This window comes from Daucus carota, chromosome 5 (genome assembly GCF_001625215.2).
Source record: "Daucus carota subsp. sativus chromosome 5, DH1 v3.0, whole genome shotgun sequence".
In the NCBI taxonomy this organism is placed as follows: Eukaryota; Viridiplantae; Streptophyta; class Magnoliopsida; order Apiales; family Apiaceae; genus Daucus; species Daucus carota.
This window is the reverse complement of record NC_030385.2, coordinates 12,972,666-13,043,117: the sequence shown is the minus strand read 5'-3', so window position 1 is coordinate 13,043,117 and position 70,452 is coordinate 12,972,666. Positions and strand designations below refer to the sequence as shown.

The 70,452-nt window shown below is 34.5% G+C and overlaps 8 protein-coding genes and 2 long non-coding RNA genes across 14 annotated transcripts; 9 read left to right on the top strand and 1 right to left on the bottom strand.

Annotated features, from left to right (window-relative positions):
* The first annotated feature begins 354 nt into the window (after window positions 1–354).
* LOC108222364 (uncharacterized) lies at window positions 355–3,967 on the top strand. The gene is made up of 3 exons (XR_010291991.1): window positions 355–474; window positions 655–1,840; window positions 2,881–3,967. It is a non-coding gene; the product is annotated as an uncharacterized LOC108222364 (long non-coding RNA).
* A 7,472-nt stretch (window positions 3,968–11,439) lies between these two features.
* On the top strand, window positions 11,440–15,391 carry LOC108222735 (uncharacterized). Its single transcript, XM_017396633.2, has 4 exons — window positions 11,440–11,895; window positions 13,526–14,146; window positions 14,308–14,483; window positions 14,701–15,391. Exons 1-4 carry the CDS (start codon window positions 11,816–11,818, stop codon window positions 15,297–15,299), a joined length of 1,476 nt encoding a protein of 491 aa, XP_017252122.1. The 5' UTR covers window positions 11,440–11,815; the 3' UTR covers window positions 15,300–15,391.
* Window positions 15,392–17,361: 1,970 nt separating this feature from the next.
* Window positions 17,362–23,995, top strand: LOC108222736 (dolichyl-diphosphooligosaccharide--protein glycosyltransferase 48 kDa subunit). Its single transcript, XM_017396635.2, has 13 exons — window positions 17,362–17,726; window positions 17,827–17,963; window positions 18,789–18,914; window positions 19,262–19,315; window positions 19,447–19,560; window positions 21,750–21,805; window positions 21,886–21,927; window positions 22,355–22,430; window positions 22,681–22,752; window positions 22,828–22,953; window positions 23,037–23,141; window positions 23,520–23,603; window positions 23,708–23,995. The coding sequence occupies exons 1-13, from the start codon at window positions 17,459–17,461 to the stop codon at window positions 23,753–23,755; spliced, it is 1,308 nt and encodes a 435-aa protein (XP_017252124.1). The 5' UTR covers window positions 17,362–17,458; the 3' UTR covers window positions 23,756–23,995.
* Window positions 23,996–24,450: 455 nt separating this feature from the next.
* LOC108222738 (geranylgeranyl pyrophosphate synthase, chloroplastic) lies at window positions 24,451–27,602 on the top strand. Its single transcript, XM_017396636.2, has 2 exons — window positions 24,451–25,818; window positions 27,074–27,602. Exon 1 carries the CDS (start codon window positions 24,630–24,632, stop codon window positions 25,689–25,691), a length of 1,062 nt encoding a protein of 353 aa, XP_017252125.1. The 5' UTR covers window positions 24,451–24,629; the 3' UTR covers window positions 25,692–25,818; window positions 27,074–27,602.
* A 1,238-nt stretch (window positions 27,603–28,840) lies between these two features.
* On the top strand, window positions 28,841–30,244 carry LOC108220215 (allene oxide cyclase, chloroplastic). The gene is made up of 3 exons (XM_017393916.2): window positions 28,841–29,170; window positions 29,253–29,374; window positions 29,587–30,244. The coding sequence occupies exons 1-3, from the start codon at window positions 28,951–28,953 to the stop codon at window positions 29,986–29,988; spliced, it is 744 nt and encodes a 247-aa protein (XP_017249405.1). The 5' UTR covers window positions 28,841–28,950; the 3' UTR covers window positions 29,989–30,244.
* Window positions 30,245–33,066: 2,822 nt separating this feature from the next.
* Window positions 33,067–39,072, top strand: LOC108220480 (uncharacterized). 3 transcript variants are annotated; one of them, XM_064094405.1, is made up of 5 exons: window positions 33,079–34,223; window positions 35,348–35,632; window positions 35,865–35,948; window positions 38,474–38,554; window positions 38,901–39,072. In XM_064094405.1, exons 1-5 carry the CDS (start codon window positions 33,446–33,448, stop codon window positions 38,927–38,929), a joined length of 1,257 nt encoding a protein of 418 aa, XP_063950475.1. In that variant the 5' UTR covers window positions 33,079–33,445; the 3' UTR covers window positions 38,930–39,072. The 3 variants fall into 3 exon arrangements, with proteins under 3 accessions (XP_017249751.1, XP_063950475.1, XP_017249750.1); XM_017394261.2 differs by having other exon boundaries at window positions 33,085–34,223; window positions 35,865–35,990; XM_017394262.2 differs by lacking the exon at window positions 38,901–39,072 and having other exon boundaries at window positions 33,067–34,223; window positions 35,348–35,595; window positions 38,474–38,521.
* A 2,196-nt stretch (window positions 39,073–41,268) lies between these two features.
* On the top strand, window positions 41,269–43,902 carry LOC135152738 (uncharacterized). Its single transcript, XM_064093826.1, has one exon. It carries the CDS (start codon window positions 41,269–41,271, stop codon window positions 43,900–43,902), a length of 2,634 nt encoding a protein of 877 aa, XP_063949896.1.
* Window positions 43,903–52,142: 8,240 nt separating this feature from the next.
* LOC108220204 (uncharacterized) lies at window positions 52,143–54,691 on the top strand. The gene is made up of 5 exons (XM_017393905.2): window positions 52,143–52,528; window positions 52,663–52,707; window positions 52,828–53,109; window positions 53,225–53,412; window positions 54,327–54,691. Exons 1-5 carry the CDS (start codon window positions 52,312–52,314, stop codon window positions 54,516–54,518), a joined length of 924 nt encoding a protein of 307 aa, XP_017249394.1. The 5' UTR covers window positions 52,143–52,311; the 3' UTR covers window positions 54,519–54,691.
* A 4,623-nt stretch (window positions 54,692–59,314) lies between these two features.
* On the bottom strand, window positions 59,315–61,146 carry LOC108222418 (uncharacterized). The gene is made up of 2 exons (XM_017396340.2): window positions 59,911–61,146; window positions 59,315–59,741 (listed from the first exon to the last, which is right to left on the bottom strand). Exon 1 carries the CDS (start codon window positions 60,763–60,765, stop codon window positions 59,914–59,916), a length of 852 nt encoding a protein of 283 aa, XP_017251829.2. The 5' UTR covers window positions 60,766–61,146; the 3' UTR covers window positions 59,315–59,741; window positions 59,911–59,913.
* Window positions 61,147–61,918: 772 nt separating this feature from the next.
* On the top strand, window positions 61,919–64,137 carry LOC108220686 (uncharacterized). 3 transcript variants are annotated; one of them, XR_010291909.1, is made up of 2 exons: window positions 61,919–62,057; window positions 62,374–64,137. It is a non-coding gene; the product is annotated as an uncharacterized LOC108220686 (long non-coding RNA). The 3 variants fall into 3 exon arrangements; XR_001806780.2 differs by having other exon boundaries at window positions 62,278–64,137; XR_001806781.2 differs by having other exon boundaries at window positions 62,275–64,137.
* Window positions 64,138–70,452: the final 6,315 nt, after the last annotated feature.

Sequence of the window (70,452 nt, the reverse complement as noted above, 5' to 3'; positions counted from 1 at the left end):
CTAGTGGCAGGGATACTGGCAATACACTATGATCGTCCAGTAATTCTTGCCATTAGGACTCTTTGCTAGGGATGATAATTTGTACCGAATCAATGGATACCCGATCCGTACCAACCCGATTGTGTTTTACCGAACCCGAATATTTCGGGTTTGGGTTCAGGTTCAGGTTTAATTTTTAAACCTGAACTACTTTCAGGTCGGGTTCAGGTTTATAGCATACCGTTTCGAAACCGACACGAAAACCCGAAAACCCAAAACTCGTTTCTAGCTGAACCCGAATTGACCCGAAACCCGTATTTATATATAAATAATTTAATATATATTAATAATATATACATAGTACATAAAATAACATAAGTAGACTTCCTTACTATCCTTTACCTAATTACACAAACCCTTATTTTCAATTTCATATCAGCGGACACTGGGCAGCAGCACATCAGCGGCATTCTGATTTTAACGGCTCGTGATAAAGTAAGTCATTCAATTCATTTACATAATAAACCATTAAACCCCATATTTCACTATTGTTGCCATTAGATCTTGAATTTTGATGTCCCATTATGACTGTTATTTTCTGCAAAAGTGGACATATAGTCATTTGTTGATGTGTGTAGTGGCCAGTGTGTTTGATCCTCATTTGTTTTATTTCAGGTTACTAGAAATCTGGAACATGGAAATTGCAAAAACTTCAAAGACGTGCTTTTCTAAACTAACATTTTTTTTTCGGGTTTCGGGTAACCCGAACCCGAATAAAACCCGTCGGGTTCGGGTTTTCACGGGTTCGGGTTCGGGTAGGCTATATCAATTGGGTTCGGATTTGATTTTTACTAAATCTGTTTCGACCGACCCGATTGCCATCCCTACTCTTTGCTGGGCATCGGCAATAGCTGTAGTGGGAGTAATCCACTATTTTGGGCAAATCATCTTCTGACATGCAGTTAATGACTTTGGACTCACAATTGTAATACCCCCACTCCAATATTTTATAGCTGATAGTTGCAAGGGACTGGATTTGGTCTTCTGCATTTTGTTGGCACAGTAGGTGGCATAGGAGGTGGTGTTCTTGCCACTATAATGGACAGACATGAATTTTGGGGTGTTCCAAGATGGCGTTGTGCCTTCATTATGATGTCAACTTTTTAATTGGATTTCTTGTATTTTCATTTGTTGTTGATCCAAGATGAACAATGAGCAGTGACAATACCTCTAAAGCAAGTTCTGACAGGTGAGTGGAAAATTATCCGGAGAAGTGGCGTTGATTAATAATTAATAGCCTTATTTTCCATATCTTGTAATACTTGTTTACTCATGCATTTAAAAGCATAACCCAAAACTAGGACTAATAATCTGTTTGGGAGTGCTGTTAAAAATTGCTGTGCGGTCAGGAAAATGTGCTGGTAAAAAAAGTTTTGTTGCAGAAATCTGATAACTGTTTGGTAAGTTTTTTGATATTTACTTATTTTAAGTTATAATATAAAAAAAATATTTTTTGTGGTGAGGTTTGATAGTGAAATTTGTAACAGCTTCCTGCAAAAGCTGAAAGCAGCTTTTTCCAAAAGAATGAGAGGACCTGCTTTTTCTAAAAGCAGCTTTTCGGCTAAAAGCTGCTGTTCACAAAAGCTGATTTTAGATTTACCAAACAGTTTTTCACCTGCTTTTCAGCAAAAGCTGCTGTTGTTGTCTGCAGCAACCCCAAACAGTACCTAAGTGAGCTTTTTAGTAGTACTTGCTTACTCTATCTCTTCAATTTTTTACGTAAGCTTTGGTAGAAAAGGGGACTGCTACTCCGACATCAGTATGGCTAGAATCTTGGAAAGCAACGAAAGATGTCCTTAAGGTGCACACTTTTTTAGATTATCATTTTGCAAGGTCTAATTGGATTGCTGCCTTGGACGTCAATGGTGTTTTTCATATTGTCATTTCAATTAGTTGGTGTGTATGTTTGCATTATACGACACTTTTGCATGTCATGAGTCAATGGACTAGGTAATAATGAATCATACACAAATGCCTAAAGTTCACAGGCTTGTACTTTTGATAAGGATACATATACATACATATTCAAATCAATTGGGGACGGGGTACATTTACTCGATAATTCTTACATGTATGTTGCCAGAGCCGTGCCTGAGGGTGTTCCAAGTGTTCAACGGAACATCGTCCAAAATTTTAAGGAGCCCATTTTTTAGTGCCTTATACACATAATATATAGTCTTGGAAAAAAAATAATTATAATTTCATTTCAAAAAAGAAAAGTGCAGATAGAATAAAGTTTAAAAAATAATACACGGTAACTAATTATCAATTATAATTATAAGTAAACTTAAAACATGTTATATTGATCTTAAAGATTAAAATTAATCATAATAATTTAATATAGACTACTAGTCTTACTTATTTCATTAAAATATAATACAACCGTGAACACTAGGGTTTTGTAGACAACTTCTACATTTTATTATTTTTTTAGTAATTCAATTCTTAGGTGATTAATTTATTTTATTTTATAACTACATGCAATGTTTACATATTAAATGAAAAATATTAACTTATAAAATTACATTGATTAAATTATATATTTATATAAAATTTAAATAGGTTTACATATAAATTAGGTTTATGTAATTGTTTTTTTATAATGATTACATCTTATTAATTATGTACTTGTAATTTATCTCTTGATTTTCGATATATTTAAATTATATTATAAAAGAAGATATTTAGTTAATTTTTGTATTTCATTTACTTTATTATTTTATTTTATTTTAATTATAGGGCACCCGTCTAAAATTTTGTGCAGGGCACATAAAATCTCAGGCACGGCTCTGTATGTTGCTCATTTCGTGTCAACCATCTCAATAATGGCTAATAATGCAGGTTTTGACTACAACAGTGCGGCAACCCTCCTCAGTCTATTTGCAACTGGATGTGCCATCAAATCTTTCTTGGGTGGTGTAATAGAAGACTAGATTACCCGGATCTACCCTCATTCTGGACGCATGATGTGTGCACAGTTTAATGCATTTGTAGGTATCCCTTTCACCTGGTCCGTTCTTCGTGTAATTCCCCGGTCAGTCAGAAGCTATTACACATTTGATGTGAAACTTCTTATGATGGGCCTTACCATTAGCTGGAATGCTATTGCAGTCAATGGCCCTATGTTTGCTAAGGTGGTCCCTGCCAAGCATTGGACTATGATATATGCATTTGATCGAGCTTTTGAGGGATCTTTCTCTTCGTTTGCTACTCCAGTTGTTGGAATTCTTGCAGAGCAGGTATATGGTTACAATCCTAGGCCCCGCCCAGCGCCACCAGTCCCTCTGTCCTACCCCACAGGCGCCCCATCCTAACCCCAACCCTCATTGCTCCCTCTCCCTTGTCCATTCCTCGACCCCGACCTTTCTCATTACTCCAACAACCTCTCCACTCCTCTCCGGAGACCAAATCTCTTCTCTATCTGTCCACAAACTCATCATTCTTCTCCATCCATGTAATTTTCGACCTAATCTATGTGCTTTGTTATTATATTTTTAATAAGTCAATTAATGCCCCTAGTTGTGGTCAATCAATGAAATCTAGTGATGGTCGAAATTAATGGTGGTAGTGGTAATTTGAGGTTGATTTGTATATATGTATTTATTTATTAAAAAAACTGAGCATTCACAAAATATAATGTTGCAATCACTGATTACTACTCCCTCCGTCCCAAAATAGTTGTCACATTTGGTTTTGTGCCGGTCAAATTGACTTAAGTTTGACTGAAATTTATTAATAGTTTATTAATTGATAAAATAAAAAAAATATGTCACCGGAAATAATTTTTAATCTACTTTAAGATGTAATTTTCAGTTTTTAAAATAATGAGTGATTGACTTATAATCTTTGGTCAAAACTTAGTCAATTTGACCAACAAAAATAGAGATGTGACAACTATTTTGGGACGGAGGGAGTAGTTTTTATTATAGTTTTGTTTTTAGTGTAGTAGTGTCATATATATATATATATATATATATATATATATATATATATATATATATATATATATATAACTAGAAACCAGTTTCCCTACCACTATTTATAACTACGGGTATTTATACTGCACTAATCACTGTTTTTATACAGTATGTATACAAAGATTTTTATTATCAATATTGAGAAAATTTACATATCTAAATTATTGATAATCGATTATAGATGATATATTTCATCCGTAGGAAGGTTCTTGGTGGTAAAAAGCCGCAAGAGAAGTTGTATGATGATGGTATGTAGTCGTTAGTTTTGTAAGTTATGATGGAAAATGTATGTGACTATTGGTGATGATAGACAATGGTGGCAAGTCATAAAAACGTCTGGTAATGGTGGTAAGAGGTCCATTATTACGATTTGGGTGAAGATGATGGTCATATACGTTGCATATATGTGTGTGTGTGTATATTTATATTCGCGAGATATGATATATATAAATTAGTGATATGTTGTGTACAAATTAGTGATTTCTGTAGTTAAAAATAGTGATAAAAAACTGTCCATTTAGTTTTTAGGCTAATTTGGTTTCTATTGGAGTAGGACTCTATATATATATATATATATATATATATATATATATATATATATATATATATATATATATATATATATATATATATGGGTAACACTCCATAGCATACCCTCTTATATGGAGTTACGTAGCACACCAATACAAAATATATACATAATACATGTATCTAGTGTATTTTTATGGAATATAATTACAAATTTTGATTATTAAATCGAAAACAAAGTTATACAGTTTTTTTATTCCAAAAATCATCTAAAATTATGCAATATCTCAACACGATTCTATAACAGAATAATAATCATCCATAGTTATTCTGTTGTAGAATCAGTTTCAAAAATAAAAAAATTTTCTTAAATTTTAAGTGTTAAATTACTTAAAATAGATATATGTTATAGTATTCTATATTAGAATCACGTTTTATATGTATTCTATAATAGAATTTATAATAAAATTGATGATTTACAATGGTGTACTATGTAACTACATATAAGGAGTACCTCCCTGGAATGTTGATATATATATATATATAGGGGGAGGTTCAAAAGAGACCGAAGTTTTGCCAAAGACCTGGGAGACCATATAATCAGCCGTCGGATTTGTTTTAATCTAGTGGTCACGGTTAAATCAATTAATACAATATATTAATCACATATTCTCTACAGGGGTATTTGAGAGAACAATGTATAGTACTTTTTTTAAGAATACGTAAAGGTATTAATATAATTGAATCCAATCAATGAATTGCCTTTTTTAATAAGATTCCATACAGATGACATACAAATTCTATTGACATACATACAATGTACATAGTTAATCAAGGTTCTTACTATAATCAAAAGATTGTATTAAAATTTTACCATATTTACGTTCAAGGTGTACATTAATGCATACTATAATCAAAAGATTGTATTAAAATTTTATCATATTTACGTTCAAGGTGTACATTAATGCATAGACGCTTACAATCCCATGATGTATGCATTTTATTTAATGATTTTGAAATTAATTTTTTCTTTATTAGTTTCCTTGTTAATGTTTTTGTAGTACGATTTACTTGTTACAAGTGAGCTCCTTTCCATTTGTTGAGGATTCTCTTCAGATTCTTACCTCCAAAACAAATGTTATAGTTTAACAAATAAAGAAACAACAACTTAATAGAATCTATATTTTAAAATAATAAAATATTGAATCTTATACTATAATATTTAAATACTGAATCTCAAATGAATCCATGATAAGATAAGTGAAAATATGAACAAATATGAAAAAAGTATAAAATTGAAAATTCTTAATATTTACTCAAAAATTACATTAACTTTTATAGTTGAACAATTTATATATTATGCACAAACCTAAATATTACCAGCTGAAAAATAGGTTTGTTAGATCTCTCATTAGAACCTTAATTTTTTGAGAACACATTAATGAATCTCAATATTAATCAAAATAATAAATCTTTTCTTAGTTAAGTTTAGAAGAACACAACCATGTATATTTATTATATGGGTACGTCACAACTTAGAGAATCTCTACAAAATAGCATAGTGAATTAATATTTGAAAATTTTAAATTAGCAGGACACTTAATGAATTAATCTATTTGTTTTTAAAATTTTCCATCTAAAATTATATAAAACACAAAGGTGCCATTTTTATCGTATTTGTAAGTAACATCTTAAAGAACATCTATTAAATCAGTAAGAAAAACTAAATTTGAAAATATAAATTATTCTGAAAGATATGTTATATTTGGTGAAGAACTCATGGATTAAAATAAATCTTATTTAAATAATTTAAAATATTTATACATTGTCATCTAATTTTTAATAAAACATAATATTTTATCGTGAAGTTATTATTGTGTCTAAAGAAAGCCGTAAAGAATCTTGTAAAAACTAGCTAGTAATAATAGAAATAAATATCGTAACTTTTAATATGATTTTCTTCTCTAACTAATAATAGTAATAAATACAAAAGATTTTACAGATATTAAAAGAGATTAATTTGAATATCAGTTAAAGTATTTATTTTTTAAAATTTAATAATATCAACATCTAAATTTTTTTAAAAACTATTATATACTTTTAACGGATGGTAAAGGGACATTATTGGTTTTATTATGTATTTGAAAAATATTAAAAGTAAGAATTCAACTTAAATTAAATGAAAATTGTCATTCTTAACACTAACTTAAGGAACACCTTAAAGAATCTCTCTCATATCTTGTCATCTTCAACCAAATTATAATCTTCAACCACTTTTCACCACTTTTTCGTCAAAACTTCATATTTTAAACTATTTTTCAAAAAAAAAATATTGTGCACAAACCTTTGAAAGAGATATTTGTGCACAAACCTTTGAAAGAGATATATAATTTAAATGAAATTTTTTAAAATATTTATACTTTGTCATCTAAATTTTAATAAAAACAAAATATTTGATAGTGAAATTGTTATCGTGTGTCGAAGGAACACCTTAGAGATTCAAATATTTCATTAAATAGATTATTTATATTAATAGAACACTTGATAGAACACGTACTAGATCTAAACTATAATAATTTTTCATTAAATAGATTAAATTAAAATATATTATAATTTTATTAAATTAGAGCATTAAATTCTATTAAGTGTTTTGATAATATTTATTATAATTGTTTTGAAAATTTTAATAAGTTTGGCATCTGATATTAATTTACTAATATTTATCTCAAATTTTTTATTTTCCAATAGGAGTTCTAGTATGAATTCTGATGTTTAGTTTAATAATTTTTTGTTCTTATAAATATTTATTATCCGATGATCTACTAAGTGTTCACAATTTATTTTGGTCTTTAATATTATAAATACATAGGGTTCTATTAGATGTTCCGCCGTTAGTTTACAAATATTTTTTTATCACAACTCCTAAAAGAATCGTAAGTGAGTTAAAAAAATATTTTGGTATTTGAATAAATCTTCATCTTAATATTATACTGAATCAAATTTGAAAAATAAAATAAGTTTTCAATGGCAAAAAAAAAAAAATGACGTTTATGTTATTCTACCGAATCAGCTCTACTTTTTTGCATTTATTTTTTTTAATGACGATAAATCATATTTTTTTATAAGTAATGGATTATACAATATACAAAAAAAAGTTATAAAAAAACCTTGTAAATATTTTAACTTCACATAAGAAGAAATTTTGTTTGATGCTTCATTATCACTTTATTGAATCTCTTAAAACCAACAATATGTTGCCAATAAAGATGTCGTAGAACACCTAATAGCATCTCTATGCAAGAATACTTAATAGAACCCATCTATTCATAAGAATACCTAATACCTAATAGAACCCGTATGTTCATTGTTCAAGGATCTTCTGCTAAAACATTTACTCAAGAGATGAGTAACATTATTTTTGAACTCAGCATCAAAACATCAACAACCATTAATGTTCTAGTAATTAAACTGCAAATATCGCTGGGAAAGATTTCATAAAAATGTTTCTTGTAACCAAGATCTTTGATCCGGTGATGTATGACCTCCGTTCATTCTGTAAAAACAAAACAGAGTTACCCATAAGAAGTCCAAGAATTTCCTACACATCCTCCTCGTCGATCTCGAATACCTTCCATTTAATCTCAATACTCAAGGATTTGGTTCATATGAATTTAGTAGTAAATTAGATATATCATACAAATAGTTTTTCATATCAAAACTTAGATAGAATCAAACCTGTAGTATTAATCCATGTCTTCTACTCATCAGATAGCGACATCATAAGTTCAATCAGTAAAGATGGAGTAAAATTTATCAACGATTTCTTTTCCTTACAAGGCAAAAGAATTTTCTATTTCAGAATAGTATGATATCATTATGAATAGTAAAGTATTCTTAGCAGTGTTCACTGAACAAAACATCCGACTTTAACTACATAACAAAAAATAAACCTTTGATCGGACATGTTCACATCCATTGTTGATGTTGAAAGAGTCTCTAAAGAGTTCTTCTCGAATAGCAAGGAAAGTATTATATAAGAGTAAATATAAAACTGATGATGATATATTAATCCTAAGCTACAAAACTTACCACAATTAAGGAGATCCTTGATTGATGAAAGAAGGAGGTAAGATACACTACTTTCCTTAAACTTGATAATACGCTGCGTATATGGATGATTTGTACAGTATAATTTATAAACAAATTTACTAGCGTGCCCTTGGTTTTTAAAGTGCAAGATCTGGCTGATCAATGGTCTAGAATTGGTCTCCTGGGTCTCTTGATGATGAGGGTCTCCCTAGAACTCAACCCTATATATATATATATATATATATATATATATATATATATATATATATATATATATATATATATTTATAGGGTTACTCCAGTGAGAACTTCCTTAATTTATCATATTTTGACTAATCTAAACATCAAACTAGTGGGTACCCAATATAAAAAATGTATATAAAACTAGTCTCTCCCTAGCTAGTCAAAAAAAAAATCAAAAAAAAAAAGTCCACTGCCACGTCATCAATGGTTTTTTTTTTTTGATTTTTTTTTGGCTAGCTAGGTGGAGATCTTAATGATATACATTTTTTGTGAAGGTGCCCCTGGCGGGGCCCTTCAAATGAATGAGATTTTGATAAATTAAAAAAGTTCTCACGGTTCTCATTTTAAGAAAGTTCTCATTTGAGCAAGTGCCTATATATATATATATATGAGAGAGAGGGGGGGAGAGAGTCATACTCTAATAGGAATCAATTAGATAGAAGTTAAATAGAAATCATGTGAATAAGAAGGGTTGTGGGTCCCGATGATGGATCTCAAGTTGGGCCTTTGGTGATGAATGAGTGGGGTTAAGCAAGGCCGATAAGGGGTTAGTGGGTCCAGTATCGACTCTTGGACGTGTTTATAGCCTGCCTTGGACCTTTTGGGAGCCTAAGTGAGGGTTTTGTGGGCTCGGTGGATTGAGTGAAGTGAAAGGTAGGCTCCAAATGGGTTGTGTCATTTTAGGGGTTTAATGGGTTCGATGGATTGAGTCGGGTGGAAGATAGGCTCTGAATGGGTGGTGTCATTTTAGGAAGATGTAGTGATATATATGGGGTGAGTAATGTCATATTGGATGAGTTTTTCTTGATTCCTATTTTGACTAGTTCCAATTTGATTATTCACACACACATACATATTTGATCATTTGCATATATATAAAAGATAATTTTCGGGTTTCACTTATGGTATCCATTAGTAATATCTAAGATCCAAATTTTTATCCAAACTCTTTCAGGTCTAAAAACAAAATTCTAATATATATCCAAATCTAAAATTTTGGATTCGGGAGATCCAAGCGAATCAGATATCCGCCGGCTCAGATAAAATTATCATCTATTATATCGATCTCAAGTCAGGCTATTTATTCGAAATAGATTACCTATATCATGTCCATTTAGGTTATTTATGCAAAATATTTCCTCATCTATATATGTATTTCTGATGAGAGGGCTATATTTCACTCAAATATTTAACTAATAAAAAAATATACTTAAATATTAGTAAATTGACAAAAGTTTATATTAAAAAATATTTTATCATCATGACATGTGTGCGCACGTTATGAATGAATTGAATTGATGTCTATCAAGTCAATCCTTTTCTAAAATATTTATTATGTTCATTTATTTAGTACATATTTAGTTCGTACACACAAAAACAATCATATCATAACAGAGTCGCCGCCGGCTCAACATCCGACACACATATATAACTTTCAGCTTATTCAGTTCAATCGCATATATCTCGAGCGTGCATATACAACTTTCAACTTATTCCGATCAATCGTTGATAACAATCTCAATTCAGGTTATGTATCTAGAATTGTGTGCTGATTTGTATATTTGTGCTAGATAAGAGATTAAATTTTTCACTCAAGTATTTACACAACAGTACTCTTTCTAATGAAATTTGAAGATTTAGTATGTGTGTGTTGATTTTAATTTATGATATTCTTATTCCAGTTCTTTAATTGATTAGATTTTCTTTTTCTCTTTCTAATGAAATTTGAAGATTTAGTATGTGTTTCTTAATTTTAACTTATGATATTCTTATTCGAGTTCTTTTATTGATTAGATTTTATTGAAGATGGATCCCATTAATGACATCCATGCGGTGACTCTAGATATTAACTTCAACAGGTTTATCTTGATCCTTATCTCATTTTTTTTATATATATAGAAATTGACATATTCTGTTTTAAAAATAATTATTTTCATATAGATTGCTAATAGTATTTTAATCATAAATGTGAATATTATGTAATTTAATAATTATTTATGTGCCGGTCTATTATGCTATCATCCCAGAATGAATTGAGGTTGCTAAACAAGGACTTTATTGATATGTTTTTCACTTTGATATGTGTTATTGCAAAGTTCTTCTGTGAGTTTTGAACTTTATGAAGTAACAGAATCATTTAAGATGTTTTAGGAATCTTATTGATTATTTTTGGAAGTGAGTTAAAATTGAAGATTCCTTCACTTAAATCTTTCGGATTTTTTATGGTGTATCTATGGGCACATGCTAAACACGGAAATTTTTGTGTTTAGATCAATTTGATTGGCTCCTACTTCTTAATAATGATACACCCCTCCTGCAAATACACCAACAACACCAATTAAAGTATTTATGATTTAAGCATGTCACCCATTTCTTTTAGTGATTATGTGAATATTTGTGAAGATACATATTTTTATTAAATAAACTACACACGTATTAATTACTGTTTAGATCTAGATTAAGATAAACTGTATTATCTCCGCCAAAAAATCAAAGTTAATTAAATAAAGAGCAGGCTTATAGTTATTATTATTACAAGAAATAAACATCGTTATAATCAACATACTTAACCATGGTATACCAAAGCTTGGTTAAGACAAATCTCTAACCGTGCTTAAAACACATAATCCTTCCTTAATCTTCATGTCCTAGTTTCAGTCTGACGAAGATCCACTTTCCACTTTGGATCAGTTATATAACCATATTTATATTTATTACATTCTCCAATCATATTCTAACTAACCTTGAATCTTCTTTTGATACCCCCGTTTAAATTCATGGGAAGTGATCAAGTTTGAATCTCTAAAGTGCTAAGTGATTTCTGAACGTGTAGTATATGTGTATGAATATATTATGAGATTGAGTCAAACTTGTAGAAGATGGTGATTATGGCTAGTGGGTGGTGTTTAGATCCAGCCCATATTGAGGTTGTTTAATGGATGGGGATTAGATATAGAAGCTCAAGATTATTGTTGAAATTAAGGCCTCTTTTTCCAGCTAATCAAATGGCTTACATCAAGTAACTTCTCTTATTGTTATTAGTATTATTTATTTATATGATTTGTGGTTTTAAATGTTTGTTTGATTTATGGACTGTTGAGTTTGGTTGTTGGTGTGTCCTTTTTATCTATCTGCAGCTTATTGTCATAATTATTATATCCTTGTGTAATTATTTGTTTTTCTTATTTCTTGTTTGTTAGCATGTTATGATTGTAGATGGTAATAGTATTACATTTAGTGAAGGGCTAGAATTAAGTTTGTGTCTTCTTGGTTTTTCACACATGGAGTCCTGATGTTTATAGTATACATGGAAGCTCAATGTTTCATTCATGGGAATTGGACCGTGGCCCGATAATTGAACTATTAGTGGTTGAATACTTGAATGATTCCCGAAAAGCCGTGATGACACCATCTGAGTTTTTGGTTTTTCTTGTTTACATAGTTTGTTAAGCGTAGGAGACGGGGAGCGAGGATTATTAAACATTGAACTAATAATGGTTAAATATTTGAATGATACACGAGAAGCTACGATGACCCTTTTTTGCATTTTTGTTTTTGATTGGTTACATAGTTTGTTAAGCACAAGGGGAGGGGGAGTGAAGATTATTTATTAATCATGACTTTGTTGTTTCATTTGCTAGTTTTATAATTTGGAACATTGAGGTTCAATGTGTGTGAACTTTGAAAAACTGTTAAGGTGGTATATGAGATGTCAAAACTTATTAGGTCCATATATATGTTATAGTGCTTCTTGAAGTCTTAGGTAACTGTTACTAATTCCTTGTACCCCAAAAACATGTCAAATTTGAGTTTCTTTATGCTATGTTTTGATGTCCTAAATTTCAACTTAGTTGACTGCTATCATTTCACGACAACAAGTTTCTACTAATTTGGAGTGTTGTCGCTCGTAGTATGGATTGTTATCAAGATGAACTAGATTTACAAGAAACTGGGTTTGATGATTTCATAAATGTATAACAGGGCAGATGCACAATAGCACTTGTTCTTTTTTAGGTCTCATGGGGATACTTTTGATGTTGTGGATAGCAATATGTTCTTGCATGGAAGCATAACCATGGAAAACAGAAAATTTGATTCCAGTTCTATTAACATTATAAGGCAATCAGTCCCTCAATAGAGACTCTTGAACATATAACTATTGTCTAATTTATCCCCCAGCAACAATTGATTGTGAACTTTATGCTGCAGATAAGTGAGAACTTTGATTTACTGCCTGTGTGAATGATCTGCTTAGTAGTATAGTGTAGGTCCCGTGTCCTTTTTGTATACCAAACTGTTATTAAAATTGTAAAGTTCTTGAAGTTACTTCAAATGGTACTCGAACCAAAGTTTTACCATTGATAATATTAGGAGTCATACTTGATATGTTAACATAAGCATCAGTCTGTAAATGTGTTATTTTGCTGGTTTACATGTGTTGATTAAAGTCCTATCCTTATTCCCAACCTTTTGATATGGAGAATTGAGTGTTTTGAGTGTTTTGGTTAAATTTAATTACCATTGTCTTATGCTGCAAATATATGTAATATGCCTCACCTCAATTAAAGATTGTATTTATTTTGAAGGTGATTTACAAAAAATTGTATTTTCTATTCATTGAGTAATTGAGATATTTCAACTTATTACAGAGCAAGAAAGATTTTCGGGATTTCTCTTTCATTAATAATCATCAACCTAGCGGCTATAATGGAGCGTTCTGATGAGAATCTCCTGCCAGCCGTTTACAAGGAAGTCAGTGAGACTTTCGGCGCTGGGCCATCTGATCTAGGCTACCTTACATTCATAAGAAACTTCGTTCAAGGCCTTGCATCACCATTGGCTGGTATATTAGTCATAAACTATGATCGGCCAGCAGTACTTGCCAGCGGGACTCTTTGCTGGGCATTGTCAACAGCTGCAGTGGGTTCAAGTCAATATTTTCGACAAATCGCTTTCTGGCGTGCTGTGAATGGCTTTGGACTCGCAATTGTGATACCTGCGCTCCAGTCTTTTATAGCGGATAGTTATATGGATGGTGTGAGAGGGGCTGGATTTGGTTTTCTAAACCTTGTTGGCACAGTAGGTGGCATAGGAGGTGGAGTTCTTGCCACTGTAATGGCCGGACATGAATTCTTGGGTGTTCCTGGATGGCGTTGCGCCTTCATTATGATGGCTTCTTTGAGCGCCTTAATTGGAATCCTTGTTTTCTTATTTGTTGTTGATCCAAGAAAAACATCTACTAACAATACTACCGGGGAAAGTTCTGATAGGTGAGTAATGATTTCTTCAAGAAGATAAATGGTACTCAATAGCATCAGTGCCCATAATATTGTTATTTTTATATGTTAAATTTGTTTACATAAAAGCATTCCCCAGAATTAGGACCAATTGAGCTTATCCTAGTACTTGCTTGGCCTCTTGCATTTTTTAGGGATGCTTTGGTAGAAAGGGGAACTACTACCCCCACATCAGTATGGCTCGAATCCTGGACAGCAACAAAAGCTGTTCTTAAAGTGCAAACATTTCAGATCATTGTGTTGCAAGGTCTTGTTGGTTCACTGCCGTGGACAGCAATGGTGTTTTTCACATTGTGGTTTCAACTAATTGGTGCGCATTCACACATATTACAATACATTGATATCTGATGAGTGGATTTTAATAATATATTGGAAAATAAATGCTACAACAAACCCCAAGCTTGTTCATAGTCATATAACATACATTTCAGATCTGACCCTCTGGGTATACAAGTTTCTTGATTATTGTTACCAATCTATGACTCTCAACTTATGTTAACCAGCTCACATGATGGCTGATTGTGTAGGTTTTGACCACAACAGTGCGGCAACTCTCCTCAGTCTTTTCGCAGCTGGATGTGCTATAGGATCTTTCATGGGTGGTATAATTGCAGACCGAATGACACAAAAATTCCCTCATTCAGGACGCATAATGTGCGCGCAATTTAGTGCAGGCATGGGCATACCATTCACCTGGTTTCTTCTTCGAGTGGTTCCCCAGTCGGTTAGCAGCTACTACCTATTTGCTGTGACACTTCTCCTAATGGGCCTTACTATAAGCTGGAATGCTACTGCAGCCAATGGCCCTATGTTTGCTGAGGTGGTCCCTGCCAAGCATAGAACTATGATCTATGCATTTGATCGGGCTTTTGAAGGATCTTTCTCTTCTTTTGCTGCTCCAATTGTAGGAATTCTTGCAGAGCAGATATATGGTTACAATCCAAAGTCTGTTGACCCGAAAACAGGGTCCATACCAGAGGCCATTGCACTGTCAAAAGGCCTCTTCTCGATGATGGCAGTTCCCTTTGGCTTGTGCTGCCTGTTCTACACACCCTTGTATTGGTTCTTCAGAAGGGACCGAGAGGCTGCTAGGTTAGCCAGTATGAAAGAGCTAGAGATGATTTAGAACTCTTCATTTTCTTTGTAAGTAATGAAAAACAGCACTATTTCTCAAAGAAATGATTCCAGACTTTTAACTTTCAAGTATCTTATTATTCAGCAACTATAATTCTGCAGAGCCTTATAACACCATCGCATTGCACTGCATTTTATGATCAGAATACTATCTGTTATTGTGGAGGGTCAAATTGTATGGTATGGATTGTTCATTGGGATAGGAGAACAGATACCGACCGCCCTATAGAGATGACTTCATAGTGAAAATAAGATTATAAGAGATACTGGACAAGTTTCTACTATAAATCAGGTCTGTAAGGTTGAAGCAAAATGAAAAATTCGAAAATTGCTAGCCTAGTCGTTTTGTGATCTTTCTTTTTACAGTTTTAAAGACAACTCAGTCCGCAGTGTTCATGCGGATCAGTAGCTTCGCCAAAAAACATGCATGTATTATGATCGGATATATTCATGTAATCAACTGCACACTGATTAATCTGTTAATATTCTTAGTTCTTTGGTAATTGCTCATAACAAGTGTAATATAAACTCCCGGTACTTTTGCATGGTTGGCGTATTCATGTATGGAGCTAATTAATCAGAGCATGAAGCATTTCTTGCGACGAGCTTGTTTTAGTTTGTTCTCATTGGCTCCAGCGGTCACATTGCTTCTTAAAATCTTCATGTTATTATCTCTCAGGGTAATAGAATTGTGCTATCACTGCTTGCCCTTGCCAGCACTTATCGAGGCTGTTGCAGTGAAGTCCAATTAATTAGAGTCTGTAATTGGGTTGAGGCTTGCAGAATCTTTATGTCATGGTGATTTAGTAGAAATATGGATCTGGCAGAGGTTTCCAAGTTTGAGACCAAAGTCTAGCTCAGCCAGGGGAAATTAATTTTTAGAATGCGAGAGATGTGAGGACAGCCTTTGACTCGTCCTTGTGGTATAACTCCAAGCATTTCTGTGTGTTGATTAAGTTGTACAGAAATATTGAACAATGGGTAGTTGTAGATTTTGACGACATAGAGTCCTTTGCTTGATGCTGCAGAGTCTCTGAGACAGTTTAATTAGGCTGTATAGAACAGTATCTCCCCGGCCCGGTAGAGTAGCTATGAAATTCAGATACAATCAAGATGATCCTTCTCATGTTAGAGTCCTGAAATCACTTGGAGCAGTAATTATTTATATTAATACCTGCTCCCTCCGTCCCTCTGACAAGTATACATATGGATTGAGTACGGAGATTAAGAAAAGTGTATAGAGTAGTGAGAAGAGGAAGAAAAGTGGGTAAAATAGTGGGTCCCATCAAGAGAGTAGTGAGAAGAGGAAGAAAAGTGGGTAAAGTAGTGGGTCCCATCAATATATAATTGATAGATTTGAAAAAGTAGTTGGAAGTAGTGGGTGAGTGGGTTTTTTATATTATAAAAATTTGCTATTTTGGGAAAGTTTTGAAATGTATAGAATTGAGTGGGACATCCAAAAGAGGAAAGTGTATAGAATTAAATGGGACGGAGGGTGTATATATCATTTGAAATATATTATGGGGTGTTTGTTTACGGCTTTTAAGCCCGGCTTCTGGTTTTATAAAAAAGTCAAAAAGCCTTTTTTATAAAAAGTTAGGAATGTTAACTTTTGTTTCAGGACTTCCACTTTTTCCCAAACATTTTAATCACTTATAAGTTTTAATTTGCTTCTAACTTCTATTCTACTTTTTTCTTTCAAGCAAGAAACACTTATTTTAAGTTCACTCAAACGGTCCCTATATAATTTGAAGCAATTAGTTTAATAATCTTTTATATCTATAAATCTGAATAGAAAATCAATAATTCAATTGTGATTTTTTATTAGATTTTTTCAAATATATCCATATTATAATTTCTTTTTATTAAAAAGTAGGATTCGAACTACTTTCATCTGACATTACAATCCATGTACCATTTTAACAGCATTTTTTTTAAATAGGTTATCTTTTCTTTATTTTATTGTAACCAAAACCCTTTCGGATAAAATCTTTTTATTTTATTTATAATTAATGAGTCATGAATATTACAAAAACAAAAGGAAAAACCAGAAGCTGTAGCAAATAAACAGAAAATACAAGTCGTCTTCAACCGTGGACTCACAACTCCATTTAGTTTTGGAGCTTCTCAAACCCTAATTGAGCGGCGAAAATGGCGAATCTCTCCGGTCACATCTTGACATTATTACTTTTTCCGATCCTCATCGCCGCATTCTCGCCGGAAAATCCAACAGATCGACGCATTCTAGTCTTACTCGACGATCTCTCTCTCAAGTCATCTCACTCGATCTTCTTCAATTCGCTTCAGTCTCGTGGCTTTCTCCTCGATTTCAAGCTCGCTGATGATCCGAGTTTGTCGCTCCAGCGATATGGACAGTATTTGTATGACGCGCTCGTTTTGTTTGCTCCGAGTACTGAGAGTGAGTTTAGATTTATGAAATGTGTGTGTACAGGTGTGTAGATGTAGATTTAGAGTTGATTTGTTGTTTTGATTGATTGAGATTTATGATATGTTTACAGGATTTGGAGGATCGTTGGATTTGGCGGCCATACTCGATTTTGCTGATTCAGGTCATGATGTGATTGTTGCTGCTGATGAGAATGCTTCGGACTTGATCCGGAACATTGCTGCGGAATGTGGTGTTGATTTTGACGAGGTCTGTTTTGATTTTTTAGATTCGGTAGTTACTGGATTTGGAAGTATAGCTATATTCATTGGAGTGATGAGTGACTACTTTCACACTCGTGTTAACTGAACGTGGAGAAATGAGAAGTCGAGATATGGAATTTTAATACCATAATGTCTAACACAAGTATGCATATGATAAGTGAACTAGTTTATGCTTGTTCACTAGGTTTTGTATTTAGAAAGTATCTATTACGCATTCATTATAAAGGTAAGAAGGTAACTATGGAAAACACTCTAAGAACCAATAGCCTAGACACTACAATGACATTATGATCCCCAATATAAATGACACTAATTTGCCACCAACTAAATGTTTGTATCTGTACATGGCCAGGTCTTAGATGGCGTTCTAATGTCCTTGTTTCAGTTGGGATCCGGGAATGTAATAAGTTTTATCATTTGCTGCACTTGTGAAACACGCATCCTTAACGTCACCCTCTACGTTTACGAGCTCACCATTGTATAAATTCACATACTCATCTTTCAATCTATGTTCTAAACGACGTCTACTAATTTTTTTTTAATGATATCTAGTCTACTAAATCCTTCTTTCCCCCCTTCTGCGACCATATCATTAGACCCGTATGTTTCACCTATTTCTTTCCGTTGTGGCATAATTTCTTTCCGGTCCTTCACTCTTAAAATTTATGTCTGGTGTCTTAGTTGACAAACAAGTGGGACAACAAACTTATATTGCGTCATGCGCCCTGCTATCCAACATATTATCTGTTAGTCATGTTTTTTTCTATGAACTTAATTATAAACATTTGATTTTAAATGCTTCGCATTGCAGGACTCTTCAGCTGTGGTGATTGATCACATCAGTTATGCCGTTTCAGAAACCGAGGGAGACCACACATTAATCGCCTCTGATGATTTCATAAAATCTGATGTTATTTTGGGAAGCACACCTATTGAGGTTAGTTCTGCAGTCATCTAGTATGTGTATGTTTTCATGGATATTGATGACACAAGAAATCACATGTTATGTTCCCTTCAATTTTTGTTTAAAACTCATAATTATATATCTTTTTTTTTTCTGTTCCTTACGTAATAGTTTGTGGACTCTTTCTGAGCTGAAATTGTACTATATGCACAACCAGTTCTGTGAATCTTAAAATCTATCAAGCTCTAGTGTTGTACTTGTGTCAATATATGCAGCCATGTATTAAGTCAAAATATGTGATAAAACAAGATCAAGATCACCTCTTTATAAATACGTGTCTATACTGTAGCAATTCTTATAAGCTTCTATTGCATGAGCAGGCCCCTATACTTTTCAAAGGTATTGGACATTCACTAAATCCAGCAAATACTTTGGTAAGTACTGAAGTATTTATTTCATCTTTCTGTACTGACTATTATAGTACATATATGAGGTAATTAAGATCAAGATGCCTGATTGACTGATCACTTTGTGATGACCAAGTTTGGTGGTTTGCTGTTTGTAGGTTTTGAAGGTTCTATCAGGTTCTTCTTCGTCATACTCTGCTAATCCTAAGCTTAAGCTGTCCAGCCCTCCCGCCCTTACTGGATCTGCTATCTCATTAGTTTCTATTGTGCAGGTCATTCTTTTTGTTACCTGGATGTCATATTCATAAGTATCTTTTTTTGCTTATATAATATATATATATATATATATATATATATATATATATATATATATATATATATATATATATATATATGGTCTTGCTCAAATGAGAACCCCAACTAATGTGTGAGATATGAGATCAAATCTCAGCCACTCATTTAAATACATTATATTCATCTCTCACCATCCATTTAATTTTTTAAAATTTTACCATCTTCTAATTCAACTACCTGTCACTTTCAACCACCGCTGACAACCACCACCACCACCTCCGGCGACCACCAGAAAATCACCACCGGAAAACATATAATCACCATTGGAAAACTAAAAATCACCACCAGAAAATGAGAAATCACCGCCAAAAAACCAAAAATCAAAGCCAAAAAATTAAAATCATCACACCACCACCAGCTACAAACCACCACCACCACCCCCAAATCCGAAAAATCACCAACTACAAAATAAAATCACCATCGGAAACCCCCAAATCTGAGAAATCAACACCAAAAAACGAAAATCACGGCCGTAAAAACATAAATCACTACATAAGCAAGTGGATACGCAATCACACCGCCACCAGCAGCATCTCTGGCGAACACACCACCACTCTCCTTCATCCCTTTAACATCCTCCTCCCTCACCGCCCCAAGCTTGGTCGGAAAGTCCTCCAACGTCAACGCTGGCTATAATGACGACGGCAGCATCGAGGAATCGCGGTGGTTCGACTGGTGAAGGAGGCGGCGAGCCGCCGCGGACCAAATTCAGGGAGGAAGTCGAGGGGCTGGGGTTGGAGATGAGAGAGAGAGAGGGAGAGGGAGAGGGAGGGAAGGAGGGAGGAATCGCGGTGGTTCGACTGGTGGAGGCGGCGGCGAGCCGCCATGGACCAGATTCAGGGAGGAAGTCGAGGGGCTGGGGCTGGAGATGAGAGAGAGGGGGGGGGGAGATCTGGTGTATTGGTGGTTGGTGGTCGGGGTGGGTGGGAGGGAGTGAATGAAGAGATGAATTAGAAGATAAAAGTTTAAATGTGTGGTTGTGATTTAATTTGGGGATACAAATGTGTGACTGAGATTAGATCTCATATCTCACATCAGTTGGGAGTTCTCATTTGAGCACCACCCTATATATATATATATATATATATATATATATATATATATATATATATATATATATATATATAGAGAGAGAGAGAGAGAGAGAGAGAGAGAGTTAAGTTCTATGGAGTACAAAAAAAATTGGAGTATTGGAGTACAAAGTTTGATAAAATGTAATCTAGTCATCCAAATTTTAATTTTTTTTGTCCAATAATATTTGTAAATATTTGACAACCCGCACATTATGTTCTGCAACATAAACATCGTGATCATATGGCAGAATAATTACTTTTATAAATCATAGGACTCTATGTTCTGAATATAACTAATAAGCAGAACAATAATCTTAATACTTGTTAAAGTTGAAAGATATTAATGATTAATTGACAATTATGTGCAAGACAACTTATAAATGATAGATTATATCAAAATTTGGATAATCAAAGATATTATATAGGATCAAACTAAAAAATTATGATTTGTACTCCAATACTCCAATGTTTTTATGTACTCCATAGAACTTAACACTATATATATTAAGTTGGTGCAGCCAATTATACTTAAGATAGCAGATTTGTGTACAAGTTATCTAGAAAGCAAGTTGAACTTACAGGAACCACTATAGGTTAATTTTACTTTTTATTCTAAATTTTCAGTTACTGCCCATTAAATATTAATGGGGGTGACTGAGGAGGGACAAAATCAAAAGAATAACCTAAGAGATTGCCTAATAATTAATTAAATAGTATTAGGTTATGTAATCAGTCTATGCAAGAATTATCACAAGTCTTCAAGCTACAGTACAAATGAGCTAAGTAACTCATTAGGACTCTGGTGTATATGAAACTTACATTTCTGATTTGGAGCATGTAAAAAAAATTACCTTTAAAATACTTGATTTTCTGGGTAATTGAGCCCTTGACTTGGACTTTCTGTGCTATCCTAAATTTCTAAGCATATGGTATTCGCTTCCCACTTCATGTTATTGATCTTAATCCATCACTAATGACTCTTTGAGGTTTATGAATCATTACCTTATATTCTTTTTATCTACCTGATAATGCAGGCAAGAAACAATGCAAGGATTCTTATTTCTGGCTCTTTAGATCTGTTCAGTGATAAGTATGTAAAACATGATCATGCTTTAAATATCTTTATTATATATTTGTTCAGTAAGTAACTTTGTTTTGTTTGTTATCCAGACTGTTTAAATCAAGTGTGCAAAAGGCTGGGAGTCCTACCAGGTTAGTGCTGCTATCTTGCTATTTATAATTTTTTATCTTTCCATTATCTACAGTTGAGAGGAATTTTATCTGCAAATGTAAGGCTGTGAGGTTGCAATTTTTAGAATAATTACTGTCTGACCTTCGTCACGAGATGCAAAAGGAGGAGTTCTGCTATGTGAGCTCTACGAAACCCATGACTAGTTTTATGAAAAAAATATATAACTTAAATACTTCAGCACTTTTTTGTTTCTTCTAAATCTCTTTTAATTTGCTTTTTAATGTATGGAACCCTTGCATAGTTTTTATCAGTTATTTGTTAGTTGTATATGAATTGCATGTTGCTTACTGAAAGCAAACAAATTTGGGTTGCTAATTGAGTTGATGTATTCCAGACGTGCAATGATAAATATATGTATATATAAAGCAATTTTACTTGTCCGAGCAGATATGGAAAATCTGGCAATGAACAATTTGTGACTGAACTTAGCAAATGGGTCTTTCACGAAAGGGGCCACTTAAAGGTAAGGTGCATATGCTTCTGCATGTCAATATATTCGTATAAAATTGTTATTTTCCATCTAGCTTTGTAGAGATCCAAGTTTGTACTTTGTATATAACTACGATATGAAACATTAATCTAATTAGATAGTGCATGTGACTCTAAAATGTTTCTTTGGATAATTTTTTGGGATTCTTTAATTGGTTACTTCTAGATGCATGGGATATTGAAAATGAGTGTGTGGTAAACAGTCATCTTCTTGGTCATTGTAGGCTGTGAATGTTAGGCACAACAAAGTCGGTGAATCAGAAGAACCTGCAATGTACAGGATCAATGACGAGCTGGTAATTCCTTTAATTAGGGCTGGAGTTGTAATATTCATTGACATTGAGATCAAGTAAAAAATTGTGTTTTTACAGGAATACTTCGTAGAAATTTATGAGTGGTCTGGAACAAGTTGGGAACCATATGTTGCCAGCGATGTTCAACTTCAGTTTTACATGATGAGCCCATATGTGCTAAAAACAATGCTAACTGATCAGAAGGTAGTTATCCAAACAAGATGTATATGCACCCGAAAATTTCAACATGCTTAATGTGAATATGTTTTTCTTGTTGGGTGTTGCAGGGTTTTTACTCTGTTTCTATGAAGGTGCCCGATGTTTATGGTGTTTTTCAGTTCAAGATTGAGTACCAGAGGCTAGGATACACTAGCTTATCACTGTCAAAACAGGTAACCCCTTGTCAAGCCAGTCCTTAGTGTTGTACAAGAGTGTCTTAAATTAAGCCAGTCCTCAGTCCTTGGTCCTTAGTGCTGCATCCCAATATTAACAACATTAGTTAAAGTTAATATGTAGATAAATTGGATTTTGTAAGAACCTTTCATATACAAAAGTGAATTAAAGTCAGAAGATTTAAATTTGACATAATGGGCAAAAGTTAAACTCAAGTATGTATTTCATAAGTTCACATACACAAGGTGTTTGTTGTTTTCTTTTACACAGAATGTAGTATACATTTGGCTTCTCTTGAGTACAAAATCTTCCATTTTGCCAAGTAGATGATATGCATTTTAGACTATGCTAAGCATCAAGATAATTGCTTTTTGCAGATTCCAGTTCGGCCCTTTAGACACAATGAATATGAAAGATTTATAACTACAGCCTTTCCTTATTATGGAGCTTCTTTCTCTACGGTATTCATTCCCCCTAAATCCTGTTTGAACACGTTTTGTCTGTTTCTGTGTAAAAGTATTGTATGAGGCTGAGCTCCGGTCATATCTGTTTTTGATGATTGCAGATGGCAGGGTTCTTCATCTTCAGCATTGTATACCTTTACAACAAGTAGATGCTAAATGGATGTACTGGTGGCATATATATGGATTCTGTTTGCGGAAAATTGGATCCTAAGCAAAAACGTAATTCAGTGCATGTGATTGAGGTGGTTTAGACAATAGAGATAAATTCTACATCCCAACATAAATTTTGTAGTTTGGGCGTTTGTAACAACTAATTTATACTGAAGAAAAAGCTACTATGTCGTGACATTCAAGTTTGCCCAATACAATAGTGGTGGAATTCAGTGATCTTTTTGCATGCAAAAATATACTCATCCAATTATTTATCCAGAGTACCTTTGCGGAGTTGTTGGGTTGAATGTTTAAAAACACTGTGTTGTACTGGAAATTGGTACATGATCTTTAAGAGAATGCAGGAACAAAATACTTGTGATGCAATAATGCTAGTGAAACTGATATTCCTAAAAATCCAACACATGAAGAATGCAGCAATTACTTGAACCTACCCCCAGCTAAGTGTGTACTTCACCATTTATGACGAGTGTGTGGGTGGTTTAAGAGAAGCAACTAGCTACGGTTTTGTGAGTTTGTTTACGTTGATTGACAAGTGATAACCATATACAGTACTCCCTGCGTCCCCCAAGTTATGCCACTCTCTAATAAGTATATGTCAAAGTAGTGGACTCCTCTTCTTAACTAGAAATGTCAACTCTTACATGATTCACGATTTCACCTACAAGGTATTTGTGTTTAGAAAACACGTACTAGTATAAAGACACGCGATCCCAAGAAAACACAGGAGGAGCATCTTACCTTGAGCAGCTATTTAGATACTCTCCTCTCTCCCTTGTCTATTTATGCCGACAAAAAACAACTATCCCATCTAATCACTTCGGTCTTGCCCTCGACAACTCAAACAACAAGATGAGTCATCTCCTTAGCTTGAGCGCAACAATCTCGTTAACCACAACTCACTCCCTACACAAATCCCCAAAATATCCATTCCATTCCCTCATTTCCATTCCAAACCCTAGACACAAATCATCTCTCTCAATCTCTTCGATTCTCGCTCAGGAATCGGAGCGCCCGACTTCTTCGCCCTTCGATTTCAAGTCGTATGTTCTCGAGAAGGCTGATTCTGTCAACGCCGCGCTCGCCGCCGCGATTCCGTTGCAGGCGCCGGCGACGATTCATGACTCGATGCGCTATTCTCTTCTGGCCGGCGGGAAGCGTGTGCGCCCCATGCTCTGCCTCGCCGCCTGCGAGCTCGTCGGCGGCGATGTTTCCGCCGCAATGCCGGCCGCTTGTGCGCTGGAGATGATTCATACGATGTCGCTCATGCACGATGATCTGCCGTGTATGGATGATGATGATATGCGGCGCGGCAAGCCGACGAATCACATGGTGTTTGGGGAGAATGTGGCGATTCTGGCGGGGGATGCTTTGCTGGCCCTGGCGTTTGAGCATGTGGCGAGGAACACGAAGAATGTGTCGTCGGAGAGGGTAGTGAGGGCGGTGGTGGAATTGGCTAGGTGTATTGGCGCCGAAGGCTTGGTTGCAGGTCAGGTGGTTGATGTTTGTTCTGAGGGGGATTCGAGTGTCGGGTTGGAGCTTTTGGAATTTATTCATGTTCACAAGACTGCGGCATTGTTGGAGGCTTCGGTTGTGTTGGGGGCAATTGTGGGAGGTGGATGTGATGAGGATGTTGAGAAGTTGAGGAAGTTTGCGAGGTGTATTGGTTTGTTGTTTCAAGTGGTGGATGACATTCTTGATGTGACCAAGTCTTCTCAAGAATTGGGGAAAACGGCTGGGAAAGATTTAGTGGCGGATAAGACTACGTACCCGAAATTGATTGGGATTGACAAGTCGAGGGAGCTTGCGAAGAAGTTGAATAAGGAGGCTCAGGAGCAGCTCGTTGGGTTTGATGCAGATAAGGCTGCGCCGTTGGTTGCTTTGGCTAATTATATTGCTTATAGGGATAATTGAGGTAGAGAAAGGGGTGTGTAATCTAGGCCAGGTTGCAGATGGGTGAGCTTCAAACTTCCATTCCTAGAGCATTTCGACTCCAGTGCACGTTGTCAAAGTGTAAAATGCTCTTAGTTGGCTTTGATTTGTAAGTGATGCTCATTTTGTGATGCCTTTTTAAAATACACGGAGCAGGACATGTGTAAAATACGGAAACTGAACTTGCTTGTTTGTGGACAACATAGTTTTTGTGTTTGTTGAGTTTCATGTGATTCTTATTCTTTAGCTAGAACGTTTCCAGGTTTGCAATTTTGTCAAGTTTTATGTGATTCGTTTTCTTTAGCTAGAATCCTTTGCTATGGAAAAAACAAAGGATTCATCGCTGTTAATCTGTAAACAAAATAAAAGGGTCTTGTAAAGCAATCAGTGTTCGTTGGAACTCTACTAATAAGTAATAACCAAGTAATCCTCCTTTTTTTATTCTAGTTACTTATTATTGATTGAATAAAATAAATCAATATAAATCTGATATTTTTTTCTACTTGTTCCCTCTTTATTCCTTTATCTAAACTTTTTTCAGCTATAAAGTGCCAATCCAACAAAAGCCCTCTTTTCAATGAATAAATTACATTTTTTTGCTTTTCTCAACAGTTATATTGGTTGAAAATTTACAACCTGGACCTCAGCTTGGTTTTTATCTAAATAATGTTGATTTATGCTACATGTAATGCAACAGTTTCACTAATGCATATAGAAGATAGTTGCATCAACTATCAGAATAACGTAGAATGTAATCAAAGGTAAACTAACCAAGGAACATGAATACTTGGTTGTAGTCTGCATCATATTTGCTAATGATCTGTTTCACACCTAGATTATTTGTATGGGAAGCGGTGTTTGTTAAATCAATCCAGAACTATGGATCAACATAATGCCTCATATTGTGGTTCACTTAAGGTAGAAACGTATGGTAGTTAAGAACTTGACTAGGGGAAAAGATAAACACCAGAAAATACTGGTTGCAACTGTGTCTGACAGCACATCAGCGGGAATACAGTTTAAATATAAAGAACTGTAGGGTTTATTTTTCAAGGCAGGTTACTTCTGCTGTGAAATTGAATTGGATTGCGAAGTGAAGGGAGTTTGCGAAAAAGTTGAATAAGTAAGCTCAAGAGCAGCTTGTTGGATACTATGATGTAACTAAGGCTGCACTGTTGGTTTATTTGACTATTTATTTTGCTTTCAGGGATAATTGATTTGTAGATTGATAATGTACCAAAGCAGTTTGATCTGCAAGTGATTCTCATTTTGTTATGCTTGTTTTAAGATACAGTGCAGGTTTGGCCACATAACATACTGTAACTGAAAAAGATTTAGAGATTGATAACTATATTATTTCGCAGTAGCAGAGCTTAATTGGAGTCATGGAGTGCACTTATCAATATCTGTGGACTGTGGCCAAATTATGAACAATATGATTGGCAAGTTGATCCAGAATTGTGCATCTGAATTTGGGCAGACCTGTACTCCCTCTGTCCCTCTGATTTCTATACACTTTCCTTTTCGGGATGTCCCATTCAATTCTATACATTTCAAAACTTTCCTAAAATAGTAAACTTTTATAATATAAAAATCCCACTCACCCACTAACTTCATCTACTTTTCTCAATCTATCACTTAAATATTAATGGGTCCCACCACTTTACCTACTTTTCTTTCTCTTTCTTATTATTTTACATTACTTTATACACTTTTCTTAATCTCCGTGCCCGATACATTTTATACAAATGTATATATCTCAATGGGACGGAGCGAGTACATATTAATGCATTAGTCCCCAGTTGGCCTGTGGCCCAGGAGATTTTAAAACAGACTGTCTGACTGTGAGAGGGGAAACAAAACCATCTATTATACGCTACTTCATGTTCAAAATCTCAGTAAATCACGCAACTTTATTGTGCGTGGTCTGTTTTTAGAAAAGAAAGAATATCTGCACAACAAACACAAGGTTTTGACAAATTAACGGTCTTTTGTGCATACTGTCTAATGCTATCTGGTAAATCACGGTTATTAGTTTATTACTCTTGGAATATTACATTGCAGTAAGACTTGTCAAACTTGGAAACTTCTACCAATATGTATGATGATGAGTGTAGGGGTGTCGAGACCCGATTCAGTAACCCAATACAAAATTGACTCATAAAAAACGAATTCTGGTTCGGGTTGAAGTTGGATTCACCCAAAATGAATCCAAAATCAACAAAAAACGGGTAATTTTCGGATTGAATTCGGATTACCTAAAAATGAATATATAATATAAAAATCATATATATTATCTAAAAGGGTCCTGATTCCTGACAACTGGTTGTCAGGACAGGCTATCTAACACACTTCCTAGGGGTATCGGATCTATATTTCAAGGGTCCAGATCAAAACCTTTTTCTTTTTAGTATTCGCTATAATCTGAACCCTTAGAAATACAGATCTGATGGTAATGGAGCTGTGTGTTAGATAAAACCTCCCTGACAACCAGTTGTCGGGAACCAAAACCCTATCTAAGATATATATGTATGTATATTATTTTTATAATATCTATTAGTTAAATTTAATAAAACATTATTTAGTTTAATAAAAATAAATTTATTTGTATTAAAGTGACATTTATTTATCATTTAAAAAATATATTTATTAATGAATATTGTAGACAAGTTGAGTTTGGGTTATCCGCGGATAATACAAGTCAGAGTTCGAATCGAATAATTTGATTAATTAAAATTTCACGTCAGGTTTGAATTGGATCAAATTTTGACCCATAACTGTTAACCCGATCATATACCCCAAAATTAGGAACCGGTGAATTAAGAACAAAGTTAAGTTTGGTTGAAATTAAAAACAAAGTTAAGTTTGGTTGAGAGGGCTTTCATTCATGAATTGTTGCACATAAATAAGCCAAGTTAAAATAACATGTACAAGTTGACTTGGAAGGTGTAAACTGTAAACTGGATTTGCCAGACACTTGAATGTTTATTACAAGTAAAAAACTAGTAAAAGAGCTAACAAACACATGCTTGATTGACCAACAACACGCCTTCACCGGCCACCGGGAAACTCCCTTGTTCTACCAATCCTTTTCTATTTTTTTATGCATCCAGCCATTCTGTCACTATTCTCATTCTTGCTATATGTAGAGGCCTTTCATCTTCATACTATAAGCCACTCTTCATTCCTTCCTAACTTCATATATTCTCCACTACCTTAACCACCTTCTATCTGTCAAATTATGGCTGCTTTTAGCTCCTCTACTTCTTCCTCTCTTCTTAAACCTGCATTCATCTCTTCCTCGCCTAAGCTATCGGCCCAGAGTATCTTGCCTTTTCGCGTCTCTAACCCACTGCCCCGTCGTGGCCTCAATATGATCACGACCTCTGCTACCACCACCACGGTCACCACATCATTCTCATGCAAAAGCCAGAGCAGCCCTCCAGATTCTCAAACACGCGGTAAGTGTTTATTGTCAGATACTCATCCTCTTTCTGTGTTTCGTAATTTTGGATCAGTGACTCATGGTTCTTTTTGTTTCAGATCAAGTTCAACAACTGTGTGTCTATGAAATCAACGAGAGAGACCGTGGCAGCCCTGCCTATCTTCGTCTAAGCCAGAAATCCGTCAATTCCTTGGGCGATCTCGTTCCTTTCAGCAACAAAGTAATCAATTTTAATCCTTTTACAAGTGTTTTCATTCAAAAACAAACTAATTAGCCTACAAATAATCTAGTATGTGATTTATGCTCTGTTTAAACGGTGATTAATAGTTTGGTTTATCAATTTTATAGACAGAAAATAGGTTGTAATAAAACATAACAATTTCTATGTAAACCAATCCCACTGCAACAAGTACTAAAAAATGATTATTACAGATCTATACCGGAGACTTGCAGAAACGTGTGGGAATAACAGCAGGACTATGCGTTCTGATCCAGAATGTACCGGAAAAGAAAGGTGATCGTTATGAGGCGACATTCAGCTTCTACTTTGGAGACTATGGTCACATATGTGTGCAGGGACAGTACTTAACTTACGAGGACACTTACCTCGCTGTCACTGGTGGCTCTGGCATTTTCGAAGGAGTGTATGGACAGGTGAAGCTACAACAGCTGATATTTCCCTTTAAGTTGTTCTACACTTTCTACTTGAAAGGCATACCAGATTTGCCAGAGGAGTTGCTTGGTGCTGCAGTGGCTCCGTCGCCTGCAGTGGAGCCCACCGCGGCTGCCAAGGCATGTGAGCCTGGCGCCACCATTCTGAATTATACACAATGAGATCAAGTCATGATTGTGTTAATAAGTGGTGATGGTAAAAGGTTGATGTTGAGTTATTGTCTTGTTGACAACAAAAGAAGAATCATTTGTTTACAGTGTGCTTTTTCTTACCTTGGTCGCCTAAGTGCTGAGGTTAATTTTTAGGTTGTTGAGAAGATTTTGTATGGAAAAAGTTAGAAGTGGTGGTTAAAGATTTTAGATTCAGTGTAAACTAATTATTTTGGTGGTTAAATAAATTGGTTTACTGTTTGATCCATATGAAATTTTGGGGATGTTACCCAGGACAGATTATAAAGGAAACATTTGGACAGTCGGTTAAGATTAGATGTTGGATGTTATACACTTTCAGTGTAAGATCAAAAGCTTGATTGAAGAGTAAAGTTATAATGTACAAGATTTGGTGTGTAGTTCTATATAACAACATCGAGGAAGCATTTTAGCTTAAGTGCGAGAGTAAGAGCTCGGTCGAAAAAAAAGCAAAATTATAATAAAAATGGCGTGTGATAATAAATGGGAATGGCAAAATTTTAGTAACTCTATAATTATTTTTTGGGAGCTTCTAAGAATTTTTAGTGTTGTCAACTGAAATCGTGGGTGTTAATCCTTCTAGGCGGACAAGTAGATGTACGTTTTGGATTAACAATATTGCCTCTGGTGATTTTAGATGATACATGCACATCGACATGTATTATATTTTTGAGTTAGATATAAGTCGAGATATCGGATAATTCGGATGAATTAACAGCAGTAGTGTTCAGGTCATATTATCTGTGTTCTTATTTTAGCTACTAACTGAAATAACTCAAAAGATAAGCGTAATTGGTCTTGTCTATTGACATGGTTTGTAAGTTCAGAATATTTTAGTATCGAGTAAGTATTTTTGTTTTCATATATTGTTCTTTAGTTTCAATGGCATCAACAGATAACATTATTCAGGCCATGAATAATGTCACTCTGGAAAACGAAGAGGAGGGAGGTATTGTGTTCGATAATGAATAAGAGATAAAGGAAACTGAGTACCTGAAAGGATTTGATACTCGTCTATGCCTGGTGGATAGATTCATAAATGAGGGAGTGGTGAATTTCACGGCTATGTAACATACACTAACATCCTTGTGGAGACATGGAAAAGGAGTATACATCAAAGAACTCGATGTGAATCCATATTTTCCAATTTTATCACGAGTTGAAAATTAAAAGAGTTATATCTGGAAGCCCATGGACGTTTAACAGGAAGGTATTCATGATATGTAGGTGGGATTCATGTCTAAAAGAGTTCTAAAAGAGGTTGGAAATTATGTGGGTGAATATATTGAATCATGTCCAAAACATTTTAGTGGAGTCTAGCTAGAATACATGCGAATAAGAGTCAGGATTGACAACACGAAACTATTGAAGAGAAGAATGAAAATTAGAAAGACAGGATGGGACAAGATATGGATTACGTTTAAGTATGAAAATGTTCAAAACCTTTTGTTTTATTTGTGGTCTAGTGGGACATTCTGAATTTTTCTGCAGTACTCTCTCTAATACATCAGAAGTAGAAATTGTTAAACTATATGGAGTATGGATGAGAGCTCCCCTGCGCAAGCAAACTAAACTAGTAGGGTTAAGGTGGTTACACAATGATAGTACTGACGATGAAGGTGATCGGAGTACGGCGAGCGGGAAATTAGGAAAGGCACAGCATGACGAGCAACAAAATCCATATAATCCAACAAGTCGTTCAAATAACGGAGATAATTCAGCAGATTTAAATAAATTAAATTCCTTGACGAACGTAGAGGTCAGAGTGGATATTAAAAAAAGAAGAACAAATGACGAGCCTAATCAACTGGCTGGGTCAAGTGGAAATACAAAGTCACGTATGGGCTCAGACGAGGAAAACATAGATGACATGGAACATGAATCAAAAGATCCAAAAAACATGTTTATGGTGGGCTCTTGTACAGGACTCCGTCAAGAATTATGAGCACATTGAGCTGAAATTGCGGTGGGCTTGGGATCCCGTGGGACGTTCAATTACTTAAGGAGACAATTCTCTAAAAGAAACCCAAAATTGTGTTCTTATGTGAGACGTTGTGCAAGCAAGAAGTGGTGGATAGAGTGGAAAAGACACTGGATTTTGAGGGAGTTATTGTAGTCGATGCTAAAGGACAAATCTGCGGCATAACTTTGTTGTGGTGTAGCAAGGAAGAGGTTTCGACTATTCTCATATAGCAGGAATCATATAGATGTCATTGTAAATATTACAGGATGGAGCAAATTTCGATTAACGGGTATATATGGAGAGCCAATCGTGTAAAACGTCGGGAAACATGGAACTTGATACGAATGCTGAAAGATGAATCGATGCTTCCTTGATGTTTAGTGGGTAATATGAATAATACACTTAAGTACGAAGATAATAAAGGTGGTCGATACCCGACATGGTTGTTACATGGATTGCAAGATGTTTTCGAGGACTGCAAGTTGTAACATGTGGAATTATTCAATCTTGAAATTTCGAAATCTGATCATTGTCAAGTTTTTCTAGAACTAGTGAGAGTGACTCAAACTAATGTTCTCAAGACTTTCAGGTTCGAAAACGCTCAGCTCCACGAGCCTATGTGTAAACATACAGTGAGAACCTATGTGTAAACATATAGTGAAGGAGGTTTGGCACAAACATCAATGCAAATCATTGTAGGATAAATTAGAAAAATGCTTCAGTGTATTAATAAAACGGGAAACGAAGTCACTAGCAAGAAGCGTATCACAGACTGAACGAAGTTTATACTCAGTATGAAGTGTTTTGGAGGCAGACAAACAACTAGGTTTAGTGAGAGAGATCGAAACCATTGCTTCATTCTCCGAACATTCCGACCACAAATTTTGATTTGGAATAATATTTCGCGATCTATCATAAATAGGCAGGTCATGTCACCGGTGAAAATTACATCTTATTCTTCGATTCTTCTACAAACAAAAATCATGAAAATGAAGTTAAAAATCTATACAACACATATTCATTAGGAGCATTTTCTTGCCATATACAAGGACCAACTCCAGGATATCTTTCTTCGATTCTTCTGCAAACAAAAATCATAAAAATGAAGTTAAAAATCTATTAAGCACATATTCATTAGGAGCATTTTCTTGCCCCAACCCAGGATCTCCTTTGAGGACGTACTAGAGTAAAAACCTGTATATATAATCATGATTTGAGTTTGTAAGACTAAGAGATTTTAATGTTTGAGTTCGAAATTTCAGCAAGTATTGATGCCGCTTCTAATTTTTCTAGCCTAAGGGCTCTCTACCTGCTACAAAACTTTCTCTGTGGGAGGAGTTGATCGATAGTCAAAACTTAAAGGGTTTCATCGGCTTTGATCACATACGCAGAATATCAGAGACTCGTAGTAAAGCACAAAGTTGAAACGAAGTAGTTGAGTTCCAGTTCTGTTACTGACTTGTTGTAATGGTAGCATCATCATCATTCTCAGCACGGCAAGTGCCTCTCCCCCAATCGTCCATCTCCCAAACAACATCTCTCCTCTTCGACTCTCTCTCCTCCTCTCTCGCTCTCTCCCATTCCGACTCCTCCATCTCTCTCTACCCTTCTTTCTCTCCCCTCTCATCTCTCTCCTCCTCTCTCTCCTTCCCCCAAACCTTCATCTCCGCCCCCACCTCCTCCGCCGCCTTCCTCCCCCTCATAAACCCCTCTCGCCGCCTCCTCTTCCTCGCCGTCTCACCCTCCCACGGCGGCGCCTCCATACTCCTCCGCTTCTGGACTCTGAAGCACAGCAACACTTGCTTTGTAAGGGCTCATGTTGAGTGTAATCATAAATTGATGCATTATGATGCGGGAAAATCGGGGGTTGTGTTTGGTGTGAGCCATGGTGCTTGTGTTAAGGTGGCTGTGACCAGTAATGTGTTTGTTATGTACTGTGTTTCGAGTAGGATGGTTTATGTGTTTGCAGTGAGGATGGTTGGGGGAGAGGGGGATGAGAATGAGAGTGTTAAGTTGATGAGGACGGGGGTTGTGGAGTGTAGTGTGCCTGTTTTTGGTATTGGGGTTTCGTCGAGGTTTTTGGTTTTGGGGGAATTTGATGGGGTTCGGGTTTTTCCGCTTCAGATTCTTGTCAAAGGGAAGGTTAAGAAGAGTGGTAGTGGCAGATTGTTGAATTTGTGTGATGGAAAGGGTAATGGAGGTGACGAGAACTTGGACGGAAAGGTTGAGAAGAATGTTGGTTCTAGTAAGTTTACAAATTGTGTCATCTGGTTTAGCATATTGCCTGCTTGTTTTAGTTCTTGTTGGCTGGTGTCTTTACTTGTCAATTTTTCATGAGACAGTGTTTATGCAACCAGTATCAGGGTGGTAATGAATTCGTATAAATTTGGTGATGATATCGTCGGTTGTTGATATACTCGTTATAATGTTATATACTAGTCTCTTCATTTTGGATATCCGATATGTTTTGTACTGACATTGGATTAAAATGCTTGCTACTAATTTGAATCACAATGCTATCCTTGATTGTGCTCTAGGATTATATTTCATGTTAAATAGATGAATAGAAGTGTCAACTCTAATTAGGAACATAATTTTCAGAAAATAGGATTTGTTCTATTGAGCCATGTGGCTTACATTCAAACCCTTGCAGTGGAGGGATATCATAAGATGACTGTGATATAAATTTGTGGCATGATTCTTATGCTCCAGCTTTGGCTATATGATGTTGAATAAGAGAAAGATATTGAGGCAACAAATACCCCTAGTTTCTCAGGCTTCCCATAAGGTGCTTTACACCCTAGGAAGGAGAATTACATCTGCAACATTAAGTGATGCACAACTATTGAATTGGTCAATAGGGGTTTTGAGTCTGCAAAAGAGACAGATTGCAGGTACAAGTTTTGTCTCCCTGGTAAAAGAAGAGAAAGGAAGAGAAGGCACACATTTTCACATAAACGTAATGCGTTTGTGTGATCATCTATGTCTGCCTTTATGTTTAGAAACATGAATAGTGAAGTAAGAGGAGAGAAAGTTTGAGTGTTAATATTAAGAATCATCAGTATAGAGCCATCATCTCGACAATTTACGTACCATAGCAGTTTATAAATATAGCTTATATGGTATAATTGTATTAATTGCTTGTGAAGTTTATTTCACTAGTGAGTGATAGTCTGTTCTCTCTATATTCGGTTTATTTATATGGTGGGATTTTCTGTATCATTGTGATTTTTACATTCTTTGCTTCTCTAGTTCTTCTGTTAATATCATACTACTGCTGATTGTATATATGTGATGAAGATTTCTGAAACTTTTAATTTTACTATTGTCTACAGCAGCTGACTGTGCATTACTGCATTGTACTTGCAGCAAAACTGAGGTCTGCGAGATTGAGACAAGACTCGAAAGAAGGAGGTGCTTGCTTTGTACCATTTAAGGGGGACAGTGACAGCTTTAACTCAATTAAGCTACAAATGAAGCCTGTTAAAGCAATTGACATTGAGGCTTTATCCCCAAATGAATTTTTAATCATGGATTCAGCTAGTCGTATCCACCACTTGCGTCTGTCTAATTCTGTTATTGGGTCTGAAGTTTCGTGTCACATGAATCAATTATCGGTTAGCATCAACGTCCAAAAAATGGCTGTTCTTCCTGGTATTTCTTCTAGTGTGCTGTGTGTACATTATTGTTTGATTATCTGCCTGCTTTTGTATATGTGCCTGGACTAGTATTCCTTTTCGCCAGTTCAGACTAGATATTATCTTGTAATACATTGACCTCGGGAAATAGAAGGAAATACACCTTAAGAAGCCCTTGCTGTACTATCGTAGCTCGATCTTGTTAACCTTCTACAATTAAAACTGAAGGTTTCACAATAAATTTGCAGGAGCGCAGACCTTCTGGATATCTGACGGGGAGCATACTGTACACACAATCTCATTATCTGACCTAGATACTTCTATCATCGGAGGCGAGAGAAAAGATGATGATAAAAGGCTAATTCAGATTTCAGGTTTCTCTAACACTTTTATATCGAGCGTATATCACTTCACATGTAGTTGGTTTTGGATAATGCTATTGCTTTTATAGTTACTTGTTACAGAGTCCTTTGCTGCCTCTGTTGATGTATGGAGTAAAATAGATGAGAAATTTTAGACCACAATGTACCAATATTCACTATTAAATTTCTTACTTGGCAAAAAAATAAAATAAAAATTTCTTGCACTTGAAAAGCCTTTTCAGTAGTAATTGTTTTTATCTGACTTATTTTTTATGAATTTATGTGGGGCTGTAAACGAACCGAGCTGATCGTTAAGCCGACTCGACTCGGTAAGAACTCGGCTCGGCTCGTTAATGAGCTCGAGTTCGAACAACCAATAATGTTCGATAAGCTTAACAAGTCGAACCAAGATTTTTAGTTGTTCGTCTCGACTCGTTAAATACTCGGACTAGGTTTCGACTCGACTCGACTCGTTAAAAACTCGACCCGATAAAAAATATGCGTTAAAAAAAAAAGAAACTTTAATTTTAGACTTTGGTTTTAGACTTTAGTTTTAGCTTATTTTTTTTCAATTTTGTAATCACATTTTTAATTTTTAAATTGTGTACTAAATAGACAAAGTCAATTGTTAAAATTTGAAAAAAATAGAAATTTTATTGACCAGCTCGGTATCGACTCGGTTCGGCTCGACTCGGATCGGTTCGTTAAAAACTCGAACCCAACTCGGTTTTTAACAAACTCGAGTTCGAACCGAAAAAAAAGATCGGTAAGCTTATCGAGTTTGGCTCGAATCGGTAAGAAAAAGCTCGACTCGAACTTGAACTCGGTAAAACTCGGCTCGGCTCGTTTACAGCCCTAAATTTATGTTATAATGGTTATTACTCCCTTGGTGTTGCTCTTAATAAGCATATACATTTTCTCACCGTATGCTATAGTCTATAGAGTTCTTGTAAACTAAATGAGGAAAGGTGTCGTTAATGCAATCATGACAATAAACATTAATGTAAATTGGGGTATCTCAGATAGTGCATAGTGCACTTGGACATACCGTATCCTATTAAGTTAAAAAAATAGCAGGTTCTGCATTTGATATTGACTGCAATTCTTAATTTACAAATACCCATCAATTTGTGTTCAATAAGTTATTACTCCCTCAGTGTTTCTCGTGTTATAACCTTTTGTTTTTGCACAAATATAAAGTTCAACTAGGTTACTCTGAAGGGTGGTGTCATGATCAATTATGACATTAAACGTTAATTTAATTATGGTATCTCGTTATCTGGGTTTGTAAGATGGTGCACCAGGCACACCTCATAGCCACCGTGGCTCTGTATTTACTACTATTCTTTATACAGAGCTGGCAATTTAGATTCATAATTAATCTGTAGTAGACCAGGCACGACACGAAAATTTATTGTCCAGGGTTGGAAAATTATAACATGAATATACACAGCCCCATTCAGCTGTTTTGGGGTTTTTAAATTTTGAGTACACAACACCGCATAAAGTGCACAAACAATATATTTATATTTATACATTAATTCTTTCTGAAATCATATGTAAATAAATACATAAAATGTACTCCCTCCGTCCCTATTTATCTGTCCACTTTGGAAGTAAAAACTTGTCTCTATTTATCTGTCCATTTATATAACCAAAGCAAAATTTTTCATTTAATAACCTGAAGAGTCTTTGACTTTGTTCTTCAAGCTATAAATATCATGACTATTATTCACTGATTCATCAAATTTGTATTGGATAATGGAGTAATCCCACTAGTATTTTCCTACAATTAAGGCATTAAATAAGGGTATTGATAGAAGTTTCTTATCAAACTTAAATTTTCTTAATATGCGTGAAAATGTTAAAAGTGGACAGATAAATAGGGACGGAGGGAGTATAATCTATATGCACATATAACATATAAATAAAAATGTATATATATATGTGTGTGTATATATATATATATTTATATATATATATTATTGATTTGGTGTCACTAAAAAACAACGCGGAAAGTAAAGGAACACATTCAGTGTCTTCTATGAGTTTGATACACTATTATGAAGTCTACCCTATAGTAAGAAAGCTTTAATGACACAACATTTTCCCTGGGTCTTATTGTAGTTTGAATCATGGTGCATTGTTCGAAATTCAAATCATAGCAAACAAAAAAAAAAAATACATCTTTCATGTATAAGTCATGTTTATTTTAGATTCTTATACTGTTTCAAAATCGTATCATAGTCACCCCTCTTTGCACTTCCCATCTAGTGCTTGAACTATATATTCTTCTCATCTTCTTTGCATAATGGCGTTGTCTAATTTGGAATCGTATTTATGTTTTTGAAATAACATCAGTTCTAAGTTTTGATTTTGACATTTGTATTCTTTCCTTTAAGCTGGCTTGTTATATAATCTGTTGTGATTAATTTGTTCAATATACAACTTGTTTCTTTTATGCCTGTTAAATCTTTCTGCAATTCATTTTCCAGTTACATCAGCGATATTTTCCAGTGAAACAATACAGCAGCTTGTTCCTTCGGCTGCAGATGCAATATTGGTCCTTGGACAAGGTATTTTGTGGTCTATACTGGTTGTTACAGGAAGGCATATCCTTTTGATTTATAGTGATAGATTTTAAATGTAGACATTTTCGAAATATTTAAGCCATTTACTTATATTTACATATTTGTTTGCTTTTAGAATTGCAAATATATCTTGTTGAAATTAAAATAGTTGGGAGGTTATGTAATATAATATATTAACAGGTTGTGTACTTGGGGTAACTTTAATAAATTTTAGTAGGGGGATCTATAGAACACTGTTAGGACCTACCCCACTGTACATTAGTATTACTTCTATTTTCCCACCCTTTTCCTCTATGTATTGTCTTTCTTATATCCTCTTTCTTTTCTGCAGGAAGCATATTCGCTTATACAATTTCGTAGTGCCTGGGTGTTTGATCTTTCTGTAGTAAGCAGCAGGGCTGTTCCAAAAAGAATTATCGGTAATATGAATTTATTTAATATTAGATTACATTATGTATGTTGTAATATACTAGATAAAGTGCTTCCAAATTTGACTTTGATTATTAGTAAATTCGTTTAATTTATTGAAAAATTATTCTTTTTGACAATAATTAAGTTTCCTGTAGGAATATCTGTATCATGTCTGATGTCACTTTGTCAATTATACAGTATCGTTCTGTATTAAGCAGACTAGGCAGCTATGCTATTTATTTTATTATGTACTGTAATAAAGCAGACTAAGCAGTACTCACTTCACATCACTATGGCTGGGGTATAGACATATGATGGTCCAAAACTGCTTATAGTCCAACATATGATGGTCCAAAATTGCTTATAGTCCAAATTTTTGTAGTATATCTGTGTGACAACATACTTAAGAATTTTTTTTGAGGGACCGAAGTTTAAATTTAAAGAAGCTGATTTATAAGTTAAAATTTCAGATATCAGGGAGTTGCTATTTTTATTAACTTTTTTGAACTTAACAGTTGGTAAAATAGTTTGAAGCACCAAATATTAAGTTCATTCTTATTGAGTGTTTATAGTCGTCCTGCTTCATTACATTCCATTCTCAGGAACCAAACAAAATCTGAATAATGTGAACATGGACCAAACATATTTCTCTTGTCTTGTAAACATAGACAATAAACAGTACACAAGCTCTTTTAACCTTAGTTTTTGTACTCACATTTGTGTTCATTTTGGCTTTGAACACAAGTTGGATGATGACTTTGGAAAATTTAGGCGGTTGGATAATGTCTTTAGAAAATTTTCGCTTTTCGAGAGTTTCACAGAAGTGATCACTCTTCACACTTGAACAGGTGATAACTATATTATTGTATCCACTAAATTTTTGGTTTTACTATATTAAACTGTAATGATCAATAAACATTGGTTTTATAATCTACGAATAACCAAGGTACAACTTACTCTAAAAATATATGGAATGTGACATCATAGAATGGATTATAGTTTTTTCTGTGCATACTGAATTCGTCACAGTTCAACTTTTCCATTGAATGGAGATCTGGAAATATTCAGTCAACTGGGTTGAGTTGATACAATGTATACCATCTGGTAGGCTTTAAACTCACTTTTTGCGATGTCTGTTCAACTTGCTCCCTACTTGATGGTTCAGTCTGGAATCCGGGATGTTATTTTAGACTTTGCCCAATTAATAAATATTATTCTATCAGAAAACAAGTCTCTAACTTAATGTCTTCGAGTAATATATCTAGATGTACCATCATACATTGTGTATCTATGAGTGTGTATTCTGTTAGATCAATTATTACTTGACTATTAGGATGGTTCTGTCTGTTGGAGTGTTAACTGCTTGAGATTTTTTTTTTTCAGTACCTATAAATATCTGATGGCTATTGATATTAGTTAGATATATTGATATAAACAAAAGAAACAACCAAAAACTATCCTCACAATCCATATTATATCCTTAACTTTTAGTTCGTTGGTGTACTAGAATTTGCGGTGCTTTCAATTCTTAAATAACTAATCTGTTATATCCTAAGAAGTCACAACCATCATTCTCTAAAACAGTGGCAGGGCGCGTATTTGCTTTTAAGAGTGAGAAACTGTGATCAGATTTTTCTGTGTCATTCTTTAAATAGAATTTTTCACTATATTTAATTTTGCACTGTTTATAATTTGCTTTGTATATAATTCTATGTATATCTGTTTTGTACTCTTGTTTCACTTTAACTTTGTTTTACTTTCAATTTATTATAGTTCAATATTATATGTACAAGTTCTTAGTTACAAGTATCCTATCATTGTTGAGTAAATATATTTTATTGCGCTTGTCCTGTTTTACTGTTTGGCTTACTATGTGATATAGTCAAATAGTCAAATAGTCAAATAGTCAAACTTATACTTTTGGCGCCAGAATTCTGTTACAATCTGGGCAAGTGTATGCTTTACTTTCATGTTGACAGCTGTATGACAGCTGTATGCTCTAGCTAATATAAAGCTGGAGAGTGCTTGTAGTGGGGATTATCTGAAATATTACTATCATTTTCTGTGTCTCTTTTCTCTCTCTCTATTCTGTTATCTCTCTCTCTCTCTATCTTGTTTCTGTGTTCTTCACTAATTCTCCATAGATTTCACTAGCTGATTAAGTAAGCTGTATCAATGGTATCAGAGCCGTGACGGTCCTATAGTTGCTGTTTATCTCTGTCTTCTCTACCATTACATCTATTAATCTGGCGCCGCAAACAAGAAAGTCTTATGCTATAGCAGTAACCATGGATGAGCAAGTAAAGGAGCATTTCAAAGTGATGGATAAGCGTTTTGAGGATCAAGCCAAACGCTACGACAACAAATTCGACGAGCTAATCCGGATGATTCGTGAATTGAAAGACATGAACCCTAACTGTTTGATGCAAGGTCACAGAGGAGAAAACAGTGGAAATGGAGGTAATACCTTGCCAAAACCTTTAGGTTTTACTCCTAAACTTGAATTTCCTAAGTTCGATGGTCTAGGCACTAGAAATTGGGTAAAGAAATGTGTCAAGTACTTTACTCTGTGCAAGATTCCTGATAATCAGAAGGTTGATTTAGCTTCTTTATACATGACTGATAAGGCTGAGGTTTGGGTATCCAATTATATGTCTATGAGGAAGAATGTTGATTGGAGTGAATTTGTTCTAGACTTAAGTGCTAGATTCAAGGATGAGACAACTCACAATATAGTGGAACAGTTCAATAGGCTACAACAGATGGGATCAATTGAGACTTATATTGATGAATTTGATAATCTACGCTCTTTAATGGAACAGCATAACCATATCTTGCCTGATGATTATTTCTTAGAGAGTTTTATTGGAGGATTGAAGTCTGCGGTGAAACCATTTGTGAGAGCTTTTAAGCCTACTAATGTCAGTGAGGCTATTAGGTATGCTAGGTTGCAAGAAGAGTCTATCATGGCTAGTACTCAGAAATATACCAAGTTTGCTGTGATTAGTACTAATCCAGGGACTTATCCTGCAAAACCTAATGCTTTGCCTCTGGCTACTGCAAAGCCTCCCCTGTTACCTACTCCTCAGATTAAAACTCCACAAACTAAACAATTGGTGAAACCACAGCAGTTTATTCCGGCAGAAGTCAGAGCAGAAAAATTGGCAAAAGGCCTCTGCTATTATTGTGATCAGAAATATGAGAGGGGTCACAAGTGTAAGTTTAGGGAGCCTCAGTTGTTTACAGTTGAGATACCTGGGGGAGATGTTGAGGAGAATTGGGAGAGTGATGGGGACTGTACAGAGGAAGTGGAGGATTGTGTGATCAAAGACAGTGATCCTTGTATTTCTGTTAGTGCTTTGACAGGGAGTCAGACTTTTTCCACCATGAGAGTTAGAGGTTTAGTGCAGAATAAACCATTGCATATATTGATAGACTCTGGCAGCACTCATAATTTTCTTGATATTACTATGGCTAGCAAACTGAAGTGTGAAGTATCTGCTATAACCAAACAGGAAATAACAGTGGCTGATGGAAACTCTATATCCTGTCAAAATGTGGTGAAAAATTTCTCTTGGAGGATGGGAGGGTATGACTTCACTTCTGAAGTTATGTTGATTGACTTAGGCAGTTGTGATATGGTGTTGGGAGTGCAGTGGCTTAGCACTTTAGGTACTGTTAAATGGAATTTTAACAAGTTACTAATGGAGTTTCAAGTGGACAAGCAGTTTATTAGGTTGAAAGGTGTGGCACCCCAGAAGTTGAAGGTTGTATCAGCTGAGTCATCTAAGAAACTATTCAAGAATGCTGCTCAACTATGCTTTATACAAATTCAGCAGTTGAATAAGGGAGAACCTGAGGAATCTGCAAGTTCCTTGGAAAATCAGAACCAAGATTTGAGTGATCATCAATCAGAACTAGAGATGTTGAAGAGTCAGTATGGTGATATCTTTATGGAACCTAAAGAGTTACCTCCTTCCAGAGGAGTATTTGATCACAGAATTCCCTTGATGGAAGGTTCCAACCCTATCAATATCAGACCATACAGGTACCCATTGAAGCAAAGGGATGTGATTGAACAAATGATAGATGAAATGTTACAGAAGGGGATTATCCAGAATAGTGCAAGCCCTTTTGCATCACCAGTGGTATTGGTTGGAAAGAAGGATGGTTCATGGAGGTTATGTGTGGATTATAGGGAGCTTAACAAGAAAACAATAAAGGATAAGTTCCCTATACCAGTAGTGGATGAGCTCATAGATGAACTTTCAGGATCAACAGTGTTCAGTAAATTAGATTTAAGGGCTGGTTATCACCAGTTGAGAATGTGTGACAAGGATGTATTCAAAACAGCTTTTAAGACACATTCAGGCCACTATGAGTTCTTGGTGATGCCTTTTGGCCTCACCAATGCACCAGCTTCCTTTCAAGGGTGGATGAATGCAATCTTTAAGCCACTCTTGAGAAGGTGTGTCTTGGTTTTTTTTGATGACATTCTGATTTACAGCAAGACAGCAGCTGATCATTGGGTCCATCTTAAGCAAGTTTTTGAGTTAATGAGGGCAAATCTGTTATTTGCAAAAGAAAGTAAGTGCAGCTTTATGATGGAGAAGGTGGAGTACTTGGGACACTTTATTTCTGCCAAAGGAGTTGAAACTGATGCTAAAAAGATTAAGGTTGTTGCCAACTGGCCAGTTCCTACAAATGTGAAAGAACTCAGAAGTTTCTTAGGCCTTGCAGGGTATTACAGAAAGTTCATTAAGAACTATGCCTGGATTTCTAGAGAGTTGACTGATCAACTCAGGAAGGGTGCTTTTAATTGGAATGATAACTCACAATCAGCATTTGATAACTTGAAGACAGCTCTAGTTTCAGCACCTGTACTTGCTTTACCAGACTTCAACAAATTATTTGTTGTGTAAACTGATGCATCAAAGACAGGAGTGGGAGCTGTGTTAATGCAGGATAATCATCCTTTGGCATTCATTAGTAAATGTTTGGGTCCAAGATGGCAATCCTTATCTGTGTATGAGAAGGAACTGCTTGCTATTGTATGTGCAGTACAAAAATGGGAACAATATCTGACAGGAAATCATTTTGTCATCAAGACTGACCAGAAAAGCCTGAAATGGTTATTGGAACAAAGAATTTCCACCCCTTTCCAACAATTCTGGTTGTCCAAGCTTATGGGATTTGATTATGAAATACAATACAAAGGGGGAAAGGAAAATGTGGTGGCAGATGCATTATCCAGATTACAGGGGTCTGAAATTTTGTGTATGGCTATCACTGTAGCCAATTCTGATCTGGAAGTTTCTATTAAGAACAGTTACTTGGTAGACCCCAATCTTCAGGAAATTCTTATCCAATTAGAACAGGGTCAGGCCCATAATAAATTTACACTACAGAATGGATTTCTGAGGAAAAAAGGGAAAATTTGTGTTGGCCCAGATGAGAATTTGAGGCAGAAAATCATACAGTGGCAGCATAGTTCTCCTGAAGGTGGTCATGGGGGAAGGGACTTAACTACAAAGAGGCTGAAATCTCTATTTTACTGGCCTGGACTAACTAGGGATGTGAGACAATTTGTCAAAACATGTGTGATCTGTCAAGCTGCTAAGCATGACAATAGTGCATATCCAGGCTTATTACAGCCTTTACCAGTCCCTGAAGAAGTGTGGATTGACATATCGATGGATTTCATCACTGGGTTGCCCAAGTCTAATGGTAAGGATGTCATTTTTGTGGTCGTTGACAGGCTAAGTAAGTATGTGCACTTTATGGCCTTGTCACACCCTTTTACTGCTGTTCAAGTTGCTCAATCTTACTTAGACAATGTGTTTAAGCTCCATGGGTGGCCAAGGTCGATAGTAAGTGATAGGGATCCAATCTTTTTGAGTAACTTTTGGAAGGGTCTGTTTGCTTTGCATGGAACTGAGTTGCTATTGTCTTCTTCATACCATCCTCAAACTGATGGACAGTCTGAAGTGATTAATCGATGTTTAGAATCCTATTTGAGATGCATGTGTGGGAATGCTCCTAAGGAATGGTGTTCTTGGCTGCCATTAGCAGAATGGTGGTTCAATACACACTTTTCTGCTTCTACTAATATCACCCCATATGAAGTTGTGTATAACCAGAAGCCACCACTACATCTGCCTTATTTGGCTGGGGAATGCTCTGTGGAGGCTGTTGATAAGAGTATGCAAAGGAGAGAAGCTATGATCTCAGAGTTGAGAACTCAATTGATAAAAGCTCAACACAGAATGAAGCAGTTAGCTGATCAAAAGAGATCTGATAGAAAGTTTGACAGGGGTGACTGGGTTTGGCTCAAGCTCCAACCCTATAGGCAATCATCTGTACAGCAGAGGGGTAATCAGAAGTTGGCCAATAAATATTTTGGACCCTTCAAAATAATTGAGTGCATTGGACCTGTTGCCTATAAGTTGCAATTGCCTGCAGATGCTAAGGTTCATGACACTTTTCATGTGTCTCAGCTGAAAGTTTACTGTGGTCCTACTCCTGTGACATCCATTGTGCCTGATTGGATGGGTCAAGTATCTGCAACAGGGAAATCTCAGAAACCTGTAGCTATTCTGGATAAAAGGATGGTGAAATTCCAAAATGCAGCTCAGATTCAGTATTTGGTCCAGTGGGAGGGTACTCCATTACATGAAAGCACTTGGGAGGTGGCATCTGATTTTGTTAACAGATTTCCTGACTTTACTCTGCTACCTTAGACTTGCGGACAAGTCTGTGAAAAAGGGGGAGCATATGATATAGTCAAATAGTCAAATAGTCAAATAGTCAAACTTATACTTTTGGCGCCAGAATTCTGTTACAATCTGGGCAAGTGTATGCTTTACTTTCATGTTGACAGCTGTATGACAGCTGTATGCTCTAGCTAATATAAAGCTGGAGAGTGCTTGTAGTGGGGATTATCTGAAATATTACTATCATTTTCTGTGTCTCTTTTCTCTCTCTCTATTCTGTTATCTCTCTCTCTCTCTATCTTGTTTCTGTGTTCTTCACTAATTCTCCATAGATTTCACTAGCTGATTAAGTAAGCTGTATCACTATGTTTCATTGTTATATCTGTTCTATATTATGAATGGACATATTATTAATCACACAAGATAAACACTTGAATCCTTTATTTTTATTTTTTTTGCTAAACAAGGAAGTTGAAAACTTTTAGTTTGTGTTCAGTTGTAAGAAATGTAATTAGGGAGGAATGGCATGTTTAATGATGCGTACATTTCACCGGAATGGAAGGATATTTGGAAGGAATGGAATGTTGATATCTGGTGGGTTGTTTGGTTAGGTTATAGGAAGGAATTAGGTATAAAAGAAATGCCTCAAGGAATGGAACAGGTTATAAAACAAATGGCTAAAGGAATGGAACGGAGAAGAAATGTACTGGTGAAAGAATAAAATCATTCCATTAATTTGTTACTGTAGAATGGAGTGAAAATAAAATAAAATAAAATAGTTTTAAATTTAGAATTTGAAGAGACATTGAAATACCTAATTATGAGATAAATTTTTAAAAGAAGATACTGTTCTATTTCATTTAGAAATGTTTTGTTTGAAATGAATGACTTTTAGATAAGATAAAATCTAGTTTCTTATCTCTAGTGTGGTACTGTGGTTGGTTATTATGGTTAGTTAAATTGGATCTACAAGGCATAGAAGAGCTTTTTCTCTCAATTCACTTCTATAGAATAGGGAGTTCGCTTAGCCGCAGCTGAAGCCATAGATCTTGCCCAGGATGCTCCCAAAGCAGGACTCCTAATTGGAAAAAGAATGGAGGGACTGATCCTTGGTCCTCTGCTATGAATGATTTCATGTCTTGAAAATGCAGGACTTGAGGACATCAGATATATGGGACACTTCAGATATATGGGACACTTCGTCACATGGTCTAAGAAAGATGATGAGGCCTCTTGTATTTCCTGAAAAGTGGATAGAGCTCTTGCTAATTGTAAGTGCTTTGGCTCTCTGCCTTTATCTGAATCTGAAGTTGAATTCACTCCCAGGGGCCTCTCTGATCATAGTGCCTGTGTGGTTAGAACAGGGGTCATGTAAAATTTGCAGAACCTTGGTTATAATGATGAGTTAAATTGGATCTACAAAACATTAGGTAAAAATTTGGTGAACACGTAAGACATTTTGTTTTGACGGTACTAACTATACTGGTTGGCTTTATCTTAAAAATAGTAGGTTATTAGTAGTTCAAGTTGTTATAAATAGAATATATTATTTTAATATAGTAATAAATGAAATAGTATGTTAATAGTGGTTCAAGTTGTTAAAAATAGAATATACTTGCTCTGGTCCATTATATAAGCTGTTTGATTTTTTACACGTAACTTTAGGTGCTTTGACCACATAGCAGATATATTATTTTTTGTAATTTTTTTTTTTCTGAATAAAAATATAACATAAATATTTTTGTTTTGGAAAGGAAAATTTTAAGAAAACTAATCTTAAACATTGTCAAACCTCCTAAAAATACTTGTAAAAAGTCAAACATCCTATATAATGGATGAGAGGGAGTATTATTTTATTATAGTAATAAATGTTATGGTATATGTTAGAGCAAGTACAATGTAATGCCATAGGAGGTGTTATTTCTATAATATAGCATCACTCGTAGAACTTAGCACTCTAATGCAATGCTATATGAGATGCTAAAATTAAAAAAAAAATGCTATACTTGGTTTTAAAGATGGAACTAAGTATAGATGTAGTTATAATTGCCACATGAGCAATGCAAGTGGGAATTTGGAGGGAAATGAATATAAACATAATTTTAATTTAATTTTTTGTATTTGTGTTCATATTTTACATCTCTTTGATTTTATTATAAAAACATGAATTAGAGCATGAAAGTTATTTTATCATCAAAATGTATTTTTTGATTTCATATTACAACAATGGCTACATATATTTTAGCTTTAGCATTAGACTTGCTCCTACAAATCTATAGTCATTCGACAAATATAGCCATTAGACTTGGCTCCATGTGATATAATTATAAATAAAGGATTGCAGTGTTGGAGTTGGAGTGAGTTTTCAAGAAGATTATGTAAATTTTTTATTTTATCTCTACCACCTCATTTTTTTTAGCTAAAATTTCCTGTGGTTAGAGACGAGTTGCTGTAATAGATACATATGGAATTTGTAATAAAATCATTCTGCTCGGGCAAAATGAACGTAGTCTCGGTGAAAATTAGAGATTTCAGATTTGTTATCTGAATCCATGTATGTGATATATGAATTACTTTTTCATAAGAAATATAATACTAAGAATTTTACGGCAACTATTCGTGCAAAAAATAAAATCCTCACAAGTAAATACTTGTTCTCAATTAAGCTCGTACAAGGTTGATCGATTTGAACGCAAGTGCAAAAATCTTCTGTACCGAATAAAATACAAGCTGTGGACGAAAGAGGGTGTCTAGGAATATAGTTGATTAGTTGGACCAGGTAGGTAACACAACCAGTTTTCCATAAATCGCTAAGCGTCCCAGGACGGTCGGGGTACCTTCTAGCGATTAATCGAAAAATCGGGGATTAATCGAAAATATTAATCGGAGCATTAATCGGACATATATTATTTTTAAATTATTATAATTAAGTGTAATTTAATAGTTTATCTACTTTTCACTACTAGTAGAGTCAAACTGGTAAGCAATATAATATATCATATATAAAATAAATACTTGATACATGTAATGCAAAATCGTTGATTAAATAAATATATACCAGTCAGTCTCTTATAAATAATGTAAGAAATATTAAATAAAAATTAGTCATTTTATTATTTTTATAAGATATTTAGTTAAGTACAAATGAATACTTAATTTTTTATAATATAATCATAATTTTAGATTTTATTTATTAAAAATATTGTTTTTGTGTTATTGGCCGCCTGGGCCGCCTAGGCGGGATGTTGACCGTCTAGGACCGATTTTGTAAAAAGACGCGATCAGAGCGTTTTGAGACCGCATAACGCTTAGGCACCGCCTAGCAGCTGCCTAAACCGATTTTTAGAACACTGAACACAACGTCTCTCTTTGTACATTTTTTTTTGTTGCATCAGCCATCAGGTATCGCGAATAAAGAAAGAAAGATTGAAAAGCTGCCATGCAAATGGTAACAAGAAATAAGACACAAGTCGATAGCAACCTAAGAATATAATTATGCACGAGACAGCAAGACTTTAGATATTAAATTGAGGACGAGTTGAGAGCCATGTGCAATCATCCTTCCTCGGATGTGAAATAAGATTTTTATTTAAATGCAAAACCAGATAAATGTAGTAGATATGGATAAGGGCTTTGTACTCTCCTTGTTTCCTATCTTTGCCACCCACTTTTGCAGAAACAACTGGAATAAAGTGACTTCTCTGCGAACAACCACCGCTTCGTATTGTCCGATTTTCATACTTTCACTTATTGGTATAGTTTATTTCACCCGAATTTTCGTGGTTTGGTTGATAATTATTTGGGATTATATTAGGTGATTAATTCTCTGTCTTCTTCCATTTCGAAATATATTAATCAAGATTTGAACGAAGTTTATATATATGTAATTGATAAAATATAATAGAAGTCATATCATTATGAAGTGTATGTGATCTATTTCAAAATATGATTTTCGGTTTAATAATGCTGAAAGAATAATTTCAAATTTTCAATAGAAACTAGTTAATGTGATATTTGAAAATCAAAACAACACAACTAAACTAATTAAGGAGAGGGCAGAGTAAATAGGAATAAAAGGATGAGTCTTGAAGCTCTTAACTTGCGGATATAATCAACATTTTGTATGAAATGGTTTCACATGTAATTGTTGAATTAGTTTTGTAGATTCGTACGAGCATCTCCAACATGATTGGATATAATGATTGACTATATTAAACTTTTAATATATTGTGTAATATTTGCTGCGCTTCGATGATTTGTTATAAATAGAATGTATTGCTTTAATATGATAATTGGCGTGTGATTTGTTATCGATCTGTAACGGTTCGACAACTATAGTGATTCATAAAAAGATTGACTATAATTACAGATAACAGAGATGAGTATGGTTAGAGCGTGTCATTGTCCAAGAGATTGACTATATTTTTTATTTTAATATCTCAACTCATTTTTCAGCCAAGAATTTTATGGAGTTGTTCTAACGATCCTTTATTTTAAAAGTTACTTTGTAGACACTAATTAGCTCTTTTAAAATTTATTTTTCAAGTACAAATACTAATATATGAATATCATTTGATGATTAGTCCGTCAAAGATCAGCGACTCGAAGTCTTTCTGGGTTCTCTGACCAGCAAAAGAGTTAACAGAGGAGTCCATCAAAGTCGAATTCATAGAAGAGGGAAATTCGAAATCAAATTTTATTTAACAATATCATATTTGTTCGAGAACTCAGTTGATAATATATCCTACTCCTACTCAAAGAAAAACCAGTTAACATATTTAAAAAAAGAAGGTATATAACAAAAATTACACAATAATAGAATAAAAAACAAAGACAAAACAAGGCCTGCATCCATCACCTCTGTGACTAGCTAAAACGTGAAAACGACAGACTCACATGCATATGAAAATAATGAATGAGTCCTAGAGATAGCCCAAGATATTAGAAATATTGATCATTCTTCGTAAACTAGGCAAGCCAGGCAACCACAATCATTCATGTATGTGTGTGAGTTTATCCAGCCCACACTGAAAATAACATAGCATATGTGTCTTTTCTCACCAATTTGCCAATTCCACAAGCTGTGGGTTATGTCACAAATTGATGTGTCCCCATCCTGCCTTACCCTTAGATTCACTCAAGAATAAGGATGGGATTTGTCATTTGCTTTGCTAATAAGTATTTCAGTTCTGTCTTCATGTATCAAACTCCAATAGATTCTTTTCCTACTCCCAGGTTCGACGGGATTTGAACTCTCGACCTTATAAAAATAGATAAAGATAGTAGTTATTTAGTCTAAGTATAAGTAGTGTATAATCTTCGCGTATTCAAAAATGCTGTGCTGTCATAGAACCGGTAAAAAACAACTCTTACCGAAATTGAATGATTGCTCAATAATAATTTTGACATTTGCATTGACGAGTTTTTATAGTGAAATCTATGACATCTTCCTGCTAAAATTGAAAAGCAGTTTTTGGCGAGAGGAGATTTTAAGCCGGGAATTGTGATTTAGATAGTTTTTTTTTAAGTTTACTAAACAACAATGTCAAACAAACAAAGCCTTTGAGCAAGTCCAACATTGTACTAGTTCAGGGCTTAAATATAATATAAAAAATGATGTGCTAGTGATTTAGGACATACCTAACTAATTTCAACTCTAACAATGTGTCTTATCCTTAATATATGTCTAATATTCTATTAATTAAAGATTCTTTTTCTTCATTAAAACATAATATAAAGTAGAGAGAGAAAGAAGGTGTGTTAGGAGAAAGGTGCCCTAAAAATAAGACTGGAAGAGGTTGTCTTAGTGATATACGACATTACCACAAGGGTCTTGGATCAACATTTTTCATCAAATACCTTAAATTATGATTTAAAACATGTTATAACGCATATCTTGGACTTGCTCTTAGATACTCAATCTTATATGTCGGAATCTTGAACTTGCTCTAAGATACTCAATCTTATATCGGTCGGAGAGTCTGCTGCGATACGCTGGAGCACTGGCTGCTAGATTGAACATACTGTGCACCACTTGAAAATAACAAACGCGGCGGTGAAATATTTGAATCGAGTATAATTACCGTGAGTGAAAAAAAGAAGCGAAGAGGAGAGGGACAGATGAAGGGGTATGATGGGCTAAGTCACTGAGCAAGTAAAAATAAAAGTGGAAGCATCTGCATTCTGCATTCTGCAGCAACTTAGCATTCAAATTTGAACGAAATTTGTGACCACCATAATTACTGTGCGCAGAGATTATAGGACCATAGCTTGACATGACATCCACAAGCGTATATAGTTCCCTACTGTACAAATCCCAAATATGGAAATCGACAAATTACACTCACCACATTATGTAAAAAGATCGGAAATTATTGTATTACGTGAATAGTCATTTTAATAATGATTTTCACATTCGGTATAAATGCACAGCAACAACCCCTCAGAGTAGACTTGTCACTCATCCATGTGCCTGCTCCCTTAAATTCAGTGGCGCTTCACATTTTCCACTCTTGATTTTGTGCTGAAATACACAAACAGTGTTTTCTGTGTTGTTATTAGGATGGTTTTGTAAGTTTTGAAGAACAAGTGTGAGAGCTTGATCTCTTGTTGTTTTGAATGGCTCAATCTCCTTTGAATTCGAGGCGGCCTAGTGACATCGCGGAGTCGAGCCAGAGAGAATGGAATCTGAGGGCACGGATGATCAGCCGCGAAAACACCAGATCAAGAAGGTTTTCAGCTTCTTATATAGCAAGCTTGAGGGAGGATTCCAGATCTTTTAGATCAAATTTTAGCATCTCTAGCACGGCGTCCTCCCCCGGATACAACTTAAAAGGTTAGATTTTAGCTATATGCTTGTACAGTTTATAGGCCTACCTGAAGTACATGTACATTAATAGCATTTATATACTTTGTGTTTATAGGCACTCCCATTCTTACTTGTTCTGTATCTGTTTTTGTTTTTCATAGAGGAAATCGATCCCTCCACGTATTCCTTCACAAGTGCTCTTCGAGGTAAACCCAATACACATTCACAACATGCATGATGCATGACTCTCATATGCATCATTTTTCTTTATTGAACAATAATTTTATTTTTGTAAATTTTTGTCCTTAATTTTATATGATATGCAGCATTGCAGGCACGATCGGTGAACACATGGGAGTGTTTATCACCGGAGGGTTTTGCGCTCAACTCCAAGTGGAATGACGCGGAGAAATATATATGCAATCCTCTCTCAGGAGAAGTTCCGATGGAGTGTTTGTCAGCAAAAACACTTAGCGGAAGGTCTTTCAGAAACTTGACAAACAGATTCACCATGTCTGCTCCGCTTATATACCCTACTCACTCAAGATTCAACCAAACCACAAAGCCTTGTTATGATCAAGAAGCTAAAATTCACAATATAATCAACGGTACAGATTAATTATACTTAATTATATCGATTTTCATGTACTGCTATCGAACAATTTAGTGTGTTTTCTTTGTGTGTGTTAATTTATATAACTTTACTGTCCTCTTGCATTTCAGAAATGAAGGCAGGAAACATGTTTACTAGGGATGTCGGAGTTCAGAGCACATCACCGGATTTCACCTCCAATACCGGTACTTCCCCTTCCTCAAGCTCTCAAATGGAGAAAAGCTGCCCCAAACTAAGCGCAGCAGGGGAGACAGATTCTCCTAGTTCTAGTCGCAAAACAAATTCCGAAACCGAAGAGGTAAATATCGCAACAATAATTTCTAAATACTTGACATGTATTTCCTGTTAATACCAGTGTTGTAAAAATCGGTTAACTTGGCCGAGTACTCGGAGTGCTCAGAAATTGGAGGCCTATCGAGTCGGTTTTAATATTGTACTCGGAAAGTCAACCGAGTACACAGATTTCAAGAATATAACCGAGTTGAACCGAGTTCTGATTTTTATAACCATGATTACTATAAATCTGCATTTAACTACATCCATTCATATATACTCAAGAGTGAGTAACTAACACGCAGAGAACTAAATTAACTCCCTGTGTACAAAGCTGAGGCAATTAACTGAACATGTAAGCTTTATGGAGAATATCATTAACATTTTATAGTACAAGCTGGAAAGTAATAATGTAAATGTATAAATGAAAAAGGAAATAGAACATATTCGATTAGCATCCATATATTGTCAAAATCTGACTCGTTAATGGTCCCCAGAAATCTATCTTCAGCCACATATATGTGGATTTTGTTTCTGCAGGATATATTTTCCAGGTCATTTATTTTTTAGTGGTCATACCTTCAAGGTAAAAAACTTTAAATTCAAATGGACAGCCCCTTTTCATCCATGCTCCTCTGTCCATATGATTTCACGTGTGTATTTATTTCCTCAAAATTTAATGAGATATAAATTTTGAATATGAAAGATTCGGGTTTTTTTTTTCTGACGATTAATTGCAAAAATTTAAATACGTTTAGACCGATTCTTGTATTTCTTTTTAATGATGTAACATAGGAATCATACATGATTGACGTAGACTGTCATTTCATTAGTGTCCGGACTTTTACAGATTACAACGCATGTTGTTTACTCAGATTCGCTATTTTAAGTTACTGTGAAAGACTAACTGATTGGCGCGTTGGCATGTGACGAATACAGGTTAAAGTGAAAGAAGCAGTAGACGAGAAGGAAGAAACAAAGACGACAGTGGTGTGTGAAAAGATCACGGAGAAGAAGAGGAGCACTGGGTGCTTGCCAATGAAGAGTTGTTTGTGGAGAAGAAAACAGGAGAAAGAGTATAAACATATTCCCAGAAAGCAGAAGAAGAATATATTCCCTTTACCTTGTTAGTTTCTGCAATAATAACGGAACGGATGATGCTAAAAATAGCAGCAGGCATGCCAGACAATGTGTTTGAATTTGAACACCCTAATCAATCAACTCTATTAGGCTGTGTTTTCGACTTCTTGTACTCACATTACAGGGTCTGAAACCAATAATGCCATCCTTTTTCTTGTGTTTCATCCTAATCCATCTCTCATGTCTCGATGATAGTTTTAAATGGACGCCTTGTAATAGGAATGTCTTGCTTGAAATTTTACTTCAGTAAAATAGGTTCCTCTACTTTCCATTCTGAAATTTTACTAAGAATGTCTTGATCCATATATGTCAACAAAATTGTTGCCCTTTCTCATTACAGAATATTAGATATTAGATTTGGGTTTCATACATAAAACATTAAGCACAATTCACATTTAGAAGCTGTCACAAAATTACCATCAATATTTTACACCAAAACACATTAAGAATTTCAGATCACGGATGATGTGAGGAAATCAGACGGAAAATGACCATGAGACTGGCAATAGACTGCTCGAATAGAATACTCACCGCAATGAAATATGCTTTTCAGCACCTTCTTTTGCTCACCATCAATCGCAACCTATATTTCAGTGAAGGCAACTGATGAACTGAATCAATCTCATTTCCTATATCTGTACATTGGGGGAGCGTTTATCCTACAGTTAAAGTCGGATCAAACACCTTCAAATTTGTGCGCGCCAATAATTACCTTGAGCAAGAAAGCTAGAGATTCATCAGAATAACCATTTACCCTCCAAAAGGCATGACCATTAACATCCAGGAAAATAGCTAATCCAGTACCAGCTTGATATAAAGGCTACATGTACATTGTACAGTAAGTTACCTAGGGTAATCCTGGATTTTGTTATTACCCTGTTCTTAATGTTTCGCTCCTATAAAATAGTTTTGCAAGTTATAACTCTAATTTTAGAGGCATTGTGAAGGTAAAGAAGAGTGTAAAATGACAATAGTTTACCACTTCCTGTCTTGAAATTTAAGCAGTGCCTCAAGCAGATAATATACAGCTACAACAACATAATCAACAATCAACACAATTAGGCAGCAGAATTAAGCATATTTTGTAGCCGCTGGGCCTATAACGACGAGATGTACGTAATAATAACCATATTAACTCTAAATTCTGATATGAAAATATTTTTGCTGTGATAGTTTGTTGAAATAATGAACATACTTTGAGGAACCATCTTCATTGATTCCAGCATCTGTTTGTGAGATTAAGTTGCTTCAGATTTTATTCGACCTATTAGCCCGTTTGTCCTTGCTTAAAGTTATGACTTATGACTTATAAGGACTTAAGGTGATAAGTGCACAGCTTAAATTGTCTATTTAGGTAATTTTATATTATAGATGACTTATGAGTTATTAAAAAAAAGAAAATTCGATAGCTTATTTATTTTAGTGTTGAAATTGATTTATAAAAAAATCATAAAAATAAAATAAGATGATTAAAAAAGTACATCCTGCCAACTCATTGTTTTAAGTCAGTTTCTGCCTTATTTCTAACTTTAAGCCGACCTCCGACTTATTACACAAACGAATATTTTTTAGCTTAAAGTCGAAAATGGCTTAAAGTCCGGGTTTAAAATCCAGAAAACACGTTCTATTTCTGAATTGCTAAGAGATTGAAAGTGAAGCACCATTATTCACAACAGTTGTTGGGAAGTTCATGATTCACTTTCTGCTTCAAGCTCTTGTTCTGCAAGTACAAAGATGTTTAAGATTGCATGCAGACCCATGTTGTCATGTGTACAAGACCAAAAACGGGAGATTCATTATGTATCAGCTCTTTCGCAGCAAGAACACTTCCTTTTGCTTGTTTTGCTTTTTTAGAAAATTTAGTTCTTGATCGCTAATCCATTCCTTTAATGTTCTGAAAGAAAGTAAAATAAATAAACGAACCAGGTAAGGAAAATTATTAAATTCATATTATAAAGGAATTATAGATTATGTTTACGAAGTTTGAAGAACTTCATGGCTTAAAACAATTAATATTCTGAGTTTTGTTGAGGAATCTGGAGTTTTGTATTCACCAGGTTCACTATTCATGAGATAATCAATAGATTGTGAATCTGTTGCATTTAATGAATCATGACATTCAATTCGTCGAAGCAAAACCACAAAATTTTGCTATATTATAAAGGGTTTGTGTAGTGTGTGCCCATGGGCACATGCTAAGCACTGAATTTTATAAGTTTGGTGCATTTTGATTAGTGTGGTTGTATATGCAGGGGATCTACCATTATTAAAAAACAAGAGCCAATCAAAATGAGTCAAACTTATGATTTTTAGTGCTTAGCATGTGCCATGAGCACACACTAGAAAAACCGTGGTACTCTATAAATTCAGATTTTGAGAACTGTGCAAATAACATCTGAAAAATATTTTATAGAACTGTTACCAACCAAAACGGACATACTAAAAGCAGTTGAATGTGGAAGTGGACAAGGACAACTGCAGTGTGCTGCTGGGATCTCCGAGTATCTACTCGGTCCATTGATTAGCTCATGAATTATGATGCTTGATTATCCCTTGTTCATTCGGTACTACTTGAGGATAGGGAGAAAGATCAAAATAAACAAATGAGGTTTAAATTAAAGCAATGTCATTATAGTTTTATTAAAATGGATTAAAAATATAAAACTAATGGGGTTTTATATCAAATTGGCAACCAAACTCAGCAAAATATATCAAGTAGCTACTCGATCTCCACGGCGACTCATTTAAACCACTAAAGTATTATTATATATCATTTCGTTAAGTTTTGTTTTCCAAATCCAAGAATTAGGAGTTGTTGGTTTGCAAAATGTATCATATCCCACACTCCCAAGAATCTGATACATAAACATAAAATTGACTATTTCACTTGAACAAGTATCTTTATCTTTATATTTTCCCATCCAAGTCGAAGTTATAGTTGAGATAGTCTGAGAAGTTTGAGTTGGAATATCAATATTTTCTTTGAATGTAATCTCATATTAACGGAATTTCGTTACTACATTAGCAATTTCGTTACCACATCAGCACTGCCGTCAAATTTTTTAAAAAAATTAACAGAATGATATATAATAGTATTATAGTGTTTTAACTGAGTCGTCATGGAGATCAGATATATAGTTACTTGATATATTTTGCTGAGTTCGGTGTGCAATTTGATATAAAACCATCAAGTACATTTACTATTTCAATAAAACTATAATGACATTGCTTTAATTAAATAACTCCAAGTTACGACAACTAATAAAAGGATAAACGCTTCTTCATCTTTATTTAGGATCATGCAATCTTCATCCGAATAATACATGTCAAAAATTTAAAACTTGAGCCCAAACAAACAAAGAAAAGAAGGGTTATAGTTACAAAGAATGAAATTCCGGTACCCTTTAAGTGCTGCACAGAATTCTAAAATTGCGCATTGCATTCCCAGCATCTTTTAATGGCAATTTGACATCACCGATAGTTGTCAATTCAATTCCAAGCTGCAATGGAATATTAGCACCAGGATCTCTCCCCAACTGTACCGTGTTTTGCTCCATTTCATTTCGTTGTGTGAAACTTCAAATTCAGATTATCAAACTGAACATCTAACTATGTTATCAATGTTTAATTGAAATAATCATTATAATGTAAGAGACTCGGAGACGGCTACAAGATGTTTTGGGGCTCTCAACCCTAAAGAATTGACGTCTTATCATATATATAGTGTAAAATCAGACGTACAAGGAAATAAATAACAACCTATGACTAGCTGTGCAATCTGTCCAAATCATGCTAAAATATGGCAACTACACTCACTCTGACTAAAACCAAATTTTACTACTATAACTCCATATTTCTACACTTTGTTATCTGGTTCTTTAGGTTGTGTTACTTGAATAGAATGGAATGAGAAGAGAATGGAATGAAAAATTACATAGACTTATATGAAGAATGAAGAATGTATAAGACAATAATGACTAAATATGAGTGAGTTTAAATTTTCTTTGAAAGATTGTAGGGAAACATGATGAAAAAGTGAAATGAGCATTCCTTCCAAAGCATGTGAATTAGATATCTAGTTCAAAAAGTTGAAATGGATCATGACTGAAGAAATGAAAAAATTATAGAGATTTTCTCTAATCAACCCCAATTTATAGTACAAAATTTCATTGCATTTTCAAGTGAACACAACCTTAATGTTTGCATTTTTGTTTCTCTTTTTGTTATTAACTGAACCAAAGAAAATTTTGAGGAAAGTCTTGCTGCAACCAGTCTTTAAGAACACCATCAAGTACCTTTTCTATTTGGTTACCGACTGATTTCATCTAAAACTCAAGGTTTCTTAGGTCTGTTTTCCAGTGAGGCGGAGAAATAACGCCACTATCAAGCAGTTTGTTTTCTATTTATTTATGATTCTTCTTGATTAATATATTCCTTTACTTATTGATTTAGAAAAAGACGACTTTGTTTCAGAGCAGCAGCATCCTTCTCACAAGCATACAACATATTATACACCATCATTTGCCAAAGTTCCATCTTGCATCTTTTTTACTTGTGTCAACTTAAAATTTCAGGATACAGTCAACGGAGTCAGAAGTTCCATGCTGATATTATTTTTCCAGTTACACTATTAGAAAGGGGCTGGATACCGATGTGTTAATTTCTGCCTGTCAAACATTCTATGCAAGGCAGATAATAAAAATGTAATATGCAAAGAACACAAAGATGAAACAAAATATTTGTGTTGATATGATTGACTACAAACTCTCTCATGAAAAACCTTGGTCTTGAGAGCTGCTACCTCTGTAAACTATTAGAAAGCAACTCTCTAGGTGTTTATAAAATCCTGGCTCTGATATTATATATGGAGTTGACAAATAACACGGTGAATATAATAGAGAGTATATATGCAGCCTGAAGGGCTGCAGGTACCTATATAACAACTACATAAGATAATAATGATTATACATGGAAATGGGATAAAGTTGATATCTTCCTTATGTTGATCTTTCCATTCTTGTGCCAGTCGTGTTTTTGCAACCAATCTAATCCTATTCTATAGCACTTTCCATTTCCTCCAACCATCGTTCCAATTCTATATAGAAGTGAACTCTAGAGTTTTTCAGTCTCTAATCACTTTTCAGCCTCAGATAATATTTCCACTCTTGGATAGCTTTGCAGTCTGTAGAAAACATTGCCTTCAGATTTGATTAACTATATGATCACATGTAAAGAGACAAATTAGCACATCTGCATGCAACTATGCTCTATATGTGACTTGAAGCATAAATCTGGTTTGTTGTTTTAAGAAGTCTAGCATATATGAACATTTAATTAGAACAAACAGTTGCTCAAAAAACTGATTCAAGACAACATTTTGTACCTTTTAATGCTCCAATTCATAGCCATCTGGAATTTCACTGAATGACGGATTCTCCTCCAGAAATTTACCAAGGAGCTTGAATTCAGCATTCTCAAGAGCTTTTCTCAATATTCTCTTTATTTTCACAGATTCATCATCAGCTCCGGTGATCTGCCAATATGCTGCTCTAAGTTCTGATGGAGTATAGTCATAATCATAAATGTCATCTAGAGTGATGGAGCTCAGTCCAACTTGACTCCGTGTATATTCCACATAGGTTCCAAGTTGATCATATTGGATCTTCACACTCCCGCAAGGCATTTCCTTTTCTTTTCCATCCTTGTCGCAGACATATTTAGGCCTGAAGTACACCTCCCTGGTTCCGTTCAGCAATCTAGTTATTTGCCTTATCCTGGTCTTCATATTGTTCATCCATCTTCTGTGAACAAATGACCTGTCATGCATAATATGAACCAGATATTCCAGTTCAAGCTGTTCCTTGAAAAGAAGAAGTTGCACTTGATTAATTTTCATAGTCTGACCATCTTTTAGGAAATAGATCAACATCTCTCCTGAACTTTCACCATTCCACAATGTATGTACAACAAATGCAGTTTCCACCTTATCTAGATGCTTTTGAGATAAAGGCTCTGATAAAGAATCATACAAAGGGGCTGGATCACCAGCAAGTCTTAAGTTGTCACCATGAGCACATTCATCAGAGTCTGTCTGTACACTTACATCTCTCCTCCTCTTTTTATACTCTGATGGCTTTTCTTTCACAGTCTCTGGCAACTTCCCAAGTGATCCTTGAAATCTTTCATATCCTTCATAGCCACTAGGACCATGAGCATCACCATCATGGCCATAATCCATTTCTTGATCACTATCATTACCATTCTTCTCTTGATTACCTTCAACTCTGCGTAAATCTTCTGCAATTTTTTTCTTCCCGTTTTTGTCCTCTTTAACAGAAAAGCCAAGCCGATTTGAGATTTCTGTGATCAGACTCAACCTAGGATGTGATGCTGAGTTTGCCTGCAAGAATCAAGAACCAAAAATAATACGGTTTGTCTAGTGTGTGCCCATGGGCACATGCTAAGCGCGGAAATTTTTGTATTTGGAAGATTTTGATTGGTGTGGTTGGTGTATTTGCAGGGGGGTCCACCATTATCAAGAGAGAGGAGCCAATCAAAATCTCTCAAGCACAAAATTTTCCGCGCTTAGCATGTGCCCATGGGCACACCATAGAAAAACCGAAAATAATATAGAAACAGGTTTGAACCAAACACACATAATTATTTATATCTTATTATGGCCAACATCAATTATTCGAATGTTTGTCAAACAACGCAATAAATCTTGCAAATATTTACTAAAATGTAAGGGTACAAACCAAATAATTGTCGGATAAACCAGATTACAAATGGAAAATAAATTTAATCTATAAAAAGGAGAGAGTTTTCGAAGGTTTATATAAAATGAAGGTTTTTACTTTTTCAGGACCATGAATTTTGGCATCCATAACAGGTTCTCCTGGATTTGTTGCCTGCCGCTTCATTTCATTCGGCTGTTTGTTCTCGTCTGATGGACCATTAGAGCTCGAACCTGCAGCCATTGTGAATTGCCAAAATTGTTTGGAGTAAGGTTGGTTACAGTTAATGTTCTTGAACAAGCTGATCTGTGAGTTGGTCTGTGCCAGAGAGGAGAGTGTTTATAATGTGGGTGGAAAAGGAAGAAAGAAAGATTTTAAAATATTTAATCCTATAATCTTTAGATTCTAAATATATTTGTTTCTAATCAATTTTACAATCTTAAAAAAGAATAAAATATTCTTTCTAATAGATACCATGGTATTATTTGTTTTAAATATTCCTATGCATATCATGATTTTGAATGTTGGAATGCATAATTTTTGGATCTCTTAGACAGTGGCGGAGGGGGGTGGGGGCGTGGGGGCATGGGGGTGCACGTGCCCCCCCTCCACTTAAAAAAAAAAAAAAATTTGATGTAGGGCCCACATATTTACTATACCAAAATAAAACTTATTCTATTGTGCCCCCAGACTCTTGCTTTTACTCTTGGTTACTTTCCTCTTCGAAATTTAGCCAAAAGGGAGTAAGGGACAGAGCTTTCCAAGTTCCAAACATTTTGATTTTGTACCATCGGTAATCTATCTTCTAAGTTCTTACCTTTTAATTCTTTTGTATTTTTCAATTCTCTCAGTCTTCTCTTTTGTGTATGTTTGCTTGTTTATTTATAATTGTTTATATGATACCTTTAGGGTTTGTGAATTGTGATTATGGTTAATGATTAAATTGTGTATCGACTATGGATTTCATATTTTCTAATTAAAGTATGAAAGTACTCTCTTAAAATATGAAGCAGGTGTATAAAGAATTAAAGACTCTCCGCGTGATTTTTAAACACAAATTTAAATGGAGAGATTTTATAAAAGAAAGGTTGATTTGGTTATTTCTCCAGATGAGCAAGTTCTAATGAAGAAGAAAGATAAGGTGAATAATCTTGAGGCTAAAGACATAAGTTTTACAAGTATAAAAAATGGTGACAAGTTGATAAATCTAGCAGACCTTGAAGCTGATCCTGGGCTAAGAATTCCTATTTGTGACTATAATGTCAATGACCAAGATGAAGTACGCAAAAGGTATTTGCTCAAAGGTCCCTGCCAACCGCGAAATCATATTTTTCCATTGACAAAATGTGGAGAAAAAGATAGACGTTTCAACCCAAATTGGTTTAATGATCATCCCAGCTGGTTAGAGTACAGCATTGCAAAAGATGCCACATTTTGCCTGTTTTGTTATCTTTTTAAAGGAACCGTGGGAGAGCAGAATTGTTTTGTTACTAAAGGATATGTGAATTGAAAAAAGAAAGATAGATTCGGAACTCATATTGGTAAACCTGGTAGCTCTCATAATTACTCTTGGAGAAAATGCAATGCCTTGCTAAATCAGAAACAACACATTGCCACATTTTTTAGCAAGCAGTCTAAGAAAGATCAAGCTCAGTATCGTATCCGTTTGGAGTCTTCAGTTGATTCTATCAGATTTCTTCTACGACAAGGACTTCCATTTCGTGGTCACGATGAATCCGTTGATTCAAGCAATCAAGGTAATTTTCTTGAACTTCTGAAATTTATGGGTTGCCTGAATAAAGATATCAAAGATGTGACCTTACAAAATGCCCCTGAAAATAGTAAATTGGTATCACCTGATATTCAGAAGGACATACGCAGCTGCAATTGAAACCATAAATGTGATTATCAAAGATATGGGAGATTCTTTGTTTTCTGTTTTAATAGACGAGTCGCGTGATATTTCCATGAAAGAACAAATGGCGGTTGTGGTGCGTTATGTAGACAAAAGGGGTTGTGTAATTGAAAGATTTTTAGGCCTTGAGCATGTCCCTAGTACTACAGCCATCACACTCAAGTCTGCAATTGATAATTTTTTTTCAAGACACAAATTGAGCATAACAAGTTTAAGGGGTTAAGGCTATGACGGAGCCAGTAATATGCAGGGTAAGTTCAATGGACTAAAAGCACTGATTTTGAAAGAAAATTCCAGTGCTTATTATATCCACTGCTTCGCTCATCAGCTACAATTAGCTCTATTACTCAATAATTGATATGCAACTCCAGGAGTTAAACAATCGTTTTGATGAGGTAAATACTACGTTACTTTTGTGTATATCATGTCTATGCCCGGATAATATGTTCATTGCTTTTGAGAAGGACAAATTGATTCAACTTGCTGAGTATTATCCAACTGATTTTACCTTGACGGAGCTTATGGCACTCGATGACCAACTTCAGAACTATATTTTTGATATGCGCTCAAGTACTGAATTTTCAGAATTGAAAGGCATTGGCAACCTTGCAAGGACAATGGTTAAAGTTGGAAGAGACAAAATATATCCATTAATTTATCGGTTGATAACATTGTCGCTAATTTTACCCGTGGCCACCGCAACGGTTGAAAGAGTCTTCTCAGGAATGCATTTTGTGAAAACAAAATTGCGAAATCGCATGGGGGATCAATGGTTAAATGATAGTTTAACCATTTTTGTTGAAAGAGAAAGTTTTGCTAATGTCAGTAATGAATCTATTATGCAGCGTTTTCAGAACATGAAAACGCGTCGTGGAACTTTGTAAAGCTTAAGTTAAATTTATATATATTTTGTACTCTTACTATGTTAAAATTTTGAGAAATGCCCCCTTGAATGATATCTCCTGGCTCCGCCACTGCTCTTAGATATCTTCATAAGATATATACATGTTACCGTTTCAATATTTTAAGAATGTTCTTTCTTTTATTTATATATTCAAAGTTCGTAAAATATTTATATCTCTAATTAAACTATCAAGATAAGATGATAATTTGAAAAGATCATGATTTCGGTTGGTGCAACAATAACAACGGAATTTTATATTAAAATTCATAATATGCATATAGCAAAAAAAATATCAAATATTATAAAAATGTTAGCAGATTATCTTTTTACGAGCACTTTTTCTAACAATACGATAATTTTAATAATAATTTCAAAGAGACTTTATATCTATTTTTAATTGTACATGAAAAAGCCAGAAAAGAGACGTGCATCAAAATGATACTATCAATCTCATCGTGTTTTTAAGAATTTGGAAAGAGGTTGTTGGACGTGAAAGTGTCCTCAGATGACACGCGCTAAGAAATTATAATTATAAATTAGGAGTATTTTTGCAAATGTAGAAAGTTTGGTGTTATATTTATAAATTATGTTATTTTAACCACCTCAGATTTCATGAGCAGTGTTGTAAAAAACTCAAGCGCCGTCTAAACAGAATTGGTCTTAAAAAAATTTGATTTTGTACTAAGCGGGTGACTAAACGTTTTTGAAAATTAAGCGGACTATAAAGCAGATTAACCAGTTATTAAGCGGATTAAGCGGTCAAAATGATGTTGACCTGCTACTTTTTTACTTTTAAAATATTAATTTTTTTATAATGTAACTATATATATATATATATATATATATATATATATATATATATATATATATATATATATATATATATATGGGTAGCACTCCATAGCATACCCTCTTATATGGAGTTACGTAGCACACCATTATAAATATACACATAATATATTTTCTATTATAATTTTTATGAAATATAATTGCAAATTTTGATTATTAAACCGAAAACAAAGTTACACAATTTTTTTATTCCAAAGATCATCCAGAATTATTCTGTTGTAGAATCAGTTTCAAAAATATACTTTTTTTCATCAAATTTTAAGTGTTAAATTATTTAAAATAGATATATTTTATAGTATTCTATATTAGAATCACGTTTTATATGTATTTTATAACAGAATTTATAATAAAATTGATGATTTATAGAGGCGCACTATGTAACCCCATATAAGGAGTCCCTCTCTAGAATGTTGGCCTATATATATATATATATATATAGGGGTTTACTCCACTAGAAACTAAATTAGCCTAGAAATTAGAAACTAGTATCTGATCAATTTTTTATCACTATTTTTAACTGCAAATGTCACTCGTTTGTACATCACAAATCACTATTTCCTATACAAGAAATCTCAGAAATATAGATATATAAATATACATATATACAACATATATCATCATCATTTTCACTCATACCACATTGATGAACCTTCGGGCATCATTATCAAACTCATTCCACTGCTACCCCGGTCACCTATACCCACGATTGACCTACCACCGCTTGTCACCATAACTTGCCATTACTAGTGATTATTTACCACCACCACACACCTCATCTCATCATTTTTTTACCATCATAGACCTCCTACAACTATATATGATCATCAATAATCGATAACCAGTAGTAAACATTAGTAAACTTTCTCAATTATCAACAATAAAAATTGCTAATTTAACTGCATATAATAGTGATAAATAGCGTATAAACGAGTGATATTTGTAGTTATAAACAGTGATCGTGGGATTGGTTTCTAGTTTCTAGAATAACATTAGTTTCTATTTGATCACTTGCATATATATATATATATAGAGTTTTACTCCAATAGAAACCTCCTTATCCTAAAAACTAAAAACCAAGCTGAAATATCACTAAATACTAAAATAAATACCACTAAATTCTTCAACAACCCCATCTTCACCAAACCCACCTCCATCTTCACCAACCCCACCTCCACTGCCACCACCTCCGTGGGGGCCTCCTTCAAAACCACTACCACTTCTATGCCGCCCGCCCCCTCCATAACCACCACCACCACCTCCACCTCCATTATTTCTCTAACAACACAACCTCCACCTCCACCTCCATTATTTCTCTAACAACACAACCTCCACCTCCATCTTCACCAGCCCCATCTTAATTGCTGCTTCAACCTCCTTCAACCCCGTTCATACTTCTTTCTCCACCTCGACTCAACTTCAAACGCGGAGCCGCCACTATTCCGGCAACGCTCCAACCCCCTATTTCAAGCCGCCCAAACTTCCGCTACAATCATCCTTCCTCCATCTCCACCATCTCCACCACTATCACCACCATCTGAATCGAAAATGTGAACGGATCTGGAGATTTCAAGCTGGAACAAATCTGGAGATTAAGTTTTCACTAATTCCTGCAACACAGATCACTAAATCCTAAAGAGAATATCACTAAATTGTACTGAGAATATCACTAACTTGTATTGGTTTCTAGTTTTTATTTTAAGATTGGTTTCTATTTGATCATGAGCATATATATATATATATATATATATGTATATATATATATATATATATATATATATGTATATATATATATATATATATATATATATATGGTAAGGTTCAAATTAGAACCCGTTTTAAATTAGAACTTAGAACTCATATAGAATTATTAGATTATTGTTAAATCAATGGTTATGATCAAATGCTGCATTTAATATTAGTTATTTAATATCTTTTTTTTACTTGATTATAGGTAATTAATGAATGCATTAAATGCTATAACTATATGTATTAAAATTTAATTATTGCCTTCTAATCAAATTGCTCGTTATATTAGTTGATAACATACTTCCTATGTTCTACAACAGTATTGGTGTAATTATTAAATCATATTAGTGTATAATATTTATGTGCTATAACAGTATTTGTATTTTTCTACAAAATTATTGCATTATAAAATAATTTTCGACTATATTAATATATGTTCCGCTGTAGTATGACGTAATAATTTGTATTTTTCTATAAAAATATTGCATTATGAAATTGTTTTCTACTATATTAATATATGTTCTGCAGCAGTATGACGTAGTAATTTACATTTTACTACAAATGTATTGCATTATAAAATCATTTTCTATTATATTAATTATATGTTCCGCAACAGTATTTGCATAATTTATATTTTCCTACAATTTGTAAAATCATTTAATTATATTAATATATGTTCCCCAGTAGTATGACGTATTTTCCTACAAAAATATTGTATTATAAAATCATTTTTAATTATATTAATATATGTTCCGCAGCAGTACGACGTTGTAATTTGTATTGAAGATCTTTAACAAATATTCTGCAGCAGTACAAGCCTATAAGTTATATGATTGAATTATATAATTTTGGAAAGTTTACATTAATTATGGAATTAAATATTGTCATTTAATGAAGCTTCTAAGGTTCTAAAATTAAGAGGTTCTATGTGGAAACTGACCATATATATATATATATATATATATATATATATATATATATATATATATATATATATATATATATATATATATATATATATATATATATATTATTAAATAGAGTGGGGTTCTGTGGGGGATAGAAAAGGGTTATAGTTATACAAGGAATGAAATTCCGGTACCCTTTTAAGTGCTGCACAGAATTCTAAAATTGCTCATTGCATTCCCAGCATCTTTTAATGGCAATTTGACATCACCGATAGTTGTCAATTCGGTTCCAAGCTGCATCTATTAATGGCAATTTGACATCACCGATAGTTGTCAATTCGGTTCCAAGCTGCAATGGAATATTAACACCAGGATCTCTCCCCAACTGTACCGTGTTTTGCTCTTTTTCATTTCGTTGTATGAAACTTAAAATTCAGATTATCAAACTGAAAATCTGACTATGTTGTCAAAGTTGAATTGAAATAGTCATTATGATGTACGACACTCGTGAGACGGCTACAAGATGTTTTGGGGCTCTCAACCCTAAAGAATTAACGTCTTATCATATATATTGTGTAATATCAAACGTACAAGGAAATAAATAACAACCTATGACTAGCTGTGCAATCTGTCAAAATCATGCTAAAATATGGCAACTACAATCACTCTGACTAAAACCAAATTTTACTACTACAACTCCACATTTCTACACTTTGTTATCTGGTTCTTTATAATTAAGTGACCACCAATTCTTCTAAAACCTCAAGGTGTTAGGAGGAGGGCTTACCAGGATCATATTCTAACATTTCCCCTCACCCGAAAGCCCATTTATGGGTCGAGAGTGGATCACGGGAGCCCATCTTTTTGGGGCATAAACTTGCCTTTGTGTTCTTAATAAATTGTGAAAATATTAAGGGTCACAGGGAGTCGAACTCGAGTCTCTCGCAAGTCTAGGATCTGATACCATGAATGTCGGTGTAAAAACAGAAGTATAGCAGAGAGAACAAACTGTTTCTTTCATTGACCATAAAATGCTCAGTACAACACTGATATAGAAAAATCTAAACAATCAAATCCTAAAATTCAGGAAACATAATGCTACTTCCTAAGTTAATGCACGAAATAAACAAACCACTATCTAGATTTATTAACATGCTAAACTACTGAATACTGATAACTGCCAACAACTACTGAAAAATAGCAATCAACTTTGAATCATTCATTCAACACCTTCCCTTGATTCAAAGTTGCACACTCCTAATTGCATTATGAAGAAATCATGTAGAGGAGGGCTTACTAGGATCATATTCTAACAATTTCCCTCATTCGAAAGCCCATTTATGATCGAGAGTGGATAACGGGCGCCCATATTTTTGGGGCATAAACTTGCCTTTGTGTCCAGGCTCTGATACCATGTTAAGTGACCAATTCTCCTAAAATCTCAAGGTGTTAGGAGGAGGGCTTACCAGGATCATATTCTAACACTTTAGGTGGTGTTACTTGAATGGAATGGAATGAGAAAAGAATGGAATGAAAAATTATATACACTTATATGAAGAAAGAAGAATGTATGAGACAACAATGACTAAATATGAGGCAGTTTAACTTTTCTACGAAAGATTGTAGGGAAACATGATGAAAAAGTGAAATGAGCATTCCTTCCAAAGCATGTGGGTTAGATTTCCAGTTCAAAAAGTTGAAATGGAATGATTGAAGGAATGAAAATTATAGACATTTTCCCTAATCAACCCCAATTTGTAGTACGAAATTCATTGCATTTTCAAGTGAACACAGTCTTAATGTTTGTGTTTTTGTTTCGCTTTTTGTTATTAACTGAATCAAAGGAAATTATGAGGAAAGTCTTGCTGCAACCATTCCCCACTTTAAGAACACCATCACCATTTTCTATTTGGTTGCCGACTGATTTCATCTAAAACTCAAGGTTTCTTAGGGGGTTAATAGGCAAAAAAGTAACTGAACTCATGCCCCACTTGCAGTCGGGTCACCGAACTCAAAAAATTTGCAAATGGGTTACAGAACTAAATTTAATATGCAGTTAACTCACTGAACTAATAAAAACTTGCATTTAGGTCACTGCGCCGTTAAGTATCGGTTGACTTTAACGGAATCCGTTAAAAAATTAAAAAAACTCTGGAAAAAATATAAAAAAATTGATTTTCTTAAAAATTCTGGAAACTTAAAAATAATCTGAAAATTTTGAAAAAACTTTAAAGATATGGAATTTTTAAAAAATATGAAAAAAATGTAAAATCTTTCAAAAATATGTAAAATTTTTGTTTTTTTTTAAAAAAATACACCTAAATTTTGAAATTAAAAAAAATTCAGAATTTTTTCTAAATTTCCAAAATTTATCGTAGTTTTAAATTTTCATATTTTCAAGATTTTTTTGAAATTTTTATTTTTTTTGAAGTTGAGCGATCCAATTGCAAGTTGGCCATGAGTTCAATAATCTTTTTACCTATTAAGATGTTTCTTATGTCTGTTTTCCAGTGAGGCGCAGAACTAAAGCCACTATCAAGCCGTTTTTTTATTATTTATTTATAATTCTTTTTGATTAATATATTCCTTTACTTATTGGTTTAGAAAAATACGACTTTGTTTCAGAGCATGCAGCAGCATCCTTCTGAGCAGCAAGCATACAACATATTTGATACACCATCATTTGCCAAAGTTCCATCTTGCATGATGCATCTTTTCTTCTTATGTCAACTTAAAATTTCAGGATACAGTCAACGGAGTCGGAAGTTCCATGTTGATATTATTTTCCCAGTTACACTATTAAGAAGGGGCTGGATACCGATGTGTTAATTTCTGCCTGTCAAACATTCTATGCAAGGCAGATAAA

What these genes read in the sequence shown, in the direction of transcription:
- LOC108222735 (XM_017396633.2), top strand. Translation starts at nt 11,816, where the DNA reads ATGGGGATTAGATATAGAAGCTCAAGATTATTGTTGAAATTAAGGCCT. An exon ending in AATCAAATGGCTTACATCAA is followed by an intron (nt 11,896 to 13,525) that starts GTAACTTCTCTT and finishes AACTTATTACAG; the next exon opens with AGCAAGAAAGATTTTCGGGA. An exon ending in ATTGTGGTTTCAACTAATTG is followed by an intron (nt 14,484 to 14,700) that starts GTGCGCATTCAC and finishes CTGATTGTGTAG; the next exon opens with GTTTTGACCACAACAGTGCG.
- LOC108220204 (XM_017393905.2), top strand. Translation starts at nt 52,312, where the DNA reads ATGGCTCAATCTCCTTTGAATTCGAGGCGGCCTAGTGACATCGCGGAG. An exon ending in CCCCGGATACAACTTAAAAG is followed by an intron (nt 52,529 to 52,662) that starts GTTAGATTTTAG and finishes TGTTTTTCATAG; the next exon opens with AGGAAATCGATCCCTCCACG. An exon ending in AATTCACAATATAATCAACG is followed by an intron (nt 53,110 to 53,224) that starts GTACAGATTAAT and finishes CTTGCATTTCAG; the next exon opens with AAATGAAGGCAGGAAACATG.
- LOC135152738 (XM_064093826.1), top strand. Translation starts at nt 41,269, where the DNA reads ATGGATGAGCAAGTAAAGGAGCATTTCAAAGTGATGGATAAGCGTTTT.
- LOC108220480 (XM_017394261.2), top strand. Translation starts at nt 33,446, where the DNA reads ATGGTAGCATCATCATCATTCTCAGCACGGCAAGTGCCTCTCCCCCAA. An exon ending in TGAGAAGAATGTTGGTTCTA is followed by an intron (nt 34,224 to 35,347) that starts GTAAGTTTACAA and finishes TTGTACTTGCAG; the next exon opens with CAAAACTGAGGTCTGCGAGA. An exon ending in AAGGCTAATTCAGATTTCAG is followed by an intron (nt 35,991 to 38,473) that starts GTTTCTCTAACA and finishes TTCATTTTCCAG; the next exon opens with TTACATCAGCGATATTTTCC.
- LOC108222418 (XM_017396340.2), bottom strand. Translation starts at nt 60,765, where the DNA reads ATGGATTATGGCCATGATGGTGATGCTCATGGTCCTAGTGGCTATGAA.
- LOC108222738 (XM_017396636.2), top strand. Translation starts at nt 24,630, where the DNA reads ATGAGTCATCTCCTTAGCTTGAGCGCAACAATCTCGTTAACCACAACT.
- LOC108220215 (XM_017393916.2), top strand. Translation starts at nt 28,951, where the DNA reads ATGGCTGCTTTTAGCTCCTCTACTTCTTCCTCTCTTCTTAAACCTGCA. An exon ending in TCCAGATTCTCAAACACGCG is followed by an intron (nt 29,171 to 29,252) that starts GTAAGTGTTTAT and finishes TTTTTGTTTCAG; the next exon opens with ATCAAGTTCAACAACTGTGT. An exon ending in TCGTTCCTTTCAGCAACAAA is followed by an intron (nt 29,375 to 29,586) that starts GTAATCAATTTT and finishes TGATTATTACAG; the next exon opens with ATCTATACCGGAGACTTGCA.
- LOC108222736 (XM_017396635.2), top strand. Translation starts at nt 17,459, where the DNA reads ATGGCGAATCTCTCCGGTCACATCTTGACATTATTACTTTTTCCGATC. An exon ending in TAAATCCAGCAAATACTTTG is followed by an intron (nt 19,316 to 19,446) that starts GTAAGTACTGAA and finishes TGCTGTTTGTAG; the next exon opens with GTTTTGAAGGTTCTATCAGG. An exon ending in ACAGGATCAATGACGAGCTG is followed by an intron (nt 22,753 to 22,827) that starts GTAATTCCTTTA and finishes GTGTTTTTACAG; the next exon opens with GAATACTTCGTAGAAATTTA.